We start from the raw sequence: 71075 nt of genomic DNA on the forward strand, positions 1-71075 counted from the left end.
AAACCATAATGCATTTCCTATTAGTTATTCTAGTTGGAGGAAGATTCCTCAAGTTTATAAAGAAGATATACTTAAAAACACTATTCAGGTAAATCATGTCTAAAGTTATACTATAATTAATTTTTTTTAATTTAAATATGTTATAATTATTGTTAATTTTATTTGTTGACTGTTTTGAAGGCTAAATTTGATATCCATTCTGATGTTCATATAAGTCATGTCCTTAAATCACTTAACACAAAATGGAGAGACCACCGACAAGAATTGTGGCATCAAAGGAATGATGGAACACGTACTAGAGATGAATTGATTGCAATGGCTCCAAAAGGAATAAATAGAGATCATTGGGCTTTGTTTGTGGATTACCGTCTGAATTAAAAAACGAAGGTATAACTAAAACATTTTTTTAGACATTTACATTTGGATTTATTAATTTTTATATGTTGATGATTAGGAAAATGCTCTAAAAAGTAAAGAGAATAGGACAAAGCAAACGATTGCTCACACGGGTGGATCTAAGACCATTGCAAGGAAAAGAGATGAAATGGTGAAAATAATACATATGTTCATGTCAAATTTATGTTTTAATCTCTATTACAACATGTCATATAATTTTTCTTCATTTTAATAGGAAAAAGACTGTGGCCACAAGGTTAGTAGAAGAGATATATGGATAGCTACACATAAGCATGCTAATGGAGCATTTCTGAGTGATGAAGCGAAGGAAATTGGTGTAAGTTTAATTCAAATAAGTCTATAATTGTCAATCACACTTAATGTAAGTTTAATTTATTTCTTCTTGTGTTCTTTGTAGGAAAAAATTGAAGCATATGAATTAACCTCATCATCACTCATATCTAAAGAAATATCAACAACCGATTCCTTAGCTTGTGTTTTCGGAAGCCAGGAACATTGTGGACGTGTTAGGGGTTTGGGTTTGGGTCCTTACCCTTCTAAAGTGTTTGGTTGCAATAAACATTCGTATAGTGGGACATCTTCCAATACAAATTTACAAAATCAGGTTCAGCTATGTTTCGTCCGGTTGACCGGGACGTCTTCGTGCGCGACCTCAACCGTCAGCTAGGGACTCCTTCCCACTGGTTGCCTGTGGATTCCTGCAAAAAAGAGGACAAAGAGGCGCCCTAGCGGCCGTGTGCACTCCGACGCTCAAGTCAGCCAGCAAGAAACACCAAAAACTGTCCACCTACGTGTCTGAGCACCGCGTATGGCACTCTGAAGGTGGTAAAAGAACTGTGTATATGTGTGTGTTGTCTCCTTCAGGCAAAAATATTCCCCAGTCACTTGTACGTAACCTTAAGCACGAGCAAGCAACTAGAGAGTTCTCCGGTATATTTGCCGAAAGTTCCAACCCTTTTTCCAACATTCTCTGCGCTATTTAAACTACCCAAGCATTTAAAGCGCCTTAAAGCGCTTTTAATCACAAACGTAACGCACTCATTAAAGCGCTTAATTAGAAAACGTAGCGCATTTAAGACGTTGAAACGCTCGGGAGCCATTATAGTACCTGAATGCTCGAAAGGGAAACTGTATTGAATGACTTTTAATTACCTGGCACCTGACTAAAGGGTGTTTCTATTCTGGCATGGCTGTCGTACACGTGGAGGGCCTCACGACGCCATGACCCCATCTGGGGGCGCTTCGGCCCACCTGGGGACGTTTCTACGTGTGAGTCCTCCTGCTGGGAGTGCTACTGCGCTAGGGGTGACTTTTTGGGTGCCAACTCATGCCCCCGAGTATCTAGTCACTTACTCTGAGAGCGTATCTGCCTTCCTTTTGTACTCTGCACCCGGTTGCCCTAAGCGTGACTTTCCTCTTGAGTTGTATCTGCCCCACGGGCGTCTCTGGGCGGCAGGAGCACTTCACGAGTCAGGCTGCCCTTCACTGGTACTATTACTATGGCCTTGAAGCCACCTTTTCCTTCTCTTTATCACTTTCCCGAGATATCGGGACCTGAGGCCTTCCCACGACGTCGCTCCCTCCATGGTCTTTCCTACCCATGGGCATCGGGGAACCACACCGTGATTGCCTTACTTTAGCACTGTTTGATCTGGCGACGCCCTGGTTGGGCGACGCCTTGCCTTGGCGACGCTTCCTCTTGGCGTCTCTCTACTCGGGCGACGCCTTGCGTTGACTTTAACTCTCCAGCCGTTGACTTTGACCTTGATTTATTCAACGCCCGGATACGGGACGTTACACAAGCCCCCCAGTCTTAAGCCGAAGACTTGTCTTTAGCGTCAAGACTAAAGCCTCGCCCACGCCGTCCACGTGCCATCCTGATGACGTGTCATTCTCTGGTGACTCCGCAACTCTTCGGATTATTGACGCGACATTTTCTGAACCACAGGGGTATTCTTAATGACTGATTGGACATCCCCTGAAATGAGGATGATAACACCTTTTGGGCTACCCTTGATCGCGCGCCACGTGGCCCATCGCGCGGCCATCCTCCAGGGACCTTTGCGTTTCCCTTGGGCAATTGATCCTCTGACGCGTGGCACGATCCCACGGCCCTAGGTTAGCGCCTTTCGAGTTGCGAAATGTAACGTTTAAGTTACTCCAAACCCCGCGCTCACCCTACTGTTACATTCATTCACTCTGCAACTCCGCACTGTTCATCGCCTCCCAAACCCCTTTCCTCTGCAATCCCGATTCCCTCCTTGCTGCGCTCGTCTACTGCCCCCATTCCAATAAGAAAGGTACGATCTCGAGTATTCACGACTCTTCCCTTTCGTCACATTGTAGGATTCATTGAACTGCCTGGGACTGTTGTTATTCTCGTTAGTACTGCATTTCTCCGCTTCTTCTTCCTCGTCTGATTTCTCTCGCGTGGGTGACGCTTCCTGGGGTTCTTTCCCCTTCTTGCCATGGCTAAACTTGCTAAACCCCTTTTCTTCTCTTCTTTCTCCAGCTATCTATTTTCATCATGACGCGCGCGAACGCGGAGCCTGATTCTTCTCCCACGACCCCCAAGTCCAACTACAAAGCCTTCTACCCCTGGGCCCCCGACGAGCTCCTGAGTGAATGCACCAGCCTGACTTCCTTCCAGGACCTGGAAGCTCACCGGGGGGATCCCCATTTGTACAACTTTAATGCCTTCTGCCGCACCCACGACGCCCACATATCCGTCCGTCCCGGCAGGCCTGGGGAACCTGTTTGTCTGGACGACAGACCTAGAAAGGGGAAACCCTTCTTCTTCATGTACCAGACCATGTTCAAACGCGTAGGAGTGCGTCTCCCATTCACTCCCTTCGAACGGGAGCTTCTTACTGAAATCAACACCGCCCCCGCCCAGCTTCATCCCAACAGCTGGGCATTCGTGCGGGGCTTTCAAATTCTTTGTGGATACCTGGGCATCCCCCCTTCTGTAGATATCTTCTTGCATTTCTTTGAGGTGAAGAAACAGGGGAAAAGCTTCTGGGTAAGCTTTTCCGGGATCGCAGGCAGGATCCTCCTATCCCTCTTCCAGAATTCTTACAAGAACTGGAAAGGGAAATTCTTCAGGGTGTGCAGCGCCAAGCACGATCCCACAGCTTTGGATGGCTTCCCCCTTTACTGGACGGAGCGCCCTAAATTGCTCAGGGCCAAGACCCTGGAAGAGCTATCTCCCGCCGATAGGGAGGTAAGCAAAGCCTTGGCTGGGTTGGGGATCGTTTTTGATACCTTGAAGCTGGTCGCTAGCGAGTACAATGCTCACGCCCTGACCACCTACTTTGGTAAGGGGCTCTCCCCTCATCCTTTTGTTGTGAACAGCTTGCCATTGAACATTGGTTCCCCTGGACTGTTGTGCTTGTTTTACATTGTGCCATGTTACTTGCATTTCACGTCTCTTCATGTATTGTGAATTCGCATAGCTGCTTTAGTACTAATTCTTGCTGCTTGGTCTGTCTTGATGTAGGATCGGTGATGGACACTTCCAAGAGAATGATGCTGGCGAAGGCAATGAAGGAGGCACGCGCCGCCAAGGCGGGCGCCTCCTCCACCCTTGCTGCCGATCCTGTTCCCCCGCCGATTCTGTCGCCGCCTCCTCCGATCACCGTCGAGGCTATCTCGAGTTCACCCCCGTCATCTCCTCGCAGCCTTGCAACACTCCAGACTCCTTGCTCTCCACTACCCATCGCCGCTGTTCCCCTAGCCGCGGCCTCGTCACCGGCTCCAACCCCCATTGACAAAGGGAAACGGGTTTTGGAGGTTCTAACGGACGATGAGGACTCAGAAGGCGTGGCTCCCTTCAGAAGAAGAAAATCTGCGCGAGTTCCTCTTTCGGTAGAGGCGTCGCCCCAGGGAGGGAACCCCTTCATGGATAACCCCCCTAGCGCAACCTCACTCCCTCCCATGACACTCCACGAGGAAAGGGGCGAAGGCGCCGAATCTGCCCCGCCTCCGCCGCCGGCAGAAACCATTGCTTCCCCTGCTTCCGTCGCTGCCGCCCCTGACTTCATCGCCATCCCTCCTCCGATTATGCATCTAATGAGGAAAGGGTACAGACAGGAAGGAAGGCATGCCCTTCTACCTGGGGGCCTTCCTGGCGGTGGCCCTTGAATGGCGCGCCCAGGCCAGAAACGCGGTCTTGCAAGCTCAAACTCTCCAGGCCTTGGAAGAGGAAATGAGGACCCTGGGACGCCAGAACGAAGCTTATCAAACTTCTCTGAAACAAATACAAGAGTCCAAAGCAGAAACTGAGAGGCAACTGGCAGAGGCATTGGAGCTCGGGAAGTTGCTCTTCAGGTCCAGGTAACGGGTCTTCAGGAACTGGTCAAAACGGATGCAGAAACTCGAAAGGACCTGAAGGATCGTTGCTGTGAACAGGCTGCCAAGATGGAGCGGATGGAGGGGGAAATGGCCACGCAGGCCAAAGCTATGGACCTTCTCCGGGCTGACTACGACAAATTACAGGTCGAGGTCAGTCGACTTCGCGTTGAGAAGGAGGCTCTAGAGAAGCAGGTGGCCTCTGGGGATGCCGCCGTTGAGGAGCTGGAGAAGGAGAAAAAGTCCCTTATCTAGGAGATGGCGGGTACTTTCGAGGAGGGGTTCCAAGAGGCTCTGACCCAGGCGTCCTGTGAGAACCCTGACATCAACATTTCAAACTGCGACCCCATGCACCATGTCGTCGACGGGAAGGTCGTGCCTATGGACGTGGATGACTGAACCGCTGCCTCTCCACCGCCACCTTCAGCTTCACGCTTAACTGCTTTATACCTTTCCTTCGTTTTTGACTTTATCTGTTAAAATTTGTAATTCTTTGAACTACCCGCACTCTTGTTTGGGGCGTTCGCACGATTCCCTTTATGTCTTTACCACATACGATTCTGCTTATGCGATCTCATTCACATCTTTTCCCTTCACGCGCTTCGATTATTTTATCTGTGTTCTGCCTATTTCTTTCACTTCGTTGGGCGGTTTTGTATGATCGGGAAAGGTTGCACGTCAACCCTCACGCCCATGGAGAGGCTCACTTAGTGACGCCGTATCGTCCACGGGACGTCTCTGATACCGAAGGGTCCTTTCTTTAACCCTTAACGCTCGGCGCCCACACCTAAGGAGAGGCCTGCTACAGCAGCACCGTATCGTCCCGGGTGTCTAAAACGCTGAGTGCTATGGGGGGGGTCTGTTCCCTCCATGGTCTTTCCTTCCCATAGGTATCGGGGAACGCCCTGCCAGTGATTTGCTGGCGTCTGGCGGTCTCGTCTCCCTCCACAGTCTTTCCTACCTGTGGGTATCGAGGAAGCGACGCCAGCAATTAACTTTGCTTCCTTTACTTTCGTCTCCCTCCACAGTCTTTCCTACCTGTGGGTATCGGGGAGGCGACGCCCGCAATTAACTCTGGTTCCTTCACTTTCGTCTCCCTCCACAGTCTTTCCTACCTGTGGGTATCGGGGAGGCGACGCCCGTGACGTCTCACGCTGGCGTCGCCCTTCCCATCCTTCCGGGCTACGCCTCGGGCGTTTCCTTTACTTCGACATTGACTTTGATTCTTGCCTTGGTCGATGCCTGATGGCTGCGAAGGACTCAAGGCTTTGTCTGTGCCATCCACGTGGCGCTTCTTGTATGGCTGATGGGACGTTCCGTCATTCGACCTGATCCACGTGGCGCTGCTTGTATGTTTGATGGGGCATTCAGTCATTCCATTAAGTTCTGACTCCTGTTGTGCCCCTGACTCACTTTCGACGGCGCATCGTACCACTGGATATTCTGTGGACACGACGTTTTCTGATTTAAACCAGTGGGGCCAATCGTCATCCTTTCATCTTCTGCCACGTGTATCAATCGTGCGGTGTATCCATTCGCGTTGTTTTGGCGCTCTAACCGCTTTATTTAACCCTTCAAACTCTGAAACTATCCTCATCATTTTCTCACTCTTCATAACCTACTTGCGTTCTTTCCTCTTGCACCCTTCCTTCTTGCACCCTTTCTTCTCTGACGAAGGGTTGTTCCAGCCTTCGCTCCCTCGCTCAACCCTTGCATTTCTGGCAGTCCTGATCTTGTTAAAGAATGTCGTCTCACGCTGCTTCCTCCAGGGTCCGTCCCAAAGACTTGTACCCTTGGGCCTCGAGTGAACTTCTCGACGAGTATTCATGCTTGCTCTCAATCAGGGCCATACGGGAACACAAAGGGGATTCGTGTTCCTATGACCATCAGGCCTTCACGAGGAGGCATGATGACGACATCGCTGTGCTCCCTTGCACTCTAGGGGAGCCAGTATGTGGAGACGAACGGGTCAACGGAGGGGTTCCTTTCTTTTACTTTTACCAGGTGGTGTTCAAGACCATCGGAGTGCGCTTACCCTTCTCCCGGTTCGAGAAGGAACTGCTGACGGAGCTCAACGTTGCTCCGGCCCAGTTATACCCCAACAGCTGGGCCTTTGTCAAAGCCTTCGATGTTCTCTTCGGGTTTTTGGGTTGTGCACCCTCGGTTGACCTCTTTCTCCACTTCTTTGAGGTGAAGAGGCAGAGACACAACCCTTGGGTAACTCTCAGCAATGTACCCGGAAGAGTTCTCTTCACACCCTTTCAAAGCTCGTTCACGGGGTGGAAAGGCCGGTTCTTCAAGATCTGCCATACTGATCTTGTTCCCGACGCTCTGGATGGGTTTCCGCTGTACTGGGTGAGAGAGGAAAAGGTCCTCAAAGCCAAACCCCTCAAGAATCTGGCTCCAAGTGATCAAATAGCTTGCCGGATTCTTGCTGAGGCGGGAGGTTTTGACTCTGCTACGGTGATCAGCCTGGAGTTCAACGCTGGGACTCTTGAGAAGTACATATGTAAGAACCACTGCTTTAGGAAACTCGGCCTTCGTTACTTCTAACTGTGCCTGTCTTTCTTCATGGTGTCTCTAACACATCTTTTCCCCTGGTGCAGGTTCGAAAATAAACCAGGAAAAGAGGACACGACTTACTCGAGCGCTGCGGGCTGGAAAAGGGGCTTCGCCTTCCTCCAGTGATGACTCTGATGAGCGCTGAGAAGTGGCTTGTTCGTGTTTTTGCATGATTTGTAGCGTTTGCTCCGTTTGTACTGCTCCCATTGTATTGAACATTGCTTGTAACAACAGCTTTTCAATGTCATACTTGATTTTCGTAACGCTACTTCACTTTGCATATGCTTCATGTACCGCGCGCTTTCCTTTCGTCTCGTTCTTCCAACGATGCATGTCTTCACTTGGGCGACGCCTGCTCAGGGCAACGCCCTTATCTAGGCGGCGCCTTCTTTCTGGGCGACGCCAGGACCTAGGCGACGCCTTCTTTCTTGGCGACGCCATGGCCTAGGCGGCGCATCACATAATCTTCAAACAAGGAAATATAAAGGCTGAAAACCAAGGCACTTCTTTTTCTCAAACTGGTTTTTCCTTTTATTAGGGTGACCTCATTAAAAAACCCCCGAGGGGGAAAAAGAGCGTCCCCTTCAACTAAATTGTTACATACTGCTTACATAAGTCAACTGAAATAAAATTTTAAGTTGGTTGCATTCCAACTGCGCGGGATGGGCCCTCCGTCTAAAGTCTCTAGGTTGTACGAACCGTTGCCCTTAGCCTCAGTAACTCTGAAGGGCCCGGTCCACTTGGGAGACAGCTTATTCTCCAACTCGTATGGGTGAGCTTTTCTCATTACTAGGTCACCAACCTGAAACTGTCGCGGCTTTACCTTAGAGCTATATTGGCGCTCTACTCTTCTCTTCGTCGCTTCAGCTTTTATTCTGGCTTCTTCCCTGGCTTCTTCTAGCAGATCCAAGTTTACCCGCCTCTCCTCATTGGACTCCTCCACCACGAAGTTTTGAAAACGTGGTGAGCTTTCATGTATTTCTACTGGAGTCATCGCGTCCGACCCGTACACCAAACTGAAGGGCGTCTCCATAGTAGAGGATTGGGGCGTGGTGTGATATGCCCATACAATCCTCGGCACCTCTTCCGCCCACGCCCCTTTGGCTTTCTCTAACCTTCTTTTTAACCCCCTCAGCAGAACTCTGTTTGCCGACTCTACTTGTCCATTGGTCTGGGGGTGTTCAACCGACGCGAACACTTGTTTGATTCCTACTTCAGCACACAGATTTCTCAACTGCTGACTGGCAAACTGAGTCCCATTGTCAGATATCAGGCGCCTAGGTACGCCAAAGTGACACACAATGTTTCTCCACACGAAAAGCTGTACCTTATGCGCAGTGATCTGTGCCACGGGCTCTGCCTCTATCCACTTAGTGAAGTATTCGATGGCAACGATCAGATACTTCATCTGCCTGATTGCCAGTGGGAAAGGGCCCAGGATGTCAATTCCCCATGTGTGGAAAGGCCACGGGTTGTATATGGACCGCAACTCTTCTGGCGGCGCCTTGTGCCAATCGGCGTGCTTTTGGCATTGCTTACACCGTTGGGCGTGCCGTGCGCAATCCTCTTTCACTGTTGGCCAGAAGAAACCTGCGCGTATTACCTTGGAGGCTAAGGATCTTCCTCCTACATGGCTTCCGCAGATGCTTTCGTGTAGCTCCGCCATTATCCTGGTGCACTCATCGCCACTGACGCATGTTAGGATAGGGTGAGTGAAGCCGTGCCTGAACAGCACCCCATCCACCAAAGTATATCTTGCGGCATTTCTTTTGACTTTTTTACCCTCTTCAGGGTCCACTGGAAGACCCCATCCGCCAGGTATCGTTTATAGGGCGTCATCCAGGTGTCTCCCTTGGACAAAACACAGACCTGCATCTGCTCTTCCTCAGGCACACCCGCGTATATGCTGATGCGGGGCGCCCTCTGCATATCTTGGGTCAAAGAGGAATGACTCCTCGGCCTTCCCCTTGATGTATAAACCTGGAGGACATCCACCCTGTTGTCTTCCACGAATCGACGCGGAGCTTTGAGAGTCTCCTGGATCACTGTCCTCTGTCTACCCCCCTTGCCTGAGCTGGCCAGCTTTGCGAGCAGGTCAGCTCTGGCATTCTGCTCCCTCGGGACATGTATCAGCTCAAGAGCGTCGAACGCCCCCTTCAATAACTGGACGTATCTCAGATACGCCGCCATCTGTGGGTCCTTCGCCTGGAATTTGCCCGAAACTTGCCCCGTAATCAACTGAGAGTCGCTCTTCACCAGGAGGTTTTGTGCGCCCATCTCCTTGGCCAAGAGCATTCCTGCTATCAGGGCTTCATATTCTGCCTGATTGTTACTTGCCTTGAAAGCAAAACGCAAGGCCTGCTCGATCAGTATGCTGTCGGGTCCTTCCAACATTATTCCCGCACCGCTCCCTTGTTGGTTTGAAGAGCCATCAACCGAGAGCAGCCACTACGAACTCGCTTCCACCTCTTGCTCACCTCCGGGCGAAAGTTCTGCTACAAAATCCGCGTACACCTGCCCTTTGATGGATCCTCTAGGCTCGTACTGGATGTCGAATTCTGGCAGTTCCACTGCCCAGCGTACCATTCTTCCTGCCACATCGGGTTTCTGCAGCACTTTTTGTATAGGGAGGTTGGTCATCACCACCACCGTAAAACTGTGGAAGTAATGACAGAGCCTCCTAGCAGAGAACACTACCGCCAGCGCCGCCTTCTCTAGTGCTTGGTACCTCGTCTCAGCCCCCTGTAAGGCCTTGCTTACGAAGTAGATGGGCTTCTGACTCTGGTCCTGCTCTTGGACCAACACAGAACTGATGGCCCGCTCCGTTACAGTAAAATACAAACGGAGGGGCACGCCCGTTACCAGCTTGCAGAGGACCGGTGGCGTCGCCAGGTACTCCTTCAGCTTAATGAAAGCCGCTTCGCATTCATCAGTCCATGCAAAGCGACTGTTTCTCTTGAGGCACTGGAAGTACGGGTGCCCCTTTTCTCCTCCGGCGGAAACAAACCTCGAGAGCGCCGCCATCTGCCCTGTCAACTGTTGCACCTCCTTTACCGATGTCGGACTCCGCATGGCGATAATAGCCGCACATTTGTCGGGGTTCGCCTCTATCCCCCTCTCGGTGAGCAAAAAACCCAAGAACATACCGGCCTCTACCCCGAAAACGCACTTCTCAGGGTTCAACTTGAGGCGGTACTTGGATATTGTGTTGAACAACTCCTCCAGGTCTGCCATGTGCTGCACTCTATTCTGCGACGCCACCACCATGTCGTCTACATAAGCGTACACATTCCTCCCAAGCATTGGCGCCAGGACCTTGTCCATTAGCCTCTGGTACGTGGCGCTCGCATTTTTCATCCCGAAGGGCATCACCTTGTAGCAGTAACTGCATGTCTCCGTCATGAATGCAGTCTTGCTCTCGTCTCTTGGGTGCATCTTGATTTGGTTGTACCCTGAAAAGGCGTCTAGGAAACTTAACACCTTGCTGCCAGACGCACTGTCTACCAAGGCGTCGATGCTGGGCAGCGGATACGAGTCCTTTGGGCATGCCTTGTTCAGGTCCGTGAAGTTAACGCACATCCTCCACTTTCTGTTCGCCTTTTTCACCAAGACGACGTTGGCGAACCACTCAGGATACTGAATCTCCCTGATGTGGCCAGCACCCAGCAGCTTCTGCGTTTCGTCTTTCACCACCTGCTGTCGTTCCTCATTGAACTTCCTCCTTCTCTGACGCACGGGGCGAACTGTGGCGTCCATGCTGAGGTGGTGACACAGGAAATCGGGGTCGATGCCTGGCATATCCGAGGCGGACCATGCGAAGGCATCCAGGTGGCGTGAAATCACTTCTGCCACCCCTTCCTGTTCTTCTGGGCTTAGCGAACTTCCTAACTTGAAAGTTTTGCCGCCAATCTCCCTTTCTATGGCGTTAGCTGCAGGCTGCTCCCTGCTATCATCTTCGACGGGCGCCGCCTGTTCTACGAGCGCCGCGTCGTCGGGGCCTTCCTCCATCGGCACATCTGCTTCGGGCGTCGCCCTCTCCGCTATGGCCTCTTCAGGCGTCAGCCCAGCGGGCGTCGCCTCAATCATCGTCACGTCCGCGCTCGGCGGACGTTCATACACCATGAATACGCCTCTCTTTGTTTTCAGGATGTTTTCATAGCATTTCCTCGCCTCCTCCTGGTCTGACCTGATGACTATCACCCGGCCACTGAGGTCCGGCAGCTTCATCTTCATGTGACGGGTGGAGGACACCGCGCTCAGACGGTTTAACGCCGGTCTGCCCAGCAAAATATTGTAGGCAGAATTAGCGTTCACGACGAGGTACCGGATGCTCTCGGTACGGGAGGCCTCTCCGTCTGTGAACGTAGTCCTCAACTCCAGGTACCCCCGGACTTCTACCTGGTTATCCCCGAACCCATACAAACATCCCGTATAGGGACTCAGCAGATCGGGGGACAACCGTAACTTATTAAAGGTCGACAGAAACATGACGTCTGCCGAGCTTCCTTGATCAACAAGCACTCTGTGGACCTTCCTTCCAGCTGTGACGACTGAGATGACAACGGGATCGTTGTCGTGGGGCACCACATCTCGGAGGTCTCTTCTTGTGAACACAATATCTGACTCCCAGGGCTCCCCCGAGAGCCTCTCCTCGATTGAATTCACCCCCCTCGCTTATTTCTTCCGCTGGGAGGCGGTGGGTCCTCCGCCGGAAAAACCTCCAGCAATGGTGTGGACCTCGCCAAGCACAGGCATGTCGTGTGCTGGCTCATCTGCCGGCGGCGGCACGGTGGCGGTCGTTGTGGAATCTGCGACATAATCTTTCAAAAACCCAGTCCTCACCAGCTCATCTAGCTGGTAGCCCAATGACAGGCACTTATCAATTTGGTGCCCGAAAGCCTCGTGGAATTCGCACCAAGAGTCTTTACGAGGCCCTAACACCTTGTCGGTCTTCGCCGGTCGCCTCAACCTCTCAGCTATGTTGGGCACGGCGATCAAATCCTTCAACTCAACCACGAAGTTGTACCTCGCCGGTCTTGCTCTTTCTCTGGCGGGGCGTTCGCCTCCTGCTGGGCCCCGGGGCTGGGGCTTTCTGGCCTCGTAGGGGTGTCTCGCCTCTGGCTTCTTTCTCCCCGTCGTGGTCTCATTGACTCTAACGAGTTGAACTCGCGCCGGTCCCCTCGGGCGTGAGGGCACGACGCTGGTGCGCTTCACACATACCTCCCCTTCCGAAGCAATATGCTCTACTGCCCTGCGGCGTAATTCAGCGAAAGTCCTAGGGCGATTGCGGATAATGGATTCTCCGAAGGGGCCGGGGCACACGCCTTTCACAAATGCGTACACGATCATAGGCTCCTTTGTTGTGCCAACCTTCACGACCTGGGCTTCGAAGCGATTGATATACTCCTTCAGGGTCTCTCCCTGATACTGCTTCACGTCGAACAGGTCGTAGGAGACCGGCGGCGGGGCCTTGTTGGCTAAGTACTGTTCTCGGAATAATCGCGACAACTGGCGGAAAGATGTGATATGACCTTCTGGGAGGCTAATGAACCAGTCCATAGCCATCCCGGTCAGGGTGCTCATGAAGAGCTTGCACTTGGCAGCATCAGAACCGCCTATCAGGACCATCTGTGTGTGAAATGCAGCCAGGTGCGTCTCTGGGTCCTCCATCCCGGTGAAGATCACCTTGGGTCCCGCGAACGTGTTCGGGATCGCTGCGTCTAGGATCTCCTGTGAGAAAGGAGTGGAAAACTCCCTTGGTGGGGAATGGTTCTCCATCTCGTCATGCCCAGGCCGCCTCCTATCGTTTCTCAGGCCTTGGCGCAACTCCTCATTCACACGGTGGAGCTCTTCGTTCCGCTCATGCGAGGCGTCAAGGTCTGCCTGCATGCGTTCCTGCTCCATTTTCGAATCCGCCATGTCCTGCTGCAGCCCCCTCATTATTTCCAGGACCTGCTGCATGGATAGGTCTGCTAGGGCTGCGCGTGCTGCTCTTCGTCTGGTGGGGGCCATTGTCACTCCAAACTCCTTCAGCGCTACTGTAACCTGGTAGATTTTTCTCGAACTTTTGATGGGACTGATGTTTTATATCGGCCCCACGGTGGGCGCCAAATGTTCCGTCCGATTGACCGGGACGTCTTCGTGCGCGACCTCAACCGTCAGCTAGGGACTCCTTCCCACTGGTTGCCTGTGGATTCCAGCAAAAAAGAGGACAAAGAGGCGCCCTAGCGGTCGTGTGCACTCCGACGCTCAAGTCAGCCAGCAAGAAACACCAAAAACTGTCCACCTACGTGTCTGAGCACCGCGTATGGCACTCTGAAGGTGGTAAAAGAACTGTGTATATGTGTGTGTTGTCTCCTTCAGGCAAAAATATTCCCCAGTCACTTGTACGTAACCTTAAGCACGAGCAAGCAACTAGAGAGTTCTCTGGTATATTTGCCGAAAGTTCCAACCCTTTTTCCAACATTCTTTGCACTATTTAAACTACCCAAGCATTTAAAGCGCCTTAAAGCGCTTTTAATCACAAACGTAACGCACTCATTAAAGCGCTTAATTAGAAAACGTAGCGCATTTAAGACGTTGAAACGCTCGGGAGCCATTATAGTACCTGAATGCTCGAAAGGGAAACTGTATTGAATGACTTTTAATTACCTGGCACCTGACTAAAGGGTGTTTCTATTCTGGCATTGCTGTCGTACACGTGGAGGGCCTCACGACGCCATGACCCCATCTGGGGGCGCTTCGGCCCACCTGGGGACGTTTCTACGTGTGAGTCCTCCTGCTGGGAGTGCTACTGCGCTAGGGGTGACTTTTTGGGTGCCAACTCATGCCCCCAAGTATCTAGTCACTTACTCTGAGAGCGTATCTGCCTTCCTTTTGTACTCTGCACCCGGTTGCCCTGGGCGTGACTTTCCTCTTGTGTCGTATCTGCCCCACAGGCGTCTCTGGGGCAGCAGGAGCACTTCACGAGTCAGGCTGCCCTTCACTGGTACTATTACTATGGCCTTGAAGCCACCTTTTCCTTCTCTTTATCACTTTCCCGAGATATCGGGACCTGAGGCCTTCCCACGGCGTCGCTCCCTCCATGGTCTTTCCTACCCATGGGCATCGGGGAACCACACCGTGATTGCCTTACTTTAGCACTGTTTGATCTGGCGACGCCCTGGTTGGGCGACGCCTTCACCTAGGCGACGCCTTGCCTTGGCGACGCTTCCTCTTGGCGTCTCTCTACTCGGGCGACGCCTTGCGTTGACTTTGACTCTCCAGCCATTGACTTTGACCTTGATTTAGTCAACGCCCGGATACGGGACGGTAAAGCTATATGAAGATGTTCATCTTTGGTGGTATAGTGTGACACGTTTGAGTCATATTCGTAACTCTACATTACTAACTGTGTGAGACGTTTGAGTTCATTGCATGATTTGATGAATTTCATCAAGACAGAATCTGTCGTTACTATTAGTCCTACACTTAAATAAAAGAAATAGAGTTAGGTCAATTATATTTTAGGTATTTGTTCGCTTATGGTATAGTGTTTTATTAGCGAGAAGATTAACTTAATCACATTTTAAGCATTTGTTCCTTTATACTACTGTTTGATCAGGGAGAAGATAGAGTTTAGCTTAACTGCTGTATTTTAAGCATTTGTTCCTTTATTCTACTGTTTGATCAGGGGGAAGATAGAGTTGTTTAAGTTAATTATGTTTTTAGCTATTTCGTCCTTTATGCTGCCCTTTGATTTATTATTAATTATTAATTATTAATATATACTCACCTTTTCACTTTCATCTATCCTTCATTTTATATATCACAAAATCGGTCCCTTATTCTCTTTTACTTTTTTTCTTCTTTTTATTGCCCTTCTTCCACTTTTTTATTTTATAACTCTTTGGTTCTTCCTCTCTATATGTACCTTTATTCTTTTCCGAGATATATGTGCATCCTACATTGCTTTCATGATTTAACAGATAATTTTTTTACAACGAAAATAATTAAGATAAGTCACTTATATTTACAGTTGATAATAAGATTATATAAAAGATTTTACAAAACAAGAATAAATAAAAGACGACATCAGCATCATTCTAATACCTCACTTTTCATTTGTATACTCTTAAAAAAACACTGAAAGGTTATTTTGTTTTACAATTAGATTTAGTTGATAATCAGTGTCTTCAATTATTGGTCTTTGCTATCACTTATTCCACTATTTTACAAGACAACATTTCAATAAAAAGTAGATACACATTATTCTTTTAAATATGTTTTTGGTGAATCAGATTTCCAGCTGCTGTTATATGGCTTCTAAAATATTTTTCTTTTAATATTTATTTATAGGATATTAATTAGTGTGGTGTTATGATGTGATATAAGTAGCCTAAATACAATCATGCATATTATTGTAAGTTCTGTTTTTTTAGAAAGTGGTGATTTAGTATAAAATAAAGAATGTGTGATTAAAGGATATAACTCTTTATTAATTAATTCTATACTTTTCTTGTTCTTAATTGTATATTATTATATTTTAATTGTTAGTACGGTATTTACTTATTTGATTTGGCAATAGTATTATGATAACAAGTGATTAATTTCATTTATTTTTTTAAAATTAGGTTTCTATGTTGACATCACAAGTCAATGAAATGAAGGCAATGATGACTTTTTTGGTGCAAAACTATTCAGGAGAGTTGCCTCATGATTTTGCTATGTTTCATGCATCCGGTAATCTTTATTAAATTAAAATATATTTTATATTATAATTGGAATGTAACTTATTATAACTATTTTTATATATTAGGCATCAAATCAAGGAAGTGTTCCTAATGATGAAACAAATTATCAACATCAAGAATCATAGTCGAAGAATGTTATTTAGTAGGAACTGTTTTATTATTCACTTTCTAAAATTTCATATAGCCGAAGAATGTTATTTAGTAGGAACTGTTTTATTATTCACTTTCTAAGATTTCATAGGTTTTAGTTATTTGTGGGTACTGTTTTGTTTGTATGGTATACAAAGAAGATTAACAAGGAGCTGCCACTTTATATTTTTAGTGTTGGTTTGTCTTTTTTTTTTTTAAACAATGGAAAAACTTTGTCTTTTCTCCCTAAACTTTTGTATGATTTTTCCAAGTTAATTTGAAGTTAGTTGGGGATTTTTAGCCACTAAATTAATGTTTTAAAATTTTTTGGATTTGAAATTTTAGAAACATCGTAGTTGGAAAGTTGCAATATAAATAACCCGGTTGGCTTTATACTGACGGACCCTTCCAGTAATTTTATTAGCAGCTACAGGAATAGGTGTTAAAAAGGTTTCTAGTAATGGTAAAAGAGTAGCCACAGGAATATCCTTCTATTTTGATTGAAAGAGATATTGCACATTTATATTTATTACATATTATGCAATTCTGCATTTTTCATTTTGTATTTTGATTGTATAATTCCAAATGAAAATTCCTATTCTACTTATGCTTGAGACTAGTCATTATTAATATTAAATTGATTAGAGAAAGTTGGGAAAATTTTGGATTTCGTATGTAGTATTTAGTGTTCAAGTGAGAAGCATGGGCTATACTTTTAACCCAAATTTTAGACATGAGTTTCTCTCATTGATCCAGTTCATATACTTTTGGTTCTCAAATTAATCAAATCTTAGTGTATAGGGATCGCCTTTGTGCTTCTTAATATGACTTGTATGAAAAATTGAGTTTGATGGTACTTTTTTTAGCTTCTTACATAATTAAATAAATTGCATACATAAGATAGTACTGTCTCTTGTTAGATAAAATCAAAATCTGAAACTGTTAATCAAAATCAGATAGTATATTTAAATTAGCGCATTAAATAATCTCTCCATTTTAGTAAATATTATCTAAATAATAAGATAAGTATTACAGCCAAGTGTACAATGATACTATCTAAGTATACATAACAGGTTTATGTAACAACATGACTTGTAAAGGAAAACCATTGGGCTATTTTGATTTACCATATTTACTATTTGTCACCTACTTTTTTTTATATATACACCTCCTAAAAGTAACGGGGGTTTTCAAACCGTGGGGAATACCGGGGGTTTCCAAACCACCGGGAATACCAGGGGTTTCAAAACCGCCGGGAATAGCGGAGGTTTTAAACCGTCGGAAATAGCGGGGGTTTTCAAACCGCCGGTAACGCTGGTAATCAATTAGTGACGCTGGATCTACCAGGGGAAAAGCAAATCGCGGGTAATGCACTTAACGGGGGTTAAAACCGCCGGTAATGCCAAATATAAACTGATCCTGCCTGTTGACAAAAACGCTGGAGCTTTGCCTCGTCAAACTTGGATCGACGTGTGCGTCGTGTTTGCCTCCGTCCTTCACCACGATCCACCTCAAGAACCTGCAAAAGACGAAACGGCGCCGCTACGACCGATCGCGCTCCGACGCCCAAGTCAGCGACTGAACCACCAATTACTTAAGAGTGAAACTCAAGAACTCTCAGGAACCGTGACCAGTTCTCTCTCAGTGTACTCAAGACTCGCAAGCGTAAAGAAAACAATCTGAACGTGCGTACCTCAGAAGTTCGTTGGGAACTCTTATATACCTGGGCACTTTCTCTCTCCTGGCAGTTACACATCTGGACACGTGGCTCGCATCCAGCTGTACACGTGCCTTCATCTGGAGCATCCTTGACTTGGGCGCTACTTCTGACTCTTCTTTGGCTAAGTTACTTATGCACGATACTACTCAGTGCATAGTTGCCTTGGAGCGTGATCTCTTCTGGATGGCGAGTTCGGGTGCCTTCGTACACACCTTCCCTGTGGTCTCGCCGGCCGCCTTCATGATCTGTACTACCTGTTTCACTGTATACGTTCAAGTAAACTGTCCCCCGACCTCATCCTCTGGCCAGCTAGGAAGCGTCCATCTGCCTTCATCTTCGGCGATGTCCTTGTTTCGGCGATCTCTAATCACTTGGTCGCCTGGGTTCATATCTGGCGACTTCATCTTCAACTCGGTGACCGCCGGTATAGGTATGATGGAGATCGGAGCACGCCAACTTAATAACTGGCGACTACGCAAACCTCCCGACCTCCTTCCCTTCTGCCAACCAGGTGTCCCATCCAACACGCCTATATCATAGCTCGACGCCACGTCATTACTCCCGACTACCAGGGCGGTACACAAGCCTCCAGTCTTAAGCGAAGACTTGTCCAGCGAAAAGACTAAAGGAGTCACGTCACTACCGATCTACGTGGCGCTGGCGCAGAATTCCAAACGTTTGTACTTTCTGCTTTCCTGACGCTCCACCGAACACTCTTCTAATCGCTCGACACGTGGCCTTATCAACGGTTGCCTTCAGTTGTCGTTTGCGCTTCCAAAAAGCCATTCGGAAAACACTTAAACCCATTTCACTTCTACTGTTCCATCACTTCTTTGCTTAAGACACTTAAGACCACCGCAAATCCTCCTCCCTCGTCACGTAACCCTCCGTCTCAAGCATATAACCCACCACGAGCACCTGGTGCTTCTTCTTCCCAGGCTGAGAGGCCTGCAACCTCTCGCCCTGACCTGGCTCAGGCTACTCCACCGGTCGCCGGAGGAGCCCCCATTCCTTCCCCAGACTTCAAAAAGCTATATCCATGGGCCACCCCGACTTTACTGAAGGAAACTTCCTCGGTAAACTCTGCTGGAACAGTTCTTCGATTGAAAAAAGGGGACGAGCCCCACCTGTCGTTCCACAAGGAGCACGACGACAAGATGATGGTGCTACCTTGCCCCCCCGATGTGCCAGTTTGTGCAGACGACAAGGGGAATAACGGCGAGCTGTTTTGCTTCATATACACCACCTTATTCAAGAAGGTGAAACTTAGGTTTCCCTTCACTCGTTTCGAAAGGGAGCTACTTACCGAGCTTGACATCGCCGCCGCCCAGCTCCATCCCAACAGCTGGGCATTCGTGCGGGCGTTTCAAATCATGTGCGCACATCTGGGACTGCGAGCGTCAGTGGACGTTTTCCTCTTCCTGTTTGAAGCTAAGCATCCAGGAGATCGCCTCTGGGTGAGTCTGAACGGGATTGCTGGGAGGTCGATCTTCTCTATCTTCCAGCAATCCTACAAGGATTGGAAAGGCGAGTTTGTCCAAGTGCGCCCAAACGACAAGGACGCCTCGCTGCTCGACGGCTTTCCCTTGTATTGGGTAAACAAGGGAAATAAAGAATCCAAGGGAAGCTTCAGGAGGCCAAAGAGCCCCGACAACATGGGAGCCTTGGACAAAGATCTGTGCCTCTTCTGGAAGAGCGTGGCAGACACCAACATCACTTTCCTTACCACTGCGCTCATCTCCTTCGAGTTCTTCGAAGATCAACTCGAGGCTCGCATAGGTTAGTGCTTCAACGTTTAAGTCTTTGCCCTGTGCTATTCCTCTGTTAACTGTTTCTGGGCGTCTTGTCTGTTGTGCGCAAGACTTTGGTTTATTTTCTGCACCACTTATCTGCTTTTCTTGCATACTGACTTATGTGTTTATCTCTCCCTCTGAGTTGACCCACGTACCTTTGCATCATGCAGATCTTATGTTGGGCAAGGGAAAACTGGCTGAGTTGATGGCGCTCGCCCGAGCCCATGGGTTGGCGTCGGGTTCCCAGACCGTGCCAAACTCAGTGGTGGAGATCGCCGCCGCCCAAGGGAGATCGCCCCCCAAAGGCCCAGCTCCTTCTGAGGCCCAGCCCGCCCAACAACGCAAAAAAATCGTCCTCAGGAAACCAAAGAGGAAAACCCCTCAAGTGGTTCATGAGGACGAAGAAGAAGACGACGAGGCAACCGAAGATGGACTTATCACCAAGAGGAAGAGGGTGGTGCCTTCTTCACCACCTGCTCCACCTCCTCTTCCAACGTCAACACCACCTTCCACGCCGGCTCCACCTCCAACACTGCTTCCTCCCCCAGCTCCCACCTCGCCAGTCCAAGCGGTTCCCCTGGCAGCTGCACTTCCTGTGGTTGAGGCTGCCGAGCCCAACTTTATGGAGAACCCCCGAGCGCCTCCACGCCATACGTATCTGCTGGAGGGGGTCCTCCTTCAACTGCTTGAGCTGCACCAGGCGGGGATGAAGGCGCTCACAACTCGCCTATCATCATCACCGAATCCCCGCCGTCGCCACCACGCCAAGAAGCTCCCATTCAACAACCAACTCAAGAAGGTGGTGGCGAGAACCAACAACAAGCTCCCCTGGTGCCCCCACGAGCAGACCTCTCCCTTGAGGTAAAAAGGGTGTGGGAACCCTTCTCAGCGAAACTCAAGATGATGGCGGAGGACTTCCCCTCCATCATATCCAAAGCTGTGGAGAGTTCCAGCAAGAAGCTCCAGGATGACATCTCCGTGCTCCAAGAGGAGAATCGCCTAATCAGGATCGAGGCGGAGAAGTTATCCTGCAATCTCATGCTCGCGGAGATCGATCACTCCCGAGTGGAAGATGCTATGAGCACCGAGCTCCGGGTGGCACGCAAGGAGGCCACCGATCTACGCCATAAGGTGCAGCTCTTAGCTCAAGAGAAGATCGAGCTGGAGAGCAAGCGGGTCCCTTATCGCGTCAAAGTGACTGACCTGGAGGCGTTGATCAAAGCAGACGCCGCCAAGGTAAAAACCATCGAGAAGAGGTCAGCCGATCGAGAGGTCTTCTTGGGGAAAGTGGAAAAGGAGAGAGACGACACCATGGCCAAACTCGCCGAGGCCAAAGAGGAAAATGGGAAGATCACCACAAAACTGGCTCAGGCGCAGGCGGAATCCAAGAAGGTTGCTGAAGACCTCCTTCAAGCTCGTGAAACAACTGAAGAACTCAAGAGACGAGCTGAGGAGCTAACACAGCAGAACGAGGGGCTCAAGAAGCAGATTGAAGAACTCGAGCTGAGCTCTGCCCAAATCCTTGCTGCTGGGTTCGACGCTGCCTTGGAACAATTCGCCTGCCTATACCCTGACTTGGATCTCTCCATGGTGTCGCTGAACAACGAGGTGGTGGACGGGAAGATTGTTCCTTCCGAAGACTGACTGCTTCCCTCCATCCACGATCCCTACGCTTTCTCCTTTAGACATACTTGCTTGTAATAAACTTTCCCTTTTCTTGTACATGTATTCTGAACTGGTGTTACTTATGTTATGACATTTTCCGCTTCTTTTTATACTCTCCTCTTGTTAACTTTATCTTCCTTGCACAAGTCTCTTTGGACAAATTAACTTAGTAACTTCGCAAGTGCAATTGTACACTAACCGCCTCGAACCATCGACTTTCGAACAAAAGCATTCTAACAACTTGTGACCTCAAGGTAATGAACCTTAGCGTGAAATCGCTCTTCAAATAACGAACTTCAACCCAACTAACGGCTTAAGACACAGCTCATTTGATCTGCCTTACCAAACCGGGCCTTGGCTTTCTCGCCATCGCTTGGATTTCTCCTGGTCGCCAAAGACTCTTGGCGATACCAGCTTCCTCTTGCCTTCACAACTAGGCCATTGTTCCTTTATCTGGGGGTAGAGGCACCTTTCGGATCCTTCTCTACCTCCCTGAGCTTCAGAACAAAAGACCGGGTGGCTAGGCGTTCTCTTCGAACCTACCTTAGCCACCCTCCAAACTTCTTCCACCCTTTACACCATACCTGAACTCGTTCGAGACGAGAAGGATTTTACCTTGCCTGAACTCGCTCATCGGCGAGAAGGTCTTTACTCGCCTGAACTCGCTCGTCGGCGAGAAGGTCTTTAACTCGCCTGAACTCGCTCATCGGCGAGAAGGTCTTTATCTCGTGCCTCTACATTGCCCCAGGGGTTACATCTTCTCTCCCCCAGAAACACTGAGGACTTTTTGCTGGTGCCTCTACGTTGCCCCAGGGGCTACATCTTCTCTCCCCCAGAAACACTGAGGACTTTTCATTCTAACTCGCCTGCACTCGCTCGACGGCGAGGAGGTCTTTATCTCTTTCTCGCCTCAGGACGCGCGAGGGCGTTGAGGTCTTTTAACTGGTGCCTCCGATCGCCTAAAAACGATGAGGACTTAAAACTTTAACTGATGTCGCCAGTCGCCGAAAGACGATGGGGACTTAGAGAATCTTTTTAGAGAGCATGCAACATAACTTCAACTTGCCTTAAATTACATATAAGTGACAAGGTCTTTCTTCAAAACTTTCGGAAAACAACACGCATGCAATCTGATCCCGCCGGCAACTCGAACGTGGACGAATCGCTTCGTAGCACTCTCTGCCCTGTCTACACGACTGCGTCTCCTGCAGAATCACCCTCCGAACTTTCTCTCAGATGTCTTCAAATGTGACATGCAAAATACACAGACGGCGCCTCTAGCGGCCGTTTGCACTCCGACGATCAAGTTAGCCCAACAGAACCACCAGAAACTGGAAACTAGTAATGTGTATGTGAGAAAAACTTGCACTCTGTTTTTTCCTCTCTTTTTTCTCTCTCCCCACTCTCCCCCCGATTCCTTCTTTTTATCTCTCCCTCTCTGCTTCTGGGCATAACAGAATTCTGTTATGCTTTTCTGGCATGTGTCAGAACCCTGTTATGCTTTTCAGAGAAAGCGTACCTTCAGAATCAGCAATGGGGAGCGTGAGAGTCTGCGCATGTCTGCGCTTGGCTGCGCCTGTCTGTACCTTTAGTGGTACGGAGTGCTCTTTTGTCTGGACCGCACCCCTCTCAGATGATGACACGTGGAAGCCTGCAACTCACATCTAACCACACACGTGTCACTTTCTGGAAGGGCTCTAGCGCTTCTCTTTGTGGGCCTAAGTTATGCCCTCGCAGAGTAACGTAGGATGTTTCTCTTATCTGGGCAGATCACATACTCTTGGGAGAACGTCGGGTGTGGCTGGTCTAGGCACACTCACCAAACGTTGCTCTCTGCGTATATAGCTTACCCTTCACGATGCCATGCACGTAATGGGTTGCGGGAATCACCAACCACTGGCTGGTTTACTAGTTCCCTCAGGCCACTCTCGTGCATGATTCCCTGAGGTGTGCACATGCGAGATCCATGCGTAACGCTCTCGCTGGGAATCTCATTCCTAGTTTAACTGCGTGTAACACGAGACCCCGATGACAATACCCCGATGACTGATCAGTGTTTATCTGTTTCTCGCGTTCTGCCTTCAGGCGCTAGTCTGAGAACCGATCTGTTGGTGGCCACTTGGCTACTGACCACCGATCACCATCCCGGATGATCTATCCCCCGACCTCTCTACCGCCTGATCTGTTGGTGGTCACTTGGTTACTGACCACCGATCACCTCTCTTGGCGATCGTCCCCTGACCTCTCTGCCACCTGGTCCACGCGTTACCCTGCGAGTGGTCCACGTGGTTCTCTGATGCTGACGTCATCGAGTACCGATGACCGATCGGATCACAAGCCCCCCAGTCTCGAGTCGAGAACTCGTTCTCAGCGAAGAGACTAGGTGGTCGTGCCTTCAGTCCACGTGGCAAGCGGGGCTGCCTCACGTGCCACCTCACGTGCTGCTTCTTTAACGTTTGGACTCCCTCTCTTAATCTCGCGACACGTGGCGCCATCAACGGCCAGCGTGGTGCGTCGCTAGCGCTTCTCTTATTCAAATTGGCGTGCCCTTCCACTGTTCCTTCATCTTCTTCATTCGACTTCCAGACTCTCTGCGAACTTCTCTTATGCGCACCCATCTTTCTTCAGATTCTCTGCTTCCCAATCTCTTGCGATCATTCAAAGGTATGGTTTTTCTTTTCCCTGGCCCCTTTTTGGTCATCTTTACCGATTGCATTTATCATTCTAGTTATCATGCATTCACCTTCCCCATTTCCCTCTCTCGAACCCGCGCTAGGGTTTTTTCAGGCTCTTACTCTGGCTTCTGCTTCTTCTTCTTCTTCTTTTCATCTGGGCATCTCCTTTTCCTTTCCCTTTTCTGTTTTCACCGAAACATTCATCATTCCTCCTTCTCCCATTTATTCTGACTTTTCGTTTTTCCTCCATTTGCAGCTATCTCACGATGGCTCGCTTGAAACAAACTGCGCGCATCATTGCTTCTTCTTCTGGTGCACAGCCTTCCGCGAGTGCGCCAGCTCCACCACCGCCTGTGGCTACCTCCTACCACGACAATGCCAGGGTCTACAAATGGGCTCCCCTGGCATTGCTCGCCGAAACCTCCACTCTACGGCCTGAGGGCAATCTCCAGTCCCTGCTAAGTCGCAACCCCGATGAGCCTTCCTGCTCCATCGACAGGGAGAACGACTTCAACATTCAAATCCGCATCCCTCCTCGAGGGATGCCCATCTGCGTAGATGACAGGGCCACCAATGGGGTGCCCTTTGTCTTCATCTACTCCGCCATCTTCAAAAGACTAAAGCTGCACCTCCCTTTCACTTTCTTCGAGAAGGAGCTGCTGATGGAGTTAAACGTCGCGCCCTGCCAACTCCATCCAAATGCCTGGGCCTTCATCCGGGCGTTTCAAATCCTCTGCAGTCATTTCGGGCACAACGCCTCCGTGGACGTGTTCCTTTACTTCTTCGAAAAGAAGAACCTTGGGGGCAGGTCCTGGGTGAGCCTGAACGGGGTTGCTGGACGGGTGCTCCTGGGCCTGTACCAGCAATCCTTCAAAGATTGGAAGGGCAGATTCTACATGATATCTGCTACCCCTCAAAGTCCAAGCCTGCTCGAGGGGTACCCCCTCTACTGGGTTCCTGGAGTCGAGTTCAAGAAATCCAGGGACCTCGAAGCTATGGCCCCCTATGAGCGCGAGCTGTGTGGGCTGCTCCTGGGGGCCAAGTACAACTCCGCCCGCCTCATCAAAGATGAATTTGATGTGGTGGCTCTGAAAAAATATATAGGTAGCTCTTCTTGCACCTCCTAGGATACTTGTCTCTTCTCATGCATGTTTTATGTGCTTTTTGGTTTACTTGCATAACTTGGCCAACTGACCCCTCCCTTTCTCGTCTATGCAGACTCAATGACAGGGAAAGACAGGAGGCTGGCCCTGCTGGAGCTTGCCAAACGTAGGGGAGCCAAGGGCACTGGCTCCTCTTCTTCCACAACAGAGCCCATCGCAGCCCCTCCACTCTCGGTCGCGCCAGCTGAAGGCCCCGAGCCCGGGAAGAAAAGGAAGAGGCTGGTGAAGGCTTCCGCTTCAACCGCTGCTGCTACTGCTGCTTCAACTGAAGAGGAGAGCTCAGGCTCTCCTCTGGTGCACCACCAAAGGAAAAGGTCAGCAGTTGAGGGGGCCTCATCTCTCCAGCCTGGAGAGATTGAGGTGGTGGAAGTAGAGGAAGGGTCTTCCCCTCCTCCCTGCGCTCAAACTGCCACAGAGCCCATCAACCTTCCTTCTCCAGGCCACCAGCTGCCTCCAACTACCCAACAGCTATCTTCCCCCCCAGCAGGCCAATCACCTGGTCCATCCGCTCATCCTGCTGGGGGCGCTTCTGCCCAGGCTGGGGGTGCACCACCACCACTGCTGCCAACCCCTAACACCGCTGCTGAATGTGGTGGGTCTAGCTCGCGCCCAAGCGCTTCTGGGGCCACCCACGAGAACTTCAGCAGGGTCATCACCCTGGTTCGACAACTCATAAGCAACCGGGAGCTTGTCGAGTGGAGTGGTGATGAGGTGGATATGCACCTGGCCAAGCAGGTGGTGCTCTCTCTGGAGTTTTCCACCCAGCATCGCAAGCAACTAGCCCTGGAGAAGAGGGTGAAGGATCTTGAGCATGATAAGGAGTCACTGCGAAGTGACTTTGAAGGTGTCCAAGGATCTGTGGAGTTGATGCGGGGCATGGTGGAGAAAGCTAGGAGGGAGTACCTAGCGCAGGTCCAAGAGACCATCAAGACAGAGATCTTGATGGGGGAAGCTGTTAGCTCCTTGGACTGCACGGTGGTGGAGCTTAAGGCCGAGACTTCCTCCCTGCGCCAACAAAACACTCAGCTATTGGGGGAGCTCGAGTCCGCCAAAGAAACAGCTGCAGCTGGAGAGAAGAGACTCGAGGAGGTGGTGGGCAAACTGTCCGAAGCTGCCTCCTCCCTTGCTGCCATTACCACCGAGAGGGATGCTGCGGAGGCCTCAAAGCAGAAACTGGAGGCGGAGAATGCTGATTTGATGAATGTGGGTGCTGATGCCCTTACCGATGGATTCGAGCTAGCACTCGAGCAAATCAGATGCGTTCTCCCTGACCTGGACCTCTCGCAGTTCAGCATCTATCATGAAGTGGTAGATGGGAAGCTCATCCCTCCTGCCCCTTAATCTTTTTTCTTCTCTGTAAATTTAACTCTGCACCATTTTCTTATTACTCTGAAATTTGTATAAGACTTGACCGTGAATACAAACTCTCAATTTGTATGAGCTTCTTTTGTTTCATAAGTTTTCTTCCCTTGTATTTTCTTTGAACTTCACTTATCTTTATGTGCGCGACTAACTGTTAGCTAGCTTAGGTTCAGCGCGATCTTGGGCTTTACCTTTCCTTTCGCTCACGACTAAGTGTTAACCAGCTTAGGCTTAGTGCGATCTGCTTCTCTTACTCTTCGCGCACGACTAAGTGTTAACCAGCTTAGGCTTAGCGCGATCTTGAGCTTCGTCTTTCACCTTGCGCACGACTAAGTGTTAACCAGCTTAGGCTTAGCGCGATCTGCTTCTCTTACTCTTTTGCTTCTACTTGATCACGACTGGCTATTCCCTCAGCTTGGTGTTTAACAGTCCTCGTGCGCTGCTTTGCACCACTAGCCAATTACTGACGACTCATCAGTTATCGCTCTTTAGTCTTTACTTAGCTTTTTCTGTCCATAAAGGACTTTGACATCGATCGCTCAAGGTGATGCCTCGTCTTGGGGAAAGAAAAGTGTTTCTCGCTAACCCTTCTTACTTTCCCCAAGGTCATCACCCTTTGGCGGGTTGAGTCGCTCATTCCCTGTCTCACTCCTGGGTGAGAAGGGTTTCGGACTAAGAGTCTTACTGGGCCAATATTGGTGTATGCCAAGTGGGTAAGGACGTTTTGTCAAAACCTTTCCTTTTCCCCCCTTGGTCTTGCTAGCACCCCTGGCTTTTCAAACCTTTAACTGCTTGCGCTCACACCTGGGGTGAGGAAGACTTAGATCGGTGCCAGTACTTGCACCTAGGGCAAGTGGGGTCTAACCAATCACCTGCACTTGCACCTGGGGCAAGGAGGATTTTAACTTTTAATACTTGAGCACACTTTATATGCTGGAAATTTTCTTTAATTGGGTGGCCTCGTTGAAAACCCTCCTTAGGGAAAAGAGTGCCCCCTTGTCTGTTCAGCTGTTTCCACCACATACAAACATGTGTCTTTTAGCGCGAGAACACCTATTACTGTACAACTTTAACTGAAATAAAATTTTAAATGGGTGGCGTTCCATGTTCTGGGGATTGCTCCTCCTTCCAAAGTCTCTAGGCGATAGGCTCCGTTCTCTAATGTCTCCACCACTCTGTATGGGCCTGTCCACTTTGGGGATAACTTGTTCTGCATGTCATTCTGATGCGCCTTTCTCATCACCAGATCACCTTCCTGGAAACGCCTGGGCCTCACTTTAGAGTTGTGCCTCCGCTCTACTCTTCTCTTCACAGCTTCGGCGCTGACTCTGGCCTCTTCCCGCACTTCGTCTAGCAGATCCAGATTCACCTTACGCTCTTCATTGGACTCTTCAGCAACGAAGTTCAAGAATCTGGGGGAGCTCTCCTGTATTTCCACAGGAATCATGGCGTCTGTCCCATAGACAAGGCTGAAGGGCGTCTCATGGGTGCTGGACTGTGGGGTGGTGTGATAAGACCATACAATTCTGGGGACCTCCTCTGCCCAGCCTCCTTTGGCCTTGTCTAGTCTTCGCTTCAGCCCCCTGAGCAGCACTCGATTTGCTGACTCCACCTGCCCATTTGTTTGTGGGTGCTCCACTGAAGCGAAAACCTGTTGTATCTTTAACTCTTCACACATCTTCCTCAGCTGATGACTTGTGAACTGGGTGCCATTGTCGGAAACCAGCCTCTTGGGTATTCCGAAGCGGCAGACAATGTTCTTCCAGACGAAGTGTTCGACTTTCTGTGCGGTGATGTGTGCAACTGGCTCTGCCTCCACCCACTTGGTGAAATATTCGATGGCCACAATGAGGAACTTCATCTGCCTTGTCGCCAGGGGAAAAGGTCCTAGGATGTCAATCCCCCATGTATGGAATGGCCACGGGCTATGGATGGACCTCAACTCCTCAGGGGGTGCCTTGTGCCAATCTGCATGCAGCTGACATTGTTTGCATCGCTGAGCAAACCTTATGCAATCTTCCTTCAGCTTTGGCCAGTAGTACCCCGCGCGGAGTACTCTACTTGCCAAAGCGCGACCACCTACATGGCTTCCGCACACCCCCTCGTGCAGCTCAGATATGAGTCTGGTGCATTGCTCGCCGTGTACACAGATCTGCACAGGGTGAGAAAATCCAAATCTAAATAGGCTTCCATCTATGAGAGTAAATTTACTTGAACCCCTCTTTATTCTTTTTGCCTCTGCCAGATCGAGCGGGAGTACACCATCTTCTAAGTATAGCTGGTATGGCGTCATCCAGGTGTCGGGTTCCTTCTCCGCATGAACCTCCATCGACTCATCGGTCTTTGAGGGTCGCGATCTCACCCTTGGTGCTCTTAGCGTTTCTTGGGTCAACGACCGATGACCGATCGTTAGACGCTCCATTGACTTGCATACGTGAAGCACCTGGTTGTCTGATACGAACGCGCGCGGCACCTTCAGGGTCTCCTAAATGACGGTCCTCTGCTTCCCCCCCTTGCCTGAGCTGGCCAGCTTGGCAAGCAGGTCTGCTCGGGCATTCTGCTCTCTTGGCACGTGCACTAACTCAAACTCGGCGAAGGACGTCTTCAGGAGCTGCACATACTCCAGGTAGGCTGCCATCTGGGGGTCCTTTGCTTGGAACTCCCCGGTAACCTGCCCGGTGACCAGTAACGAATCGCTCTTGCCCAGCAGATTTCTTGCTCCCATTTCTCTTGCTAACAACATTCCTGCGATCAGGGCCTCATACTCCGCCTGATTGTTGCTAGCTTTGAAGGCGAAGCGGAGGGACTGCTCGATCAGTACCCCATTTGGTCCTTCCAGGATGACTCCCGCGCCGCTTCCCTGCTGATTAGAGGAGCCATCCACCGATAACACCCATCGGAAATTCAGCCCTTATGTAGGTGTCGCGATGGATGATAGCTCCACTACGAAGTCCGCGAACACCTGCCCCTTGATCGGTCCTCGGGGCTCGTACTGAATATCAAATTCTGACAATTCTACTGCCCATTTGACCATCCTGCCTGCTACATCAGGTTTCTTCAATACGTTCTGGATAGGCAGATCAGTCATCACGACCACTGTGAAGCTGTGGAAGTAATGCCTGAGTCTTCTGGCTGAAAACACCACCACCAGAGCAGCCTTCTCGAGGGCCTGGTACCTTGTTTCAGGGCCTTGCAGCACCTTACTCACGAAGTAAACAGGCCTCTGGGCCTGGTCCTGCTCTTGCACCAGGACTGAACTGACTGCCCTCTCCGTAACAGCAAAGTATAGACGAAGAGGGACGCCTACCTGGGGCTTTCGCAGGACTGGTGGGCTCGCCAGGTACCCCTCTTTGGCCTCATGCACCCTTGCTTGCTGTGGCTTTCCTTGCCCTCCACGCGGTCTGGGTGGTGCAGCACTTCCCCTCTTCTCAGAAACCTATGTTTCTGCCACTATGTGCGCCACCGCACGTCGTCGGATCTCTGCAAAGGTGCTGGGATGGCTCCTGATGAGAGACTCGCTGAAAGGGCCAGGCAGCACTCCCTTCTTAAACGCGTGCACAAGCATATCTTCATCTTTGCTGGGTAGTCTAACCACTTGTGCCCCAAAGCGGTTGAGGTAGTCCTTCAGCAACTCCCCCTGGTATTGGCGCACGTCGAACAGATCGTAGGACACCACTGCAGGTGCCTTGTTGACGATGTATTGTTCAGTGAAGAGCTTCGAGAACTGAGAGAAAGACGTGATATGCCCTTCTGGTAAACTCACGAACGACTCCATGGCGATTCCGCTCAATGTGCTCATGAACATCTTGCAGTACACAGCGTCTGAGCCCCCAGACAACATCATCTGGGTGTGGAATGTCGTCAGATGCGCCTCCGGGTCTTCTACCCCCTTGAACGACGCTTTTACCCCCACCAGGTTGGGAGGCACCATGGTTCCCATGATCTCAAGGGAGAATGGCATGGGAAATGCCCTTGGAGGTGAGGGCTGCCTAGACACCCTTTCGTCAACAACGTGCTCCCTCTGCGCCTGCAGCGTCCTTCTCAACTCTTCGTTGACGCGATTCAGCTCGTCGTTCCTGCTTTGCGACGCAGCCAACTCCGTCTGCATCCTTTCTTGTTCAGCTTTCGACGCTGCACCATTTCCAGGACCTGCGCCATTGTCACAGCTCCTTCGTCAGCGGATGGTGCAGGTGATGGTTGTCTGTTTCTAGGCATCTTCTCTATCAAAGAAACTGATAAAACTCTGGTGAGCTTTAAAACTGTGGTATATATGGGACAACGATTCACTCGGGCCCCACGGTGGGCGCCAAATGATCCCGCCGGCAACTCGAACGTGGACGAATCGCTTCGTAGCACTCTCTGCCCTGTCTACACGACTGCGTCTCCTGCAGAATCACCTTCCGAACTTTCTCTCAGATGTCTTCAAATGTGACCTGCAAAATACACAGACGGCGCCTCTAGCGGCCGTTTGCACTCCGACGATCAAGTTAGCCCAACAGAACCACCAGAAACTGGAAACTAGTAATGTGTGTGTGAGAAAAACTTGCACTCTGTTTTTTCCTCTCTTTTTTCTCTCTCCCCACTCTCCCCCCGATTCCTTCTTTTTATCTCTCCCTCTCTGCTTCTGGGCATAACAGAATTCTGTTATGCTTTTCTGGCATGTGTCAGAACCCTGTTATGCTTTTCAGAGAAAGCGTACCTTCAGAATCAGCAATGGGGAGCGTGAGAGTCTGCGCATGTCTGCGCTTGGCTGCGCCTGTTTGTACCTTTAGTGGTACGGAGTGCTCTTTTGTCTGGACCGCACCCCTCTCAGATGATGACACGTGGAAGCCTGCAACTCACATCTAACCACACACGTGTCACTTTCTGGAAGGGCTCTAGCGCTTCTCTTTGTGGGCCTAAGTTACGCCCTCGCAGAGTAACGTAAGATGTTTCTCTTATCTGGGCAGATCACATACTCTTGGGAGAACGTCGGGTGTGGCTGGTCTAGGCACACTCACCAAACGTTGCTCTCTGCGTATACAGCTTACCCTTCACGATGCCATGCACGTAATGGGTTGAGGGAATCACCAACCACTGGCTGGTTTACTAGTTCCCTCAGGCCACTCTCGTGCATGATTCCCTGAGGTGTGCACATGCGAGATCCATGCGTAACGCTCTCGCTGGGAACCTCATTCCCAGTTTAACTGCGTGTAACACGAGACCCCGATGACAATACCCCGATGACTGATCAGTGTTTATCTGTTTCTCGCGTTCTGCCTTCTGGCGCTAGTCTGAGAACCGATCTGTTCGTGGCCACTTGGCTACTGACCACCGATCACCATCCCGGATGATCTGTCCCCCGACCTCTCTACCGCCTGATCTGTTGGTGGTCACTTGGTTACTGACCACCGATCACCTCTCTTGGCGATCGTCCCCCTGACCTCTTTGCCACCTAGTCCACGCGTTACCCTGCGAGTGGTCCACGTGGTTCTCTGATGCTGACGTCATCGAGTACCGATGACCGATCGGATCACAATCTAAAACACTTTAAACTTTGAAAACTCTTCTTTATTGGGTGGCCTCATTAAAAACCCTCCTTAGGGAAAAAAGAGTGCCCCCTCCAAACTGTTTTAACAGAAACATTGTAAAGCTTTTCGTGTTTGTCTTTACTTACAAAGCTCTTAACTGTAATATAACTTGAGGTGCGTGGCGTTCCAAGTGCAAGGAATCGCCCCTCCTTCCAAAGTTTCTAAGCGGTAGGCGCCGTTCCCGAGCGCCTCGGTTATTCTTAACGGTCCCGTCCACTTAGGCGACAGCTTATTCTCCATCTCGTATTGGTGAGCCTTCCTCATCACCAGGTCGCCTTCTCTAAACTGTCTTCGTATCACCTTCGAGTTATATCTTCGTTCAATCCTTTTCACCGCCTCAGCTTTTAATCTCGCCTCTTCCCTGACCTCATCCAGTAAGTCCAGGTTCAACCTTCTTTCCTCATTCGAGTCTTCCTCCACGAAGTTCTGGAATCTCGGCGAGCTCTCCTGGATCTCCACTGGAATCATTGCGTCGCAACCGTAAACCAAACTGAACGGGGTCTCATGGGTTCCTGACTGCTCGGTGGTGTGGTACGCCCAGACTATGCGGGGTACCTCCTCAGCCCAGCTTCCTTTGGTTTTCTCTAGTCTTCTCTTCAGACCTCTGAGTAGCACCCGATTGGATGACTCTACTTGGCCATTCGTCTGAGGGTGCTCGACGGATGCAAATACTTGTTGAATTCCTACCCCTTCACACAGCTTCTTCAACAGGTGACTTGCAAACTGAGTCCCATTGTCCGACACCAGGTGCTTGGGCACACCAAACCGGCACACAATGTTCTTCCACACGAAACCCTCGATCTTGTGTGCGGTGATCTGGGCCACTGGTTCTGCTTCGATCCACTTGGTGAAATACTCAATCGCCACCACCAAGTACTTCATCTACCTGATCGCCAGCGGGAACGGTCCCAGGATGTCGATTCCCCATGTATGAAACGGCCAAGGGCTGTAAATTGACTTCAACTCCTCGGGAGGCACCTTGTGCCAATCGGCGTGCTGCTGGCATTACTTGCAGCACTGCGCATACCTCTTGCAATCTTCTCTCATTGTTGACAGTAGTAACCTGCACGGAGAGTCCTTGCGGCCAGAGCTCGAACCCCGACGTGGCTTCCGCATATCCCTTTATGGAGCTCTGCCATAATTCTCGTACATTTCTCGCCGTGCACACATTCCAGGAGTGGGTGAGTGAACCCAAACCTGTACAGCTCGCCATCAATCATTGTGAACTTGCTAGAATTCTTCTTTATCTTCCTAGCCTCCGTCGGATCCAGCGGGAGAAGGCCATCCGCCAGGCATCGCTTGTACTGCGTTACCCAGGTGTCTGGCTCATGCGTAGCGCAAACCTGCGTCACGTTCACCTTCTCTCCCCAACATGCCCTTATTCTCGGCGATCTCAAGGTTTCTTGAGTCAAAGACCTGTGACCCCTTGCCGCTTTTTTCGTCGACTTGCTTATCTGAAGAACCAGGTGATCTGCCACAAATGCTCTCGGCGTCTTTAGAATTTCTTGAATCACTGTCCTCTGCCTACCCCCCTTGCCTGAACTGGCGAGCTTAGCTAGCAAGTCAGCTCGGGCATTCTGCTCTCTGGGCACATGCACCACTTCAAAGGAGACAAAGGAACTATTCAATTCCTGTACATACTCCAAGTAAGCCGCCATTTGTGCATCTTTAGCCTGGAACTCGCCTGTTACTTGTCCCGTGACTAACAGCGAGTCACTCTTAGCCATCAGCACCCTGGCTCCCATCTCCTTAGCCAGCAAGATACCGACGATCAGCGCCTCATATTCTGCTTGATTGTTGCTAGCTTTGAAGGCAAACCTCAAAGATTGTTCGATCAGCACGCCGTTGGGTCCCTCCAAGATGACTCCAGCACCGCTACCCTGCTGGTTCGACGATCCGTCCACTGAAAGCACCCAACGGAAGTCATCCCCCTCAACTCGTGTTGCTGCAGACGAGAGCTCGACCACGAAGTCTGCGAAGATCTGCCCCTTGATCGGACCTCGGGGCTCGTACTTGATGTCGAACTCCGACAGCTCCACTGCCCACTTTACCATCCTCCCAGCAACGTCAGGCTTCTTCAAAACCTTCTGGATGGGCAAATCGGTCATCACCAGTATCGTGAAGCTATGGAAATAGTGGCGCAACCTCCTTGCCGAAAAGACTACTGCCAGTGCAGCCTTCTCCAGGGCCTGATACCTCGTTTCGGGGCCCTGCAGCACCTTACTAACAAAATAAATAGGCTTTTGAGCCTGATCTTGGTCCTGGGCGAGCACCGCACTCACCGCCCTCTCAGTCACAGCAAAATACAACCTGAGAGGGGTTCCCACCAGCGGTTTGCACAAAACCGGCGGGCTCGCCAGGTACTCTTTAAGCTTAACGAAGGCCTCTTCGCACTCCTTCGTTCAGGTAAACTTGTTGTTCCGCCTCAGGCACTGAAAATACGGATGGCCCTTCTCTCCGCTGGCTGACACGAAACGAGACAGAGCAGCCATCCGACCTGTAAGCTGCTGCACTTCCTTCACGGTAGCCGGGCTCCTCATCGCCAAGATGGCAGCGCACTTATCAGGGTTGGCTTCTATTCCTCTTTCAGTTAAGAGAAATCCTAGGAACTTCCCGGCCTCCACGCCAAAGATGCACTTCTCGGGATTCAGCTTCAACCTAAACTTAGCGATCGTAGTGAACAACTCCTCCAAGTCCGCAACGTGCTTGCTTTTCTCCGGCGAGGTCACGACCATGTCATCCACGTACGCTTGCACATTCCTTCCCAACATTGGTGCAAGTACTCGATCCATCAACCTCTGGTACGTGGCCCCCGCGTTCTTCAGCCCAAAAGGCATCACCTTGTAGCAGTAGCACGATCTCTCGGTCATGAAGGCAGTCTTTTCTTCATCCATGGGATGCATCTTGATCTGGTTATATCCCGAGAAGGCATCCAGGAAACTCAACAACTTACACCCTGCAACACTGTCCACCAGGGCGTCTATGCTTGGCAAAGGATACGAATCCTTTGGGCAAGCCTTGTTTAGATCAGTGAAGTCGACGCACATGCGCCACTTCCCGTTGCTCTTCTTCACCAGCATGACATTGGCCAGCCACTCAGGGTACTGCACCTCCCTGATATGGCCTGCCGCGAGGAGCTTCTGGGTTTCGTTTCTAATCGCCTGCCTCCTCTCCTCGTTGAACTTCCTTCTCCTCTGGCGCACCGGTCTGACCTGATTGTCCATCGCCAAATGATGGCACAAGAAGTCGGGATCGATCCCGGGCATGTCCGAAGCGGACCATGCAAACGCATCCAGGTGCCGCTCTATCACCTTGGCGATCTGGTCCTGGAGCTCGACTTCCAGAGATCTTCCCAGCTTGAAGATCTTTCCCCCGATCTCTCTTTCGAGCCACTGCTCAACGGGTTTTGGCCTGGTTTCTCTGGCGATCACCGCCCTGGCGATTCCCAGCTCCCTCGCTTCCTCAGGGCGATTCCGCGCCTCTTCTTCCTCTAGACCGGCGTTCCCCTCCCCTAGCTCAGCGTCCACCATCACCACGTCACTTCCAGCGGTCTCTTCTATTACCGTCGGCCTGGGCTTCACACCAGGAGGCGGGGTGGTTGTCACGTAACTCACCGACCTCTTGTTCTTCAGGCTATTCTCATAGCACTTCTTCGCTTCTTTCTGGTCGGACTTGATGGTGATCACCACCCTTCCATAGATGACAGCTTCAACTTCATGTGCCGGGTCGACGGTATAGCGCCTATTCTGTTGAGCGTGGGCCTTCCCAGCAGAATGTTGTACGCCGAAGGAGCGTTCACGACGAGGTACTTGATTTTCTCTGTTCTCGAACCCGCCTCATCTGTAAACGTAGTCCTCAACTCAATCTACCCCCTGACCTCCACCTGGTCACCCGCGAAGCCATACAAACAACCTCCATAGGGCCTCAGCTGGTCAAGGGGTAGCTCCAACTGCGTGAAAGTCGGCCAGAACATCACGTCTGCCGAGCTTCCTTGGTCCACCAGAACCCTGTGAACCTTCCTTCCTACTGTGATCAACGAGATGACTATGGGATCGTTGTCATGAGGCACAACGTCCCGAAGATCTTGCCTTGTGAACCTAATGTCCACATCCGGCGAGTGGTCCTCAAACATATCCACCGTCATCACAGACCTCGTGTACCTCTTCCTCTGTGATGCGGTGCATCCACCACCCGAGAAACCTCCTGCAATGGTGTGGATTTCTCCGTGGGTAGGCATCTCGTGCTGCTGAGCCTCACCACCTGCTGGTTGGGAGCTCGACGCGCCCCCCGTCCTTCTATCCAGCAAGTAATCATTTAGGAACCCGCTCTTAACCAGATCATCGAGCTGGTATCCTAAAGCCAAGCATGAATCCACGGTGTGGCCAAAGCCCTGGTGGAATTCGCACCAGGCGTCTGGCTTTGGTCCCAACACCTTATCGCCCACCTTCTCGGGCGCCTTCAACCTAGCTGATATATTGGGAATGGCGATCAGGTCCGCCAGTCCCATGACAAACTTGCGTTTTGGCGGGTGATTGTACTCCCGGCGTGCTGGTTGAGGGCGCCCTTGGCCCCTGCCCTTGTTCTTCCTCGGATCGTAAGGATGGCGAGTCCTCTGATCCCTCCTGGCCGCCGCTGTCTCCAACACCCTCTGTGGCTGGATCCTGGTCTGGGCACGTGGCCTAGCGGGAGCCACGCTTCCCCTCTTCTCGACGACCTCACTTTCATCGGCGATGTGGGCCACCGCAAGTCGCCTGACCTCAGCGAATGTGGCAGGGTGAGCCCTGATCAATGCCTCGCAAAATGGTCCCGGCAGCACGCCCTTTTTGAATGCGTAGACCAGCATCTCTTCGTCTTTGGCTGGCGAGCGGACCATCTGCGCCCCAAAACGATTCAGGTAGTCCCTGAGGGACTCTCCCTGATACTGCCTTATGTCGAACAGATCGTAAGACACCCTGGGCGGTGCCTTGTTCACGATGTACTGCTTGACAAAGATCTTTGAAAACTGTTGGAAGTTGGTTATGTGACCCGTAGGCAGGCTCACAAACCATTCCAGCGCCGTTCCCTGGAGTGTGCTCACAAACATTTTGCAGTACACGGCGTCTGATCCTCCTGACAGCATCATCTGCGTATGGAACGTGGTGAGATGTGCCTCAGGATCCTCCACGCCGGTAAAAACTGCCTTCACAGGTACCACACTCGCAGGGATAGGCGTGTCTGTAATCGCCTGAGCGAAAGGCATAGGGAAAACGCGAGGCGGCGTGGATGGCGCTACCTCTTCGGCGACTGGAAGCCCTCGCTGGTCCTGAAGAGCTTGATGCAGCTCCTCAGTCACTCTGCTAAGCTCATCATTCCTGGCCCGAGAGGCGACCAGGTCCTCGTGCATTCTTGCCTGCTCTACGCGCGAGGCTTCCACATTCGCCTGCAGCGAACGCATGATTTCCACCATCTGCGCCATAGTCATGGCGCCTTCAGCAGCAATGGGCGCACCTGGACTTGAACGGTTGCTTCTCATTTTTCTCATGAAAACTTGACGAAGCATAGAGAACGATGAACAACACCTTCTACAGCGACAATTGATTCAGCGATCAATCGGTCAGAACTTCGCAAAACTTCGAAAACCCTCAAGAACACAACAAACCTTCACAGAAACTCGCAACTCCACCAAAAACCAACGCTTCTTCCACGAGAATCCAAACGAGCAACAGAACTCAGATCTCACCGATTAAAAATCGCGCAAGCAGCAAAACACCTCACCTCACCGAACAAAAACCCAAACGAACGGTGGAAAACGCGAAATTACCGAACAAAACCTAGATGAACAGCGGACAATGGTTGCACCAGCACACAACCACACAGACACTGCAGAAACCTCCAAGAACTCACGCTGTGGATGGGAACAGGTTTTACACGGCCCCACGGTGGGTGCCTGATGATCCTGCCTGTTGACAAAAACGCTGGAGCTTTGCCTCGTCAAACTTGGATCGACGTGTCCGCCGTGTTTGCCTCCGTCCTTCACCACGATCCACCTCAAGAACCTGCAAAAGACGAAACGGCGCCGCTGCGGCCGATCGCGCTTCGACGCCCAAGTCAGCGACTGAACCACCAATTACTTAAGAGTGAAACTCAAGAACTCTTAGGAACCGTGAGCAGTTCTCTCTCAGTGTACTCAAGACTCGCAAGCGTAAAGAAAACAATCTGAACGTGCGTACCTCAGAAGTTCGATGGGAACTCTTATATACCTGGGCACTTTCTCTCTTCTGGCAGTTACACATCTGGGCACGTGGCTCGCATCCAGCTGTACACGTGCCTTCATCTGGAGCATCCTTGACTTGGGCGCTACTTCTGACTCTTCTTTGGCTAAGTTACTTATGCACGATACTACTCAGTGCATAGTTGCCTTGGAGCGTGATCTCTTCTGGATGGCGAGTTCGCGTGCCTTCGTACACACCTTCCCTGTGGTCTCGCCGGCCGCCTTCATGATTTGTACTACCTGTTTCACTGTATACGTTCAAGTAAACTGTTCCCCGACCTCATCCTCTGGCCAGCTAGGAAGCGTCCATCTGCCTTCATCTTCGGCGATGTCCTTGTTTCGGCGATCTCTAATCACTTGGTCGCCTGGGTTCATATCTGGCGACTTCATCTTCAACTCGGTGACCGCCGGTATAGGTATGATGGAGATCGGAGCACGCCAACTTAATAACTGGCGACTATGCAAACCTCCCGACCTCCTTCCCTTCTGCCAACCAGGTGTCCCATCCAACACGCCTATATCATAGCTCGACGCCACGTCATTACTCCCGACTACCAGGGCGGTACATAACCTCTGTTAAAAATAATTTTTTTTGTAGTGAGAGAATGGAAGGAAAGGTTTCAGCTCTTCATCACCTAGCATCTCAGTTGTATAGATGTTGGGGAAAACATCTTTGAGAGGTTGCATAGTTTCATCCCCCATATATTTCTCCCGATGCAACATACAAATATGTGTCATTTGAAAAGTCAAGTGCCCATAATATCAAACCCACTTCATAAGGAGTAAAGGACCTTTCCCTCGCTTTTTCTTTCCATCTAAGCTAAAATCCTGTTTTAACGTATGGAAATAAATTCATTCATATCATTTTAGTATAAAAAAATGAGTTTCAACTTTTAGAAGTCTTACATGGAAAAAATAAATTTGTAATTAGAAAGCATATAAAACAATGTGGCTGGAATAAAATATTAGTCTCAATGCCTTTAGAAAGTCAACACGGTTAGAAAATGATAGAATGTTATAATCTTGTTAGTTGAATGAATCAGATTTTATCTTTAGAAGTCTATTGATTGTGTAGTCTTACAAATAAGGTTGTCCACCTTTTTCTGATTTCACCAAGCTCAAGTTTCTCCTTTTCTCCCCACCAAAATATCAACCTGAAAATGCATATCTGGTTCAAACCTGTCATAAATCAATCATGAATGAACATTGTTGTCAGTGGCAATTACTATGACTTCTCCTTGCCTCCCAAACATGTGTCAAATACTACAAGCACTCATTAGCTAGCTGCATAAAGCTCAAATAGTCAGAAAAGACTGATAGGGAAAATATATGATAAGCATGATGGGAATTACAACAAAAGAAAAAAAAATGCATAAATCATTTTAACTAACAAAAATACAATTGTAGTGGACCAGAGCTCGTAAAGCTCAAACCTCGGTGGTCAGATGTTAGTGCATGCGGGAGCAGGTAAGCTCAGATATCTTTTGCGTCGAGTTCATGGGTCGCTGGTTTGGGCTCAGGTATGTGCATAATGATTTTCATACATGTATTTGTCATGATTATTTGCGTATAGGGCCGGGTAGGTTAGTAATGCATATGTTAATAGGCCTAAGGTGCATTTAGTGCATTTGGGTGTAGCATAAGTGAAACGCTCTCTATCATCCCAAGCCCAAGTACGCTAGGGTTTGATAGAGTAGTGGGCATACATGGTACGTGAGCACACATGCATGATACATAATGGCATATGCATGGTACAGTGATACATCAAAGCATTTAAAGGTACTTGAAAACATGTTGAACCCTGGGAGTGGTTACCTTAGTTGGTACCTAGGGGTTATTCTGTTAAGATTTGATGCATTCCAAGGAGATAGATTTCTACACAGCTATACTGTCAAACTTACATGCACTGTAACAGAATGCAGCTACGCTGTTAAGATTACACATATTGTAACAAAATTCTCTCCCAATGTAGACACATGCATTATTATACTAGTTGATGCATAGTAAAGGGAAAGCATAAATAAATTGTTCATGCATATATACAAAGTACAGGAAATTGTTTTGAAGGTTACAGAAGGAAGTGTAAGCGGCAACGCATTTTAGCCACTGATGTGGACAAGTGTATGCTTGGAACGGAGTCACATCAGGGTACTGTACGTGTAGAGCTAGTCACAGGACACGTAGGTCACCGTGAACGAGTAGTTAGTCTCTTCGCTGAACTCTTTGAAACAAGTTCAACTCGAGACTGGGGCCGACCTAAGCCAGCTGATGAGGTTCATGAAAGGGAGATTGGAGGAAGAAAGCTCGAACTTGGCTATGGGGCTAATATAAAATTTCATTTCAGTTGATGTGTAATGAGCAGTTCAAGGGACATTCTTTTTCCCTCAAGAGGGTTTTTTAACGAGGTCACCCGATAAAAAGTATTTGCAAAGGATTATTTATCATACCATTTATGTTAACTTGCAGGAACATGGCCTCGCCTTGGAAGATTTCCAACCGAGGGAACTTGAATATGGCCTCGTTTTGGAGGGACTCCAAGCGAGGGAACTTGAATATGGCCTCGTCTTGGAGGGACTCCAAGCGAGGGAACTAGAACAGGTACATAGCGACTCTCAAGTCGCAGCTCACCACCATTATGGCTCAAGCACCGGAACAGGTACATAGCGACTCTCAAGTCGCAGCTCGTCACCATTGTGGCTTGAGCATCGGAACAGGAACATAGCGACTCTCAAGTTGCAGCTCGCCACCGTTGTGGCTCGAGCATCGAATAGGTACATTGCAACTCAGGTGCACTAACCCTTGACTCAGTGAAATTCTGGACATGGGCACCCCTGATTCCAACATGCCACCGTTGTGGTTTGAGCCACTAAACAGGTACATAGAAACTCAGGCGCACAGACCTTCCGCTCATCAATATTTCAAGCGTAGGTGCTCCTGATTGCAGCTCGCCGTCGTTGTGGCTCGAGCCTGGCCTGGAAAGGAAAGTGACCTTGTCCAGTGAAACCTTGAGCTTAGGCGTGTCAAATGAATTTGAATGTAACAGGTTTATGGCGACTCAGGCTTGAGAAGCCTCTTGCTTTGAAGGATTTCGAGCACGGATTTTGGATGAAAGCTCGCCAACGTTTTGGCTCGAGCTCAGGTATGTGACCTCGCCTTGGAAGGTTTCCAAGCGAGGGAATTTGAATGAAACAGGTTTATGGCAACTCAGGTTTAGGAAGCCGCTCGCTCTGAAGAGTTTCGAGCGTGGATATCTTGAATGGCATCTCACCAACGTTTTGGCTTGAGTTAAGTAAGATGGCTTCTGTCCTAGTGTAATACTGAGCTTAGGACCTCAACCAGGACAACACTGCAGAAAAGTAAGGCACCATGAAGGTGTTCAAAGAAGAATGTGTAAAGGAAAATGTCAAAGTGGCATGACCAAAGTATGAGAAAAGTGGGAGGCCCACTACACCATGAGGTACAACAACTCTGTCAATAGCTATTTGATCAATAGTTGCAATGAATTGTGAATTACCTTGTTTGTTTGAAATTCTTATTGGCTGATTAAATCATGGCATTTGCATTGTCTAAGGGGAAGGTAATTAATTGTATTGGCATTAATTGAACAAGTTATGATAGTCGTATCTAGTAGAAACATGCATTGTTATACTAGTCGATGCACAGTAAACGGAAAGCATAAGAGCATAAATAAATTGTTCATGCATATATACAAAATACATGAAATTTTTTTGAAGGTTACAAAAGGAAGCGTAAGCGGCAACGCCTTTTAACCACTGATGTGGACAAGTGTACGCTTGCAACAGAGTCACCTTAGGGCATTGTACGTGTAGAGCTAGTCACAGGACACGTAGGTCACCGTGAACAAGTAGTTGGTCTCTTCACTGAACTCTCTGAAACAATTTCAGCTCGAGACTGGGGGGCTTGTGTAGTGGACCAGAGCTCGTAGAGCTCAGACCTCGGTGGTCGAATGTCAGTGCCTACGGGAGATGGTCAGCTCGGATATCTTTTGCATCGAGTTCATGGGCCGCTGGTTTGGGCTCAGGTATGTGCATAATGATTTTCATACATGTATTTGGCATGATTATTTGCATATAGGGCCTGGTAGGTCAACAATACATATGTTAATAGGACAAGGGTGCATTTAGTGCATTTGGGTCTAGCTTAAGTGAAACGCTCTCTGTCAGCCCAAGCCCAAGTACGCTAGGGTTTGATAGAGCAGTGGGCATACATGGTACGTGAGCACACATGCATGATACGTAATGGCATATGCATGGTAGTGATACGTCAAAGCATGTAAAGGTACTTGAAAACATATTGAACACCGGGAGTGGTTACCTTAGTTGGTAGCCAGGTGATTATTTTGTTAAGATTTTATGCACTCCAAGGACAACTGTTCTGTCAAACTTACACGCACTGTTTTTTTTTTTTTATCAGCAACGAATGAATAAAATTTAAAGGGAACACTTCAGGGGTGTCCCAACTCGTATACAAAAACCTTAAAAGCTGAAAAAACTGAAACTTAAAACGCATAACAACATAGTACTTGTTAACCATGAGAAAAGCCAACCTATATATGATTTTACCCATATACCCCAACACAACGACCCAACAAAAAAAAAGTCTTTACCCTCCACCTATACCAGACAAAACTTAGCCCCTAACAGGGTCACCCAAACCTACACAGCACATCCTAACAACACCCATCAAAGCTGCACATCCAGTCTCGGCACAAGTCCCCTGCATCAACCATACACCAACCGCACACTGAGAGTTGGGCTAGGTGAACAATCTCTTCTACATCAGTTGTCCCCTGCTTGAACACCACCAAATTTCTTTGGTCCCACATACTTCTAACAATAGCAACCCATACACCCTTCTAAATCTGATTCTGTTTAACACTCAGATGAGGTAAATAAAAACTCTCAAAGTGTATTAAAATATCCTTATGCTGCACAAATGTAATGCCAAACCATCTGAAACAGAGGATCCATACCCTCTGCGCATAGGCACAATCTAAAAAGAAGTGTTGTGTTGTTTCTTGCGTTTCCTTGCAGAACACACACAGAGAAGAGCTTACAACCAATCCTCTCCGGATAAGATTGTCATAGGTTGGAAGTCTCTCGATCAGAATTCTCCAAGCTGTATAAAGCGCTTTAGGGACAGCTATAGCTTGCCAGAGTGAAGAGAAGATGTCCTGCACTTCATTATTTGTTGAACTACACAATATTGAGTAGGCAGACTTCACAGAAAACTCACCATCTTGTTCTCCATTCCACACTAAAACATCATTTCTATATTTGCGAGGGGTCTTTCTCATAATAAGGCTAAGCAAATCTTCCTGCATCACACTTTCCCACTTGATGGACCTTCTCCAACTTAGCCTCCAACTCCACCCATTATCCTCCCAAACACCCATTTCGCCCAGCACCTTACCTTGGTCCAGCGAAACCGAATACAACCTAGGGAACAACACTTTGAGCTTAAGGTTCTCCACCCAAGCATCTTCCCAGAACCTGACCTTATCCCCTGCTCCAACATTCCAGCCAATCGATTTATGGAACCATCTTGTCCCCTCCCCCTCACCAGTAGCCCTAGATAGGTCTTTCCACCACCAGAAGTAGTAGTTGTTAGACACTTCATGTCCTACTCCCTCCCTATCATACTTAGAGACTAGGATCTCCTTCCATTTCCCCTTTTCCTCACTCAACATCCTCCATTTCCATTTTGCTAGTAAAGCACAGTTAAACGTTCTAACATCCTTGACCCCTAAACCCCCTTCCTCCTTTGGCTTGTACACAGTGCCCCAGCTGACCCACGAGATACGCTTATTTTCCACCCCCCATGCCCATACAAACCTCCTCTGAATACTAGCAATCGTCTTGCACACTGATACTGGCGCTTTAAATAAGGACAAATAGAACAAAGGAACGGATGTTAGGACCGATTTAACCAAGCAGACTCTACCTGCTAGTGACAAGCATTTCCCTTTCCAAGCACTAAGTCTAGCTTTAACTTTATCCATCACTGGCTCCCAGAATTACATTCTCCTAGGGTTCTGTACCGCCCTGATAGTCGGGAGTAATGACGTGGCGTCGAGCTATTATATAGGCGTGTTGGATGGGGCACCTGGCTGGCAGAAGGGGAGGAAGTCGGGGGCTTCGCGTAGTCGCCTGTTATTAAGTTGGCGTGCTCCGATCTCCATCGTGCCTAAACCGGCGGTCATCGAGTTGAAGATGAAGTCGCCAGATGTGAACCTAGGCGACCAAGTGATTAGAGATCGCCGAAACAAGGACATCGCCGAAGATGAAGGCAAATAGACACTTCCCAGCCGACCAGAGGATGAGGTCGGGGGACAGCTTACTTGAGCATATACGGTGAAACAGGTGGTGCAGATCATGAAGGCGGCCGGCGAGACCACAGGGAAGGTGTGTACGAAGGCACCCGAACTCGCCATCCAGAAGAGATCGCGCTCCAAGGCAACTATGCACTGAGTAGTATCATGCATAAGTAACTTAGCCAAAGAAGAGTCAGAAGTAGCGCCCAAGTCAAGGATGCTCCAGATGAAGGCACGTGTACAGCTGGATGCGAGCCACGTGTCCAGATGTGTAACTGCCAGGAGAGAGAAAGTGCCCAGGTATATAAGAGTTCCCAACGAACTTCTGAGGTACGCACGTTCAGATTGTTTTCTTTACGCTTGCGAGTCTTGAGTACACTGAGAGAGAACTGGTCACGGTTCCTTAGAATTCTTGAGTTTACTCTTAAGTAATTGGTGGTTCAGTCGCTGACTTGGGCGTCAGAGCGCGATCGGCCGCAGCAGCGCCGTTTCATCTTTTGCAGGTTCTTGAGGTGGATCGCGATGAAGGACGGAGGCAGACACGGCGCATACGTCGATCCAAGTTTGACGAGGCAAAGATCCAGCGTTTTGGTCAACAGGCAGGATCATCAGGCGCCCACCGTGGGGCCGTGTAAAACCTGTTCCCATCCACAGCGTGAGTTCTTGGAGGTTTCTGCGGTTTTTGTGTGGTTGTGTGTTGGTGCAGCCATTGTCCGCTGTTCATCTAGGTTTTGTTCGGTAATTTCGCGTTTTCCACCGTTCATTTAGGTTTTCGTTCGGAGAGGTGAGGTTTTTTGTTGCTTGCACGATTTTTAATCGGTGAGATCTGAGTTCCGTTGCTCGTTTGAATTCTCGTGGAAAAAGCGTTGGTTTTTGGTGGAGTTGCGAGTTTCTATGAAGGTTTGTTGTGTTCTTGAGGTTCTTCGAAGTTTCGCGAAGTTCTGACCGATTGATCGCTGAAGAAGGTGTTATTCATCGCTCTCTGTGATTTGTCAAGTTTTCATGAGAAAAATGAGAAGCAACCATTCAAGTCCAGTTGCGCCCGTTGCTGCTGAAGGCACCATGACTATGGCGCAGATGGTGGAAATCATGCGTTCGCTGCAGGCGAATGTGGAAGCCTCGCGTATAGAGCAGGCAATAATGCACGAGGACCTGGTCGCCTCTCGGGCCAGGAATGATGAGCTTAGCAGAGTGACTGAAGAATTGCGCCAAGCTCTTCAGGAGCAGCGAGGGCGCCCAGTCGCTGAAGAGGTCGCGCCGTCCACGTCGCCTCGCGTTTTTCCCATGCCTTTCGCTCAGGCGATTACAGACACGCCTATCCCTACGAGTGTGGTGCCTGTGAAAGCTGTTTTTACCGGCGTGGAGGATCCTGAGGCACATCTCACCATGTTCCATACGCAGATGATGTTGTCAGGAGGATCAGACGCCGTGTACTGCAAGATGTTTGTGAGCAAACTCCAGGGAACGGCGTTGGAATGGTTTGTGAGCCTGCCTACAAGTCACATAACCAACTTCCAACAGTTTTCAAAGATCTTTGTCGAGCAGTACATAGTGAATAAGGCACCGCCCAGGGTGTCTTATGATTTGTTCGACATAAGGCAGTATCAGGGAGATTCCCTCAGGGACTACTTGAATCGTTTTGGGGCGCAGATGGTTCGCTCGCCGGCCAAAGACAAAGAGATGTTGGTCTACGCGTTCAAGAAGGGCGTGCTGTCGGGACGCTTCTGCGAGGCGTTGATCAGGGCGCATCCCGCCACATTTGCTGAGGTTAGGCAACTTGTGGTGGCCCACATTGCCGATGAAAGTGAGGTCGCCGAGAAGAGGGGAAGCGTGGCTCCCGTTAGGCCACGTGCCTAGACCAGGATCCAGCCACAGAGGGTGCTGGAGACAGCGGCGGCCAAGAGGGATCAAAGGACTCGCCATCCTTACGATCCAAGGAAGAACAAAGGCAGGGGCCCAGGCCGCTCTCAACCAGCATGCCGAGAGTACAATCGCCCGCCAAAGCACAAGTTTGTCATGGGATTGGCGGACTTGATCGCCATTCGCAATATATCAGCTAGGCTGAAGGCGCCCAAGAAGGTGAGCGATAAGGTGTTGGGACCAAAGCCAGACGCCTGGTGTGAGTTCCACCAGGGCTTTGGCCACACTATCGACTCATGTTTGGCCTTAGGATACCAGCTCGACGATCTGGTCAAGAGCGGGTTCCTCAACGACTATTTGCTGGATAGAAGGGCAGGGGGCGCCTCGAGCTCCCATCCAGCAGGTGGTGAGGCTCAGCAGCACGAGATGCCTACCCACGGAGAAATCCAAACCATTGCAGGAGGTTTCTCAGGTGGTGGATGCACCGCGTCACAGAGGAAGAAGTATGCGAGGTCTGTGATGACGGTGGATATGTTTGAGGACCACTCGCCGGATGTGGACATTACGTTCACAAAGCAAGATCTTCGGGACGTTGTGCCTCATGACAACGACCCCATAGTCATCTCGCTGATCACAGCAGGAAGGAAAGTCCATAGGGTTCTGGTGGACCAAGGAAGCTCGGCAGACGTGATGTTCTGGTCGACTTTCACGCAATTGGAGCTACCCCTTGACCAGCTGAGGCCCTATGGAGGATGTTTGTATGGTTTCGCTGGTGACCAGGTGGAGGTCAGGGGGTACATTGAGTTGAGGACTACGTTTACAAACGAGGCGGGTTCAAGAACAGAGAAAATCAAGTACCTTGTCGTGAATGCTCCTTCAGCATACAACATTCTACTGGGAAGACCCACGCTCAACATAATAGGTGCTATACCGCCGACCCGGCACATGAAGGTGAAGCTGTCGTCTATGGAGGGGGTGGTGATCACCATTAGATCCGACCAGAAAGAGGCGAAGAAGTGCTATGAGAATAGCCTGAAGAACAAGAGGTCGGTGAGTTACGTGACAACCACCCCACCTCCTAGTGTGAAGCCCAGGCCGACGGTACTAGAAGAGATCGCCGGAAGTGACGTGGTGATGGTGGATGCTGAGCTGGGGAAGGGGAACGCCGGTCTAGAGGAAGAAGAGGCGAGGAATCGCCCTGAGGAAGCGAGGGAGCTGGGAATCGCCAGGGCGGTGATCGCCAGAGAAACCAGACCAAAACCCGTCGAGCAGTGGCTCGAGAGGGAAATCGGAGGAAAGATCTTCAAGCTGGGAAGATCTCTGGAGGTTGAGCTCCAGGACCAGATCGCCAAGGTGATAGAGCGGCATCTGGATGCGTTTGCATGGTCTGCTTCGGACATGCCCGTGATCGATCCCGACTTCTTGTGCCATCATTTGGCGATGGACAATCAGGTCAGACCGGTGCGCCAGAGGAGAAGGAAGTTCAACGAGGAGAGGAGGCAGGCGATTAGAAACGAAACCCAGAAGCTCCTCGCGGCAGGCCATATCAGGGAGGTGCAGTACCCTGAGTGGCTGGCCAATGTCGTGTTGGTGAAGAAGAGCAATGGGAAGTGGCGCATGTGCGTCGACTTCACTGATCTGAACAAGGCCTGCCCAAAGGATTCGTATCCTTTGCCAAGCATACACGCCCTGGTGGACAGTGCTGCAGGGTGTAAGTTGTTGAGTTTCCTGGATGCCTTCTCGGGGTATAACCAGATCAAGATGCATCCCATGGATGAAGAGAAGACTGCCTTCATGACCGAGAGATCGTGCTACTGCTACAAGGTGATGCCTTTTGGGCTGAAGAACGCGGGGGCCACGTACCAGAGGTTGATGGATCGAGTACTTGCACTAATGCTGGGAAGGAATGTGCAAGTGTACGTGGATGACATGGTCGTGACCTCGCCGGAGAAGAGCAAGCACGTTGCGGACTTGGAGGAGTTGTTCACTACGATCGCCAAGTTCAGGTTAAAGTTGAATCCCGAGAAGTGCATCTTTGGCGTGGAGGCTGGGAAGTTCTTGGGTTTCCTCTTGACTGAGAGAGGAATAGAAGCCAACCCTGATAAGTGTGCCGCCATCTTGGCGATGAGGAGCCCGACCACCGTGAAGGAAGTACAACAGCTTACAGGTCGGATGACCGCCCTGTCTCGCTTCGTGTCGGCTAGCGGAGAAAAGGGCCATCCATATTTCCAATGTTTAAGGCGGAATAACAAGTTTGCCTGGACGAAAGAGTGTGAAGAAGCCTTCGTCAAGCTTAAGGAGTATCTAGCGAGCCCGCCGGTTTTGTGCAAACCGCTGGTGGGAACCCCTCTCAGGTTGTATTTTGCTGTAACTGAGAGGGCGGTGAGTGCGGTGCTCGCCCAGGACCAAGATCAGGCTCAAAAGCCCATTTATTTTGTTAGTAAGGTGCTGCAAGGCCCTAAAGTAAGATATCAGGCCCTGGAGAAGGGTGCACTGGCAGTAGTCTTTTCGGCAAGAAGGTTACGCCACTATTTCCATAGCTTCACGATACTGGTAATGATCGACTTGCCCATTCAGAAGGTCTTGAAGAAGCCCGACGTCGCTGGGAGGATGGTGAAGTGGGCGGTGGAGCTGTCGGAGTTCGACATCAAGTATGAGCCCCGAGGTCCGATCAAGGGGCAGATCTTCGCAGACTTCGTGGTCGAGCTCTCGTCTGAAGCGACACGAGTTGAAGGGGATGACTTCCGTTGGGTGCTTTCAGTGGACGGATCGTCGAACCAGCAGGGTAGCGGTGCTGGAGTCATCTTGGAGGGACCCAACGACGTGCTGATCGAACAATCTTTGAGGTTTGCCTTCAAGGCCAGCAACAATCAAGCAGAATATGAGGCGCTGATCGCCGGTATCTTGATGGCTAAGAGCGACTCGCTGTTAGTCACGGGACAAGTAACAGGCGAGTTCCAGGCTAAGGATCCACAAATGGCGGCTTACCTAGAGTATGTGCAGGAATTGAAGAGTTCCTTTGCCTCCTTTGAAGTGGTGCATGTGCCCAGGGAGCAGAATGCCCGAGCTGACTTGCTAGCTAAGCTCTCCAGTTCGGGCAAGGGCGGTAGGCAGAGGACGGTGATTCAAGAAACTCTGAAGACGCCTAGAGCATTTGTGGCAGATCACCTAGTTCTTCAGATAAGCAACTTGACGGAGAAAGCGGCGAGGAGTCACAGGTCTTTGACTCAAGAGACCTTGAGGTCGCCAAGAATAAGAGCATGTCGGGGGGAGAGGGTAAACAAGACGCAAGTCTGCGCTATGCATGAGCCAGACACCTGGGTGACGCAGTACAAGTGATGCCTGGCGGATGGCCTTCTCCCGCTGGATCCGACAGAGGCTAGGAAGATAAAGAAGAATTCTAGCAAGTTCACAATGATTGACGGCGAGCTGTATAGGTTTGGGTTCACTCACCCACTCCTGGAATGTGTGCATGGCGAGAAATGTACAAGAATTATGGCAGAGCTCCATGAAGGGATATGCGGAAGCCACGTCGGGGGTCGAGCTCTGGCCGCAAGGACTCTCCGTGCAGGTTACTACTGGCCAACAATGAGAGAAGACTGCAAGAAGTATGCGTAGTGTTGCAAGCAATGCCAACAGCACGCCCATTGGCACAAGGCGCCTCCCGAGGAGTTGAAGTCGATTTACAGCCCTTGGCCGTTTCATACATGGGGAATCGACATCCTGGGACCATTCCCGCTTGCGATCAGGCAGATGAAGTACTTGGTGGTGGCGATTGAATATTTCACCAAGTGGATCGAAGCAGAACCAGTGGCCCAGATCACCGCACACAAGATCGAGGGTTTCGTGTGGAAGAACATTGTGTGCCGGTTTGGTGTGCCCAAGCGCCTGGTGTCAAACAATGGGACTCAATTTGCAAGTCACCTGTTGAAGAAGCTGTGTGAAGGAGTGGGAATTCAACAAGTATTTGCATCCGTCGAGCACCCTCAGAGGAATGGCCATGTAGAATCGGCCAATCGGGTGTTGCTAAGAGGTTTGAAGAGAAGGCTAGAGAAAGCCAAAGGAAGTTGGGCTGAGGAGGTACCCCGTATAGTCTGGGCTTACCACAACACCGAGCAGTCAGGAACCCATGAGACCCCGTTCAGCTTGGTCTATGGGTGTGATGCAATGATTCCAGTAGAGATCCAGGAGAGCTCGCCGAGATTCCAGAACTTCGTAGAGGAAGACTCGAATGAAGAGAGAAGGCTGAACCTGGATCTACTGGACGAGGTCAGGGAGGAGGCGAGATTGAAAGCTGAGGCGGTGAAAAGAAGGATTGAACGAAGATATAACTCGAAGGTGATGCCAAGACAGTTCAGAGAAGGCGACCTGGTGATGAGGAAGGCCCACCAGTACGAGATGGAGAATAAGCTGTCGCCTAAGTGGACGGGACCGTTCAGAATAACTGAGGCGCTCGGGAACGACGCCTAGCGCTTAGAAACATTGGAAGGAGGGGCGATTCCTCGCACTTGGAACGCCACGCACCTCAAGTTATATTACAGTTAAGAATTTTGTAAGTAAAAACAAACACGAAGAGCTTTACAATGTTTCTGTTAAAACAGTTTGGAGGGGGCACTCTTTTTTCCCTAAGGAGGGTTTTTAATGAGGCCGCCCAATAAAGAAGAGTTTTCAAAGTTTAAAGTGTTTTAGATTGCATGCTTGTTGTTTTCCGAAAGTTTTGAAGAAAGACCTTGTCACTTATATGTGATTTAAGGCAAGTTGAAGTTATGTTGCATGCTTTCTAAAAAGTTTCTAAGTCCCCATCGTCTTTCGGCGATTGGCGGCATCAGTTAAAGTTAAAGTCCTCATCGTCTTTCGGCGATCGGAGGCACCAGTTAAAAGACCTCAACGCCCTCGCGCGTCCTGAGGCGGGATAAAGACCTCCTCGCCGTCGAGCGAGTGCAGGCGAGGAAGAGTAAAAAGTCCTCAGTGCCCCCAGAGGAGAGAAGATGTTGCCTCTGGGGCAATGTAGAGGCACCAGTAAAAAGTCCTCAGTGTTCCCAGAGGAGAGAAGATGTAGCCTCTGGGGCAATGTAGAGGCACCAGTAAAAAGTCCTCAGTGCTTCCAGAGGAGAGAAGATGTAGCCTCTGGGGCAATGTAGAGGCTCCAGCAAAAAGTCCTCAGTGTTTCTGGGGCAGAGAAGATGTAACCCCTGGGGCAATGTAGAGTAACGAGATAAAGACCTTCTCGCCGATGAGCGAGTTCAGGCGAGTTAAAGACCTTCTCGCCGATGAGCGAGTTCAGGCGAGTTAAAGACCTTCTCGTCGATGAGTGAGTTCAGGCGAGATAAAGACCTTCTCGCCGATGAGCGAGTTCAGGCCAGTTAAAGACCTTCTCGCCGATGAGCGAGTTCAGGCAAGATAAAATCCTTCTCGTCTCGAACGAGTTCAGGTATGGTGTAAAGGGTGGAAGAAGTTCGGAGGGTGGCTAAGGTAGGTTCGAAGAGAATGCCTAGCCACCCGGTCCCTTGTTCTGAAGCTCAGGGAGGTAGAGAAGGACCCGAAAGGCGCCTCTACCCCCGAATAAAGGGACGATGGCCAAGTTGTGAAGGCAAGAGGAAGCTGGTATCGCCAAGAGTCTTTGGCGACCAGGACAAATTCAAGCAATGGCGAGAAAGCTAAGGCCCGTTTTGATAAGGCAGATCAGGTGGGCTGCGTCTTAAGCCATTAGTCGGGTTGAAGCTCGTTATTTGGAAAGATGATTTCACGCTAAGGTTCATTACCTTGAGGTTACAAGTTGTTAGAATGTTACCGTTCGAAAGCCGATGGTTCGAAGCGGTTAGAATACAATTGCGCTCGCGGAGTTACTAAATTAATTTGTCTAAGAGATTCATGCGAGAAAGTTAAAGTTGACAAGAGAGATTATATAAAGGAGCGAGAAATGTCATAACATAGTAACACCAGTTCAGAATACATGTACAGAAAAAGGGAAAGTTTATTACAAGTAAGTATATCTAAAGGAGAAAGCATAGGAATCGTGGATGGAGGGAAGCAGCTAGTCTTCAGAAGGAACAATCTTCCCGTCCACCACTTCGTTGTTGAGAGACACCATGGAGAGGTCCAGATCAGGATATTGGCAGGCGAACTGCTCCAAGGCGGCGTCGAACCCAGCAACGAGAATTTGGGCGGAGCTCAACTCGAGTTCTTCAATCTGCTTCTTGAGCCCCTCGTTCTGCTGCTTCAGTTCTTCAGCCCCCTCCCGAGCTTGAAGAAGGTCTTCAGTAACCTTCTTGGATTCCGCCTGCGCCTGGGCCAGCTTTGTGGTGATCTTTTCATTTTCCTCTTTGGCCTCGGCGAGTTTGGCCATGGTGTCGTCTCTCTCCTTTTCAACTTTCCCCAAGAAGACCTCCCGATCTGCTGACCTTGACGCGATAAGGGACCAGCTTGCTCTCTAGCTCGATCTTCTCTTGAGCTAAGAGCTGCACCTTATGGCGTAGATCGGTGGCCTCCTTGCGTGCCACCCGAAGCTCGGTGCTCATAGCATCCTCCACCCGGGAGTGATCGATCTCCGCGAGCATGAGATTGCAGGATAACTTCTCCGCCTCAATCCTGATTAGGCGATTCTCCTCTTGGAGCACGGAGATGTCATCCTGGAGCTTCTTGCTGGAACTCTCCACAGCTTTGGATATGATGGAAGGGAAATCCTCCACCATCATCTTGAGTTTCGCTGAGAAGGGTTCCCACACCCTTTTTACCTCAAGGGAGAGGTTTGTTCATGGGGGCACCAGGGGAGCCTGTTGTTGGTTCTCGCCACCACCTTCTTGAGCTGGCTGTTGAGTGGGAGCTTCTTGGCGTGGTGGCGACGACGGGGATTCGGTGATGATGATAGGCGAGTTGTGAGCACCTTCATCCCCGCCTGGTGCGGCTTCTGCGGTTGAGGCGTTTGAAGGAGGACCCCTTCCAGCTGATACATAGGGCGTGGAGGCGCTCGGGGGGTTCTCCATAAAGTTGGGCTCGGCAGCCTCAACCACAGGAAATGCAGCCGCCAAGGGAACTGCTTGGACTGGCGAGGTGGGAGCTGGGGGAGGAAGCAGTGTTGGAGGTGGAGCCGGCGTGGAAGGTGGGGCTGACGTTGGAAGAGGAGGTGGAGCAGGTGGTGAAGAAGGCGCCACCCTCTTCCTCTTGGTGATAAGGCCATCCTCAGTCGCCTCATCGTCTTCTTCTTCGTCCTCATGAACCACTTGAGGGGTTTTCCTCTTTGGTTTCCTGAGGACGAGTTTTTTACGTTGTTGGGCGGGCTGGGCCTCTGAAGAAGCTGGGCCTTTCGGGGGCGATCTGCCCTGGGCAGCGGCGATCTCCACCACTGAATTTGGCACGGTCTGGGAACCCGACGCCAACCCATGGGCTCGAGCGAGCGCCCTCAACTCAGCCAGTTTTCCCTTGCCCAACATGAGATCTGCATAACGCAAAGGTACATGGGTCAGCTCAGAGAGAAAGAAAAACACATAAGACAGTATGCAAGAAAAGCAAACAAATGATGCAGAAAATAAAACCCAAGTCTTGTGCACAACAGACAAGACGGCCAGAAACAGTTAGCAGAAGTATCGCCAAGAGTAATGACATAGATACTGAGGTGAGCTCTAACCTATTCGAGCCTCGAGTTGGTCTTCGAAGAACTCGAAGGAGATAAGCGCAGTGGTGAGGAAGGTAATGTTGGCGTCTGCCACGCTCTTCCAGAAGAGGCACAGATCCTTGTCCAAAGCGCCCATGCTGTCAGGACTTCTTGGCCTCCTGAAGCTTCCCTTGGAGTCTTTGCTTCCCTTGTTTACCCAGTACAAGGGAAACCCGTCGAGCAGCGAGGCATCCTGGTCGTTTTGGCGTATTTGAATGAATTTCCCCTTCCAATCCTTATAAGATTGCTGGAAGATAGAAAGGATCGACCTCCCAGCAATCCCGTTCAGACTCACCCAAAGGCGATCTCCTGGGTGCTTGGCTTCAAAAAGGAAGAGGAAAACATCCACTGACGCTGGCAGTCCCAGATGTGCGCTAATGATCTGGAATGCCCTTACGAACGCCCAGCTGTTGGGGTGAAGCTGGGCAGGGGCGATATCGAGCTCGGTCAGCAGCTCTCGCTCGAAACGAGTGAAGGGAAGTCGGAGCTTCACCTTCTTGAAAAACGTCGTGTAGAGGAAGCAAAACGACTCGCCACCGCTCGCTTTGTCGTCAGCGCAGATCGGCTCCTCAGGGTGGCAAGGCAGCACGACCATCTTGCTATCATGCTCCTTGTGAAAAGAAAGATCCGACTGGTCCCCTTTCCTTAGTCGGAGTACCGCTATTGCAGAGTTTATCGAAGAACTTTCTTTCGGCAGTGCCGAGCTGGCCCAGGGGTAAAGTTTTTTATAATCTGGAGTGGGGACGGAGGCTCCTCCAGCGACCGGTGGAGTAGCCTGAGCCAGGTCAGGGCGAGAGGTTGCAGGCCTCTCAGCCTGGGAAGAAGAAGCACCAGGTGCTCGTGGTGGGTTATGTGCTTGAGACGGAGGGTTACGTGACGAGGGAGGAGGATTTGGGGTGATCTTTGAGCGAGCCATCGCGGAAACTGCAAAGGAAAAAGAAAGGGAAAGGTGAGCAGGGTTCGCAGAGGCTGACTCGATCGTAAAAGAGGGATGAAGAAACGAACGAACGAAGGTTCGTTGTAATGGAGACGAAGCCCTAAGTTACGAGAAGGGAGAAACAGGAGAAACAGCCCACAGCGTATGCACCAGACAATTAATGGATGATGCGAATCGGTTAAAATGCAGGAAAATTCAGCAGAAGAAGTAAAGGGAGTACCTTTCTATGATCGGAAGAACGATGAAGGAAGTTGAGAATCTAGAGGGTTGAAGAGCGTAGTGGGTTTTTGCAGAAGAAGCTTGAAGCGTTTGAGAAAGCAAAGAGGTGATGGAACAGTGGAAGTGAAATGGGTTTAAGGGTTTTTCGAATGGGTTTTGGAAGCGCAAACGACAATTAAAGGTAACCGTTGATGAAGCCACGTGTCGAGCGATTGGAAGAGTGTTTGGTGGAGCGTCAGGAAAGCAGAAAGTACAAACGTTTGGAATTTTGCGCCAGCGCCACGTAGATCGGTAGTGACATGACTCCTTTAGTCTTTTCGCTGGACAAGTCTTCGCTTAAGACTGGGGGCTTGTGTACCGCCCTGATAGTCGGGAGTAATGACGTGGCGTCGAGCTATTATATAGGCGTGTTGGATGGGGCACCTGGCTGGCAGAAGGGGAAGAAGTCGGGGGGTTCGCGTAGTCGCCAGTTATTAAGTTGGCGTGCTCCGATCTCCATCGTGCCTAAACCGGCGGTCACCGAGTTGAAGATGAAGTCGCCAGATGTGAACCTAGGCGACCAAGTGATTAGAGATCGCCGAAACAAGGACATCGCCGAAGATGAAGGCAAATAGACACTTCCCAGCAAGCCAGAGGATGAGGTCGGGGGACAGCTTACTTGAGCATATACGGTGAAACAGGTGGTGCAGATCATGAAGGCGGCCGGCGAGACCACAGGGAAGGTGTGTACGAAGGCACCCGAACTCGCCATCCAAAAGAGATCGCGCTCCAAGGCAACTATGCACTGAGTAGTATCATGCATAAGTAACTTAGCCAAAGAAGAGTCAGAAGTAGCGCCCAAGTCAAGGATGCTCCAGATGAAGGCACGTGTACAGCTGGATGCGAGCCACGTGTCCAGATGTGTAACTGCCAGGAGAGAGAAAGTGCCCAGGTATATAAGAGTTCCCAACGAACTTCTGAGGTACGCACGTTCAGATTGTTTCTTTACGCTTGCGAGTCTTGAGTACACTGAGAGAGAACTGGTCACGGTTCCTTAGAATTCTTGAGTTTACTCTTAAGTAATTGGTGGTTGAGTCGCTGACTTGGGCGTCGGAGCGCGATCGACCGCAGCGGCGCCGTTTCGTCGTTTGCAGGTTCTTGAGGTGGATCGCGGTGAAGGACAGAGGCAGACACGGCGCATACGTCGATCCAAGTTTGACGAGGCAAAGCTCCAGCGTTTTGGTCAACAGGCAGGATCAGGTTCCCACCTACTTTTAATCCCAAGTACTTGAAAGGAACCTGCACTAATCCACAATTGAGACTTCCAGCGTAGGTTTCTAACGAGCTCCTACCAACCTTGATACCTGCCAACTTAGATTTATGGAAGTTGACTTTGAGACCATATGCCAGCTCAAACATCCTGAGAATTGCCTGAATTGTAAAAACATTAGAGAAAGAGTCTTCACACATAAAGAGTGTGTCGTTCGCAAACTGCAGCATGCTACACTCTATCTCATTTCTCCCCACTTTCACTCCTCTTAAAAGGTTTTCCTTAGAAGTAGAGCGTACTAGGCCAGCCAATCCTTCCGCCACAACAAGAAAAAGGAACGGAGCCATGATCCCCTTGCCTCAGACCCCTAGTTGGTCTAAACTCCTCTGTCGGACATCCATTAACCAGAACAGATATTGTTGCTGATTCTAAGCAGCCTTGCACCCACTTAATCCATCTCACATGAAACCCCAGCCTATTTAACATATCCAACAGGAAACTCCACCTGACCGAGTCATATGCCTTTTCGAAATCCACCTTCAAAAACACACCACTCCTCCGCCTTCTTCATACTTCTTCAATCACCTCATTAGCTACCAGAACACTCTTTAGCAGCCCCCTACCTTGCATGAAGGCTGATTGGTTTTCGTCAATGACCAAAGGTAGAACAGTCTTAATCCGATTCGACATGACCTTGGTAATAATCTTATACAAAGCTCCCACAAGAGAAATAGGTCTGTACTAATCAATCGTGGTAGGATCCTTTACCTTTGGAACTAGAGCAATAAAGGACGCATTACACCCCTTCGGGAGGATCCCAGTCTCATGAAAACTATGTACTGCTTCCATAATATCTTCCTTTAGGGTCTCCCAGTTGGCTTTAATAAAATTAAAGTTAAAACCATCTGGACCCGGGCTCTTAGTCCCCTCACAGTTTCACACTGCCTCCGTTACTTCCTCCTCAGAGAACACCTCAATCATCTTCAAGCTGACCTCTTCGGGAAGAGATCTGAATTCCACAGCTCCAAGCCTCACTCCTAGATCAGGAGTGGCCTTAAATCTCTCCTCAAACACTCGCTTTATTTCCCTTCGTACTGCCTCCGGTTCTTCACACCATTGATTATTTAACTCAACTCCTTTAACTTCATTCTTGAGTCTTCTCCATCCGATAGTAGTGTGGTAGAATTTAGAGTTAGAGTCCCCATATTTGTACCAGTTCGACCTAGCTTTTTGCCTGTAAAGGGATTCCATCTTTTTCTCTACCAATTTTTGCTGGCTAACAAGTTCCAATCTTCTTAACTTTTCACCCTCCAACAAGTCAGATACGCCATCCTTGACATCAAGATCCTCAATCTCCTTCAAAATCTTGCGCTTTTCGTCCTCAAGATTCCCAAACACACTCCTATTAAACTCTTTGAGATCCAACTTCAAAAGTTTGAGTTTCTCTTTAACTTTGGTTATATTGTTGCCCTGCACCTCATAAGATCCCCATTTATCCCTCACCAAATCCTTAAAACCAGGCTCCAGTAGCCATGCATCAATAGATTTGAAAGGTTTTGGGCCCTAATCTTTAATCCAGGATTTCACCACTATTGCACAATGATCCGAAACTTCCCTTGTTTGTACGTATTGCTTGCTCATAGGCCACACTTGGAGCCATTCTTCGGATACCAGAATTCTATCTAGCCTACTTTTTGCGGACCCATCTGCCTTAAACCAAGTGAACTTCTTACCTACAATAGGCAGATCCTCCATAGAATTACTACCAATGAAATCATTAAAGTCCCTGATTTCCTTTTTGTTGCTTGCATTTCGTCTAATACCTTTCCTTTCCGCAGCACACCTGACTGCATTAAAATCTCCGCAACAACACCACACCTTATCCTGATGAATACTTCTAATAGCAGACACAACCTCCCAAATAGAAACCTTCTCACTTGGATTACAAGCAGCATAGACGTTAATTATAATACAAGAACAGTTCGACTTTACATGGTGCCCCACAACAGCAATAAAACCTTTCCCTACAGTATGAGACACATAATGGAAAGCTTCCTTGTGCCACATTGATAACGTGCTTCCAGCCCCATTCACACCATCATTATGCACCCATCCCACCTTATTATCTCCCCACAGAGAAAAGCACCTGCTATCTGAAAACTCAGTTAGTTTTGTTTCTTGCACACACACAAACTCCGCACCCTCCTTACCAATAATATTTCTAAGATATTTAGCCTTCACTCCCCCCCCCCAGCCCTCTGACATTCAGACTGATAACGATCATGGGATACCTCCCCTGTCTCCCTCCATAAAGTTTCTCAAGACTTGGTTGTCCCTATCCTCCAAGGTTTCCATTTCCTTAATTAACATGCCTGCATCCCCAGAACAGGTTGTCCCCAAACGTTTTCCTACTTCCCAAAGCCTAGTAACTTCCGATTGGGTGGCTTCCCTTCTAAGACGATTGTTGCATTCCACAATTTCAGAATCTGACATAGCATAAGTTTTAGAACTTAACCTGGTCGAGTAACTGTTCCCTTGATGAAGAGACCCCAAGCCCCCCTTCGACCTCCACCGCCGCTATAGTGAGGGTCCCCTTCTCCCATAGTGCTCTTAAGTGCCGCACTCTCTCTGGTGTGATACTATCTTCCACCATAGCTCCGCCTTCCATTCCGCAATCAAGGCCTCCTCGTTACCCATTTCACCCTCTGCTTTCTCCACTTCAACCTCGTTGCAATTCGTAGCTACGTCGATTTGAGTTTCTTCCAAACTGGGTTGTGAGAACGCATCTCCTTTATTGCCCACACCCGTACTGGGTTCCTCCTTCGTGCTTTCCGCCGTTGACAAACGCCCAGCGCCGCCCAACTCCTGAGTCTGAGCCAAAACACGATTTGCGTAGTGGCACTCAAGATTCTGAGTGCAACTTCCATTGGTCTGGGCTTCAATGCTAATGGGCCTGGGCCTAGCATTACTTACAGCCTCCACTACCTCTACTAAGCTCACCATCGATTGATGTAGTGCCGCACACGCATCACTGACACGTCTTTGCGTGTCAGACACACAAGTCCTCTCCACTGATACTCCCTGCATACACAGGTCTTTTCTAGTTGAAAATAGCCCACTTTTTTGCTGACAACTTTCGTGTCGTTCTGAACATTCCTTATCCATTGCTTTCGATGCATACGTTGTTGACCTACCCTCTCCTCCCCCAGTTGCCTTCTCCGGTCGCCCATACCTTTCTTCACTACCGTCCTCATCCTCACTGAACTTTTCAGAGACCAACGAGTCTGCCACAAAAGATTCTACTGAGGATGAACTATTAGAGGACCCTTCATTGTGAAAAGCACACTTGCAACAGAAATCTGCTCCACCAGATTTTACTGCCTCCTCAACAACGGTGATGTTATATAGACTCCCATTAGTACGAAAATCCCTGGAAAAGTCTGCTTTACATGACTTTAGCAGCCTAACCTGGCAACGGGCAAATTCCAGGCAGTCCCAAGACAGAGTGGCTTCATCTATCCCCACCACCGTAGCCACTTCCCCCACAACTTTTGATAGGCACTCCTTGCTCCATAGATAGAGCGGGAAACCATAACACCTGACCCACACTCTTTTATACCTTACAACGTCATGCACAAACCAAGGTTTGATTTCTGCGAAAACGCTGTAAAACCACTCCCTATGCAATTTCACCAGCTCTTCCATTCTTCCTTCCGCCTTAGGGGATAATAGAACTTGGTTGTCACCTAAATACTTCGTATTAAACATAGACATCCCTCCCTTAAGGCACTCCTCTCGCATCGTATCAAAGTTAAACTCATCCAACATACAGCCAACCATACTATTGATCAACCAAGGAAGAGACTACACCCTCGTCGTTACACTTGGGCCGCTCCATTGACCTTGTGCTGGTCTTTTCACTGCATCCGCATACGACTTAACGTCAGAACTGTTCTTGGCCATTGCTTCCTTCCCTCCTTTCTCCCTCCACACCTCCTTGTTCTTCCTCTTTATATTATTATGTGCATCCCCCCCCTCTTGGCTTCATTTCAGCAGAGAAAAACATGCCTCCTTTGCTTCCTAACCCATCTCTTCTATACCTTGGAAGATTAACGTGGAGCTTCATATTTCCAACGAAACTACTGTCCAGGTCTCTCTCCAAGCTCGCAACATTTCTTACACCAAAAAATCTTACAAAACCGAATCTTCTTCCCCATCTATTCCTCCTCCTTGATATGAATATTTCCTTAACCCTAGCCCACTTCTGAAACACTTCCAACATATCACGTTCACCATGACTGTTTGGGAAGTTGGAGAAGAAAAATGTTGTGAAAGAGTTAACATAGGAATGATTCCTCCGCTCCGCATACCCGCTGCTCCGCCATTAAACGTTAACTTACACGCACTGTAACATAATGCAGTTGTGCTGTTAAGATTACACACACTGTAACAGAATTCTCTCCCAATGAATATTCTCTCACTCGAGATAGGATTCTTGTAAGGAAAGTTGGTTACCAGTGGTGACCTAATGGTATGCTATAAAAGGGGCTTAAGGTCCCAGGTGAAGGTACGCAATTCTAAATACGCATTTGAATACTTAAACTACTTGTTTCTTATTGTACCGCCCTGGTAGTCGGAAGTGATGACGTGGCACCAAGGTACAATATAGGCGTGTTGACAAGGTGCCAGATTTGCAGAAGGGAAGGAAGTCGGGGGGCTCGTGAAGTCGCCAGTTATGAAGTTGGCGTGCTCCGATCTCCAGCATACCAGAACCGGCGATCACCCAGTTGAAGATGAAGTCGCCAGATGTAAACTCAGGCGACCAAGTGATTGGAGATCGCCAGAACAGGCACATCGCCGAAGATGAAGGTGGTGCAGATTATGAAGGCGGCCGGCGAGACCATAGGGAAGGTGTACGAAGGCACCCTAACTCGCCAATTCTAGTAGAGATCGCGCTCCCAAGTTAGCTATGCACTGGGCAGTACCATGCATAAGTAACTTAGCCAAAAGAGAGTTAGAAGCAGCGCCCAAGTCAAGGAGGCTCCAAATGATGGCACGTGTACGACTGGATGCGAGCCACGTGTCCAGGTCTGTAACTGCCAGGAGAGAGAAAATGACCAGGTATTTAAGGGTTTCTCAACGAACTTTCGAGGTACGCACGTTCAGATTATACTCTTTACGCTTGCGAGTTCTTGAGCATACTGAGAGAGAACATTGCACGGTTCCTTGAGAGTTCTACAGTGTTCTTGCTCTTAGTATTTGGTGGTTCGGTCACTGACTTGGGCGTTGGAGTGCGATCGGCCGCAGCGGCGCCGCTCTGTTCTTTTGCAGGTTCTCGAGGTGGATCTTGAATAAGGACGGAGGTTAGAAGCGGTGCGCACGTCGATCCAAGTTTGACGAGGCAAGTTCCAACATTCTGGTCAACAGGCAGGATCATCAGGCGCCCACCGTGGGGCCGTGTAAAACTTGTTCCCATCCGCAACGTGAGTTCTTGGAGGTTTTCGTAATTTTCTGTGTGGTTGTGTGCTGGTGCAACCGTAGTTCGCTGTTCATCTAGTTTTGTTCGGAGTTTTCGCAATTTCCACCGTTCGTTTCGAGTTTTGTTCGGCGAAGTGAAGTTCTTTGCTGTTTACACGAGATTTGTTCGGTGAAGTTTGAGTTCTTTGGCTCGTTTGGTTTGTCGAGGGAGAAGCGGTGGTTTCTGGTGGAGTTGCAGGTTTTTGTGGAGGTTTTCTGTGTTCTTGAGTTTCTTGCGGAGTTTCGCGCAGGTCTGACCGATTGATCGCTGAGTTGATCGTCGCTGAAGGAAGTGTTGTTCGTCGCATTCTGTGATTCGTCAAATTTCATGAGAAAAATGAGAAGCAATCGTTCAAGTCCAGTTGCGCCCGTCGCTGCTGAAGGCGCTGCCGCCATGACCATGGCGCAGATGGTAGAGATTATGCGCTCGTTGCAGGCAACTGTGGAAGCCTCGCGCATAGAACAGGCGAGAATGCATGAGGACCTGGCCGCCTCTCGGGCCAGGAATGATGAGCTTAGCAAGGTGACTGAGGAGCTGCGTCAAGCTCTTCAGGAGCAGCAAGGGTGTCCTGTTGCTGAAGAGGTCGCGCCATCAACGCCGCCTCGTGTTTTCCCCATGCCTTTCGTTCAGGCGATTACTGACACGCCTATTCCTACGAGTGCGGTACCTGTCAAGGCTGTTTTTACCGGCGTGGAGGATCCTGAGGCTCATCTCACCACGTTCCATACGCAGATGATGCTGTCAGGAGGTTCAGACGTCGTATACTGCAAGATGTTCGTGAGCACACTCCAGGGAACGGCGCTGGAATGGTTTGTGAGCCTGCCTAACGGTCACATTACCAACTTCCAACAGTTCTCAAAGATTTTCGTCGAGCAGTACATCGTGAATAAGGCACCGCCCAGGGTGTCTTACGATTTGTTTGATATAAGGCAATATCAGGGAGAGTCCCTCAGGGACTACCTAAATCGCTTTGGGGAGCAGATGGTCAGATCGCCGGCTAAAGATGAAGAAATGCTGGTCTATGCATTTAAGAAGGGCGTGCTGCCGGGGCCATTCTGCGAGGCATTGATCAGGGCCCACCCCGCCACGTTTGCTGAGGTTAGGCGACTTGCGGTGGCTCACATCGCCGACGAGAGCGAAGTCGCCGAGAAGAGAGGAAGCGTGGCTCCCACTAGGCCACACACCCAGACCAGGATCCAGCCACAGAGGGTGCTGGAGACAGCGGCGGCCAGAAGGGATCAGAGGACTCGCCATCCTTATGATCCAAGGAAGAACAAGGGCAGGGGCCAAGGACGCCAGCAGCCAGCACGCCGGGAATACAATCGCCCGCCTAAGCACAAGTTTGCCATGGGGTTGGCGGACCTGATCGCCATTCCCAATATATCTGCTAGGTTGAAGGCGCCAGAAAACGTGGGCGACAAGGTGCTGGGACCAAAGCCGGACGCCTGGTGTGAGTTTCACCAGGGCTTTGGCCATACAGTTGATTCGTGCCTGGCTTTAGGATACCAGCTCGACGATCTGGTTAAGAGCGGGTTCCTAAATGACTATTAGCTGGATAGAAGAACGGGGGGCGCGTCGAGCTCCCAACCAGCAGGGGCTGAGGCTCAGCAGCACGAGATGCCTACGCACGGGGAAATCCACACCATTGCAGGGGGTTTCTAGGAGGTGGATGCACCGCATCACAGAGGAAGAGGTACGCGAGGTCTGTGATGACGGTGGATATGTTTGAAGACCACTCACCGGAAGTGGATATTACATTCACCAAACAAGATCTTCGGGATGTTGTGCCTCATGACAACGATCCCATCGTGATTTCGTTGATCACAGCAGGAAGAAAGGTCCACAGGGTGCTGGTGGACCAAGGAAGCTCGGCAGACGTGATGTTTTGGCCGACTTTCACGTAGTTGGAGCTGCCCCTTGACCAGCTGAGGCCCTATGGAGGGTGTTTGTATGGTTTCGCTGGTGACCAGGTGGAGGTCAGGGGGTACATAGAATTGAGGACAACGTTTACAAATGTGGCGGGTTCAAGAACGGAGAAAATCAAATACCTCGTTGTAAACGCTCCTTCAGCATACAACATCCTGTTGGGAAGACCCACGCTCAACAGGATAGGTGCCATACCGTCGACCCGGCACATGAAGGTGAAGTTGCCGTCTATGGAGGGGGTGGTGATCACCATCAAATCTGATCAGAAAGAAGCGAAGAAGTGCTATGAGAATAGCCTGAAAAACAAGAGATCGGTGAGTTACGTAACGACCACCCCGCCTCCTGGTGTGAAGCCCAGATCGACGGTAACAGAAAAGACCGCCGGAAGGGACGTGGAGATGGTGGACGCTGAGCTGGGGGAGGGGAACGCTGGCCTGGAGGAAGAAGAGGCAAGGAATCGCCCTGAGGAAGCGAGAGAGCTGGGAATCGCCAGGGCGGTGATCGCCAGAGAAACCAGACCAAAACCCGTCGAGCAGTGGCTCGAGAGAGAAATCGGGGGATAAATCTTCAAGCTGGGAAGATCCCTGGAGGTTGAGCTCCAGGACCAGATCGCCAAGGTGATAGAGCGGCATCTGGAGGCGTTTGCATGGTCCGCTTCGGACATGCCCGGGATCGATCCTGACTTCTTGTGCCATCATCTGGCGATGGACAACTTGGTGAGACCAGTGCGACAAAGAAGAAGAAAGTTCAACGAGGAGAGGAGGCAGGCGATCAGGGACGAAACACAGAAACTCCTCGCTGCAGACCACATCAGGGAAGTTCAGTACCCTGAATGGCTGGCAAATGTCGTGCTGGTGAAGAAGAGTAATGGGAAATGGCGCATGTGCGTCGATTTCACTGATCTGAACAAGGCTTGCCCAAAGGATTCATATCCTTTACCAAGCATAGACGCCCTGGTGGATAGTGCTGCAGGGTGTAAGTTGTTGAGCTTCCTGGATGCCTTCTCGGGGTATAATCAGATCAAGATGCATCCCATGGATGAAGAGAAGACAGCCTTCATGACCGAGAGATCGTGCTACTGCTACAAGGTGATGCCGTTTGGGCTGAAGAACGCGGGGGCCACGTACCAGAGGTTGATGGATCGAGTACTTGCGCCAATGCTGGGAAGGAATGTGCAAGCGTACGTCGATGACATGGTCGTGACCTCGCCAGAAAAAAGCAAGCACGTTGCAGACTTGGAAGAATTGTTCACGACGATCGCCAAGTTCAGACTGAAGCTGAAACCAGAGAAATGCATCTTTGGTGTGGAGGCTGGAAAATTCCTGGGATTTCTCTTGACTGAAAGAGGAATAAAAGCCAACCCGGATAAGTGTGCCGCCATCTTGGCGATGAGGAGCCCAGCTACGGTGAAGGAGGTTCAACAGTTAACAGGTCGGATGGCAGCCCTGTCTCGCTTCGTGTCAGCTAGCGGAGAAAAGGGCCATCCCTATTTTCAGTGCCTGAGGCGCAATAACAAGTTTGCTTGGACGAATAGAGTTGTCAGAGTTTGATATTAAATATGAGCCCCGAGGCCTGATCAAGGGGCAAATCTTTGTGGATTTCGTGGTCGAGCTCTCATTTGAGGCGACACGAGTTGAAGGGGACGACTTCCGTTGGGTGCTTTCAGTGGATGGATCGTCGAACCAGCAGGGTAGCGGTGCTGGAGTCATTTTGGAAGGACCCAACGGCGTGCTGATCGAACAATCTTTGAGATTTGCCTTCAAAGCCAGTAACAATCAAGTAGAATATGAGGCGCTGATCGCCTGGATTTTGCTGGTCAAAGAGATGGGAGCCAGGGTGTTGATGGCTAAGAGTGACTCGCTGCTAGTCACAGGGCAAGTAACAGGCGAGTTCCAGGCTAAGGATCCACAAATGGCGGCTTACCTGGAGTATGTGCAGGAGTTGAAGAGTTCCTTTGCCTCCTTTGAAGTGGTGCATGTGCCCAGAGAGCAGAATGCCCGAGCTGACTTGCTAGCTAAGCTCGCCAGTTCAGGCAAGGGGGGTAGGCAGAGGACAGTGATTCAAGAAACTCTGAACATGCCGAGAGCATTTGTAGCAGATCACCTGGTTCTTCAGATAAGCAAGTCGACAGAGAAAGCAGCGAGAAGTCATAAGTCCCTGACGCAAGAAACCTTGAGATCGCCGAGAATTAGAGCATGTCGAGGGGAGAAGGTGAACATGACGCAGGTCTGCGCTATCCCTGAGCCAGACACCTGGATAACACAGTACAAACGGTGCCTGACAGATGGCCTTCTCCCACTGGATCCGACAGAGGCTAGGAAGGTAAAGAAAAATTCTAGCAAGTACACAATGATTGATGGCGAGTTGTACAGGTTTGGGTTCACTCACCCACTCCTGGAATGTGTGTATGGTGAGAAATGCACGAGGATTATGGCAGAGCTCCATGAAGGTATATGCGGAAGCCACGTCGGGGGTCGAGCTCTGGCCGCAAGGACCCTCCGTGCAGGTTACTACTGGCCAACGATGAGAGAAGACTGCAAGAAGTATGCACAGTGTTGCAAACAATGCCAACAGCACGCCGATTGGCACAAAGCGCCTCCCGAGGAGTTGAGGTCGATTTACAGCCCTTGGCCGTTTCATACTTGGGGAATCGACATCCTGGGACCATTCCTGCTGGCGATCAGGCAGATGAAGTACTTGGTGGTGGCGATTGAGTATTTCACCAAGTGGATCGAAGCAGAACCAGTGGCCCAGATCACCGCACACAAGATCGATGGTTTCGTGTGGAAGAACATTGTGTGCCGGTTTGGAGTGCCCAAGGGCCTAGTGTCGGACAATGGGACTCAGTTTGCAAGCCACCTGTTGAAGAAGCTGTGCGAAGGGGTGGGAATTCAAGAAGTGTTTGCATCCGTCGAGCACCCTCAGACAAATGGTCAAGTAGAGTCAGCTAATCGGGTGTTGCTGAGAGGTTTGAAGAGAAGCCAAAGGAAGCTGGGTTGAGGAGGTACCCCGTATAGTCTGGGCTTACCACAACACCGAGCAGTCAGGAACCCATGAGACCCCGTTCAGCTTGGTCTATGGGTGTGATGCAATGATTCCAGTAGAGATCCAGGAGAGCTCGCCGAGATTCCAGAACTTCGTAGAGGAAGACTCGAATGAAGAGAGAAGGCTGAACCTGGATCTACTGGACGAGGTCAGGGAAGAGGCGAGATTGAAAGCTGAAGCGGTGAAGAGAAGGATTGAACGAAGATACAACTCGAAGGTGATGCCAAGACAGTTTAGAGAAGGCGACCTGGTGATGAGGAAAGCCCACCAGTACGAGATGGAGAATAAGCTGTCGCCCAAGTGGACGGGGCCGTTCAGAATAACCGAGGCGCTCGGGAACGGCGCCTACCGCTTAGAGACATTGGAAGGAGGGGCGATTCCTCACACTTGGAACGCCACGCACCTGAAGTTGTATTACAGTTAAGAGCTTTGTAAGTAAAAACGAACACGAAGTTACATTACAATGTCTCCGATAAAACAGTTTGAAGGGGGCACTCTTTTTTCCCTAAGGAGGGTTTTTAATGAGGCCACCCCAATGAAGAGAAGTTTTCAAAGTACAAGTTGTTTTAGATTGCATGCTTGTTGTTTTCAGAAAGTTTTGAAGAAAGACCTTGTCACTTATATGTGATTTAAGGCAAGTAAAGATATATTGCATGCTTTCTAAAAAGTTTTAAGTCCTCATCGTCTTTCGGCGATCGGAGGCATCAGTTAAAGTTTTAAAGTCCTCATCGTCTTTCGGCGATCGGAGGCATCACTTAAAGTTTTAAAGTCCTCATCGTTTTTCGGCGATCGGAGGCATCAGTTAAAGTTTTAAGTCCTCATCGTCTTTCGACGATCGGAGGCACAAGTTAAAGTTAAAGTCCTCATCGTCTTTCGGCGATCGGAGGCACCAGTTAAAAGACCTCAACGCCCTCGCGCGTCCTGAGGCGAGTTAAAGACCTCCTCGCCGTCGAGCGAGTGCAGGCGAGGAAGAGCGAAAAGTCCTCAGTGTTTCTGGGGGCGAGAAGATGTAACCCCTGGGGCAATGTAGGGGCACCAGTGAAAAGTCTTCAGTGTTTCTGGGGGCGAGAAGATGTAACCCCTGGGGCAATGTAGAGGCACGAGTGAAAAGTCCTCAGTGTTTCTAGGGGGGGAGGAGATGTAACCCCTGGGGCAATGTAGAGGCACGCTTTAAAGACCTTCTGGCCTATGAGCGAGTTCAGGCGAGTCAAAGACCTTCTCGCCTATGAGCGAGTTCAGGCGAGTTAAAGACCTTCTCGCCTATGAGCGAGTTCAGGCAAGATAAAATCTTTCTCGTCTCGAACGAGTTTAGGTATGGTGTAAAGGGTGGAAGAAGTTTGGAAGGTGGCTAAGGTAGGTTCGAAGAGAGCGCCTAGCCACCCGGTCTTTTGTTCTGAAGTTCAGGAAGGTAGAGAAGGATCCGAAAGGCGCCTCTACCCCCAGATAAAAGAACGATGGCCAAGGTATGAAGCCAGAAAGAAGCTGATATCGCCAAGAGTCTCTGGCGACCAGGAACGTTCAAGCAATGGCGAGAAAGTTAAAGACCCGTTTTGATGAAGCAGATCGGGTGAAGCGATGTTTTAAGCCAGTAAGTTGAGCTAAAGTTCGTTGCTTGAAGAGTGATTTTGCGCTAAGGTTCATTGCCTTAAGATTACAAGTTGTTAAAATGATTATTATTTGAAGTCGAAGTAGTTCGAAGCAGTTAAGTATATGCTCGCGCTTACAAAATCGCTAAGTTAATTTCTTGAAGAAAGTTGTGCAAGGAAAAGTTAAAGCAGCTAAAGGAGTTATAAGAAGGAATACCAAGACTTTATCATTAAAGTGAGCATCAAATTCAGAACACATGTACGAGAAAATATGAAGTTTATTACAAATTATATACAAAGAGAAAGCATAAAGGTAGTGGATGGAGGGAATTGATCAGTCTTCAGCGGGAACCACCTTCCCATCCACCACCTCGTTGTCAAGGGACACCATGCTAAGGTCCAGATCGGGGAACAAGCAGGCGAACTGTTCCCGTGCAGCCTCGAATCCAGCAGCCAGAATTTGGGCAGAACTCAAATTAAGTTCTTCAATCTGCTTCTTGAGTTCTTCAATTTGTTCCTTCAGCCCCTTGTTCTGCTGCTCCAGCTCTTCAACTTGCTTCTTGAGTTTTTCATTGGTTTCTTGAGCCTGGAGAAGGTCTTCAGCAACCTTCTTGGATTCTGCTTGCACCTGGCCCAGTTCGGCAGCAATCTCCCCTTTTTCCTTGTTGGCTTCGGCAAGCTCAGCCATGGCGTCATCCCTCGCTTTCTCCACCTTTCCAAGGAAGACCTCCCGGTCGGCTGACCTTTGCTCCAGTTTCTTCACCTTGGCGGCGTCAGTTTTTATGAGGGCCTCCAGGTCAGCCACCTTGACGCGCACAATCTTGCTCTCCAGCTCGATTTTCTCTTGAGCCAAAAGTTGTACCTTATGGCGGAGATCGGTAGCTTCCTTGCGCGCCACCCGGAGCTCGGTGCTCATTGCGTCTTCTACTCGGGAGTGTTCAATCTCCGCGAGTGTCAGATTGCAGGACAACTTTTCCGCCTCGATTCTTATAGTGCTGTTTTCAGTTCGAAGGGCGTAGAGGTCGTCCTGGAGCTTCCTGGTGGAGCTCTCCACAGCTCTAGAGATAATGGTGGGGAAGTCTTCTTCCATCATCTTCAGTTTGGCAGAGAAAGGCTCCCACATCCTCTTAACCTCCATAGAGAGACCTGCTTGTGGAGGCACCGGGTGGGCCTGTTGTTGGCTTTCGTCGCCACCTTCTTTAGTTGGTTGCTCAGCAGGTGCTTCTTGGCGTGGTGGCGACATCGGGGATTCGGTAATTAGAATCGGAGAGTTGTGGGCGACCTCATCCCCGATTGGAGCAACGTTGGCGGTTGAGGCATTTGAAGGAGGACCCCCTCCAGCTGATACAAAAGGTGTGGAGGCGCTTGGGGGGTCCTCCATGAAGTTTGGCTCGGGGGCCTCAACCGCAGGTGGCGCAGTTGCCAATGGAATGGCTTGGAATGGTGAAGCAGGAGCTGCTGGGGGTGGCGATGATGGAGGAGGAGCAGGCGTGGATGGCGGCGTTGATGTTGGAAGAGGGGGTGGTGCAGATGGTGAAGAAGGTGCCACCCTCTTCCTCTTCGTGACAAGGCCATCCTCAGTTGCCTCTTCTTCTTCCTCCTCCTCCTCGTGAACTACCTGGGGGGCTTTCCTCTTAGGTTTCCCGAGGACAAGCTTCTTCCGTTGGTTGGCGGGTTGGACAGCGGCAGGAGCTGCGCCCCTGGGTGGCGATCTGCCTCGAGCAGCGGCGATCTCCACCACAGAGTTTGGCACTGTTTGGGAGCCCGATGCCAACCCGTGGGTTCGGGCGAGCGCCCTCAATTCAGCGAGCTTGCCCAACCCAACATATTATCTGCATAGACCGGAAATGCATGGGTTAGCTCTGAAAGAAAATCAATGCATAAGACAGTATGCAACAAAGCAGACAAATAGTGCAGAAAAATAAAACCAAAGTCTTGCGCACAACGCACAAGATGCCCAGAAACAGTTAACAAAAGCAACGTTAGAACGAGGACTTAGGCGTTCTAACCTATGCGAATTTCGAGTTGGTCCTCGAAGAACTCGAAGCTGATGAGCGTGGTGGTGAGGAAGGTGATGTTGGCATCTGCCACGCTCTTCCAGAAGATGCAGAGGTCTCTGTCCAAGGCACCCATGCTATCAGGACTTCTTGGCCTCCTGAAGCTACTTTTGGACTCTTTGTTCCCCTTGTTTACCCAATACAAGGGGAAACCGTCGAGCAGGGTAGCGTCCTTGTCGTTGGGGCGCACCTGGACGAACTTGCCCTTCCAGTCTTTATAGGATTGCTGGAAGATGGAGAGGATCGACCTCCCAGCAATTCCATTCAAGCTTACCCACAGGCGATCTCCTGGGTGCTTGGCTTCA

The 71075-nt window shown here is 49.9% G+C and overlaps 2 protein-coding genes across 2 annotated transcripts; one reads left to right on the forward strand and one right to left on the reverse strand.

Moving 5' to 3' along the window:
• Positions 1-25266: 25266 nt before the first annotated feature.
• Positions 25267-41052, forward strand: LOC137824710 (uncharacterized). The gene is made up of 4 exons (XM_068630381.1): positions 25267-25798; positions 25988-26413; positions 40456-40661; positions 40855-41052. The coding sequence occupies exons 1-4, from the start codon at positions 25267-25269 to the stop codon at positions 41050-41052; spliced, it is 1362 nt and encodes a 453-aa protein (XP_068486482.1).
• A 16522-nt stretch (positions 41053-57574) lies between these two features.
• LOC137824711 (uncharacterized) lies at positions 57575-59131 on the reverse strand. Its single transcript, XM_068630382.1, has 3 exons — positions 58930-59131; positions 58310-58791; positions 57575-58201 (listed from the first exon to the last, which is right to left on the reverse strand). The coding sequence occupies exons 1-3, from the start codon at positions 59129-59131 to the stop codon at positions 57575-57577; spliced, it is 1311 nt and encodes a 436-aa protein (XP_068486483.1).
• Positions 59132-71075: the final 11944 nt, after the last annotated feature.

This window comes from Phaseolus vulgaris, chromosome 8, assembly GCF_000499845.2.
Source record: "Phaseolus vulgaris cultivar G19833 chromosome 8, P. vulgaris v2.0, whole genome shotgun sequence".
Lineage (NCBI taxonomy): Eukaryota > Viridiplantae > Streptophyta > Magnoliopsida > Fabales > Fabaceae > Phaseolus > Phaseolus vulgaris.

Coding starts and splice junctions, on each gene's coding strand:
- LOC137824711 (XM_068630382.1), bottom strand. CDS start 59,131: ATGTCAGATTCTGAAATTGTGGAATGCAACAATCGTCTTAGAAGGGAA. Junction 58,792..58,929: donor TATGGAGGGAGACAGGGGAG/GTATCCCATGAT, acceptor CTGAGTTTTCAG/ATAGCAGGTGCTTTTCTCTG. Junction 58,202..58,309: donor GTAGGCTAGATAGAATTCTG/GTATCCGAAGAA, acceptor ATTAAAGATTAG/GGCCCAAAACCTTTCAAATC.
- LOC137824710 (XM_068630381.1), top strand. CDS start 25,267: ATGACAGGGAAAGACAGGAGGCTGGCCCTGCTGGAGCTTGCCAAACGT. Junction 26,414..40,455: donor TGCTGATTTGATGAATGTGG/GTGCTGATGCCC, acceptor ATTGTTTTGAAG/GTTACAGAAGGAAGTGTAAG. Junction 40,662..40,854: donor GACCTAAGCCAGCTGATGAG/GTTCATGAAAGG, acceptor GTTAACTTGCAG/GAACATGGCCTCGCCTTGGA.